The sequence below is a fragment of the Anabrus simplex genome, chromosome 7 (assembly GCF_040414725.1).
Source record: "Anabrus simplex isolate iqAnaSimp1 chromosome 7, ASM4041472v1, whole genome shotgun sequence".
Lineage (NCBI taxonomy): Eukaryota > Metazoa > Arthropoda > Insecta > Orthoptera > Tettigoniidae > Anabrus > Anabrus simplex.
In genome coordinates this window covers 299,331,493-299,403,581 of record NC_090271.1, presented here as the reverse complement: position 1 = coordinate 299,403,581, position 72,089 = coordinate 299,331,493, and positions in this window count along the sequence as shown.

Genomic DNA, 72,089 nt, shown 5'->3' with positions numbered 1-72,089 from the left:
ACTCTTTGTAATATGCAGACTTTCGGGGTGAGCAGCGGTCGCTTGGTAGGCGAAGACCCTTCAAGGCTCTTGCATCATGTTTTTTTTTTTTTTCCGTACTAACAGCGTGACACGTAATATTGTTTATTTTACGGCACTAGGTTAATGATTTCTCAATTAGAAAATATGCACAACTTTAACGAATCGATCATTTTCGCAAAAAAGTTCAAAATTACCAAAATACAAAAAATCAAATGTAATTCAGTTTATATCCGAGATGTGTTTTTCAGTGTTTCTGATGAAATATTACACTCTATTACCATAACAGTGTGTTTGTATTATTTCATTATCTCAGAAATTTGTAAGTACGTGCGTGGAGATATTAAAGAACAACATTATATATTGCGCACGGTGCTCGCGGCAGCTGTTAGTATAATAAGGTCCTGGCTGGCCACACATCGTACAATAGAAATACAAACATGTACCTTGTTACTTCTACTCCTCAAGGCATAGAGATGAACATTATACAGTATCATGCCGAAGTTACCAGTAGATAAAGCCGTTACCTGTCCTTCGAGGCCTCTCTTATGATGGTTCTGTTTTGCTATATCAATGGTATAGAGTACACCGGTAAAAAAAATGAAATGGCGTATGGCTTTTAGTGCCGGGAGTGTCCGAAGACAAGTTCGGCTCGCCAGGTGCAGGTCTTTCTATTCGACACCCGTAGGTGACCTGCGCGTAGTGATGAGGATGAAATGATGATGAAGACAGCACATACACCCAGCCCCCGTGCCATTGGAATTAACCAATTAAGGTTAAAATCCCCGACCCGGCCGGGAATCGAACCCGGGACCCTCTGAACCGAAGGCCAGTACGCTGACCGTTCAGCCAACGAGTCGGACAGTACACCGGTACAACTGGCTGACACCAGGCAACGTTACCCTTGCGCTGTCGAGGACAGTTTCCTTCTTGCTGTCCGGCTCCATGGCTAAATGGTTAGCGTGCTGGCCTTTGGTCACAGGGGTCCCGGGTTCGATTCCCGGCAGGGTCGGGAATTTTAACCATCATTGGTTAATTTCACTGGCACTGGGGCTGGGTGTATGTGTCGTCTTCATCATCATTTCACCCTCTTCACGACGCGCAGGTCACCTACGGGTGTCAAATCGAAAGACCTGCATCTGGCGAGCCGAACATGTCCTCGGACACTCCCGGCACTAAAAGCCATACGCCATTTCATTTTTCCTTCTTGCTGTATCTTTGCCTTCATGTGTATGCCATTGCTAGAGGCATGATATCACATTAGGGATAAACGCGACGAGAAATAGTTTGAAGCAATTTTTAGGTATCTTACTGAATAACATGTTTCTGTATACGAAAATAGTGATTTGGTTTTCCGAATTACAGCGAATTAACGTGATAAGGCGAGTTTAAAGCCAGATGTTCTTATTTTGCGATAATATTATGTGTGTGACGGAAAACGGAAGACAGAATATGAATTTCTCTATTCGACAGAAGGACCAAATCGTTAAATATTCTAGGAAATCCCTTAAGGGTATGACTATATAGGGAGAATCGCCGGGCTGACTAGCTCAGATGATTGAAGCTCAGGCCTTCTGACCCCAACTTGACAGGTGCGATCGTGGCTCAGTCCGTTGGTATTTGAAGGTGCTCAAATACGTCAGTTTCGTGTCGGTAGATTTAACGGCACAGTAAAAGAACCCTTGCGGGACTAAATACCGGCACCTCGGTGTCTCCTAAAACCGCAAAAGTAGGTAGTAGGAAGTAAGGCAAATAATAGTATTATCATTATTGACTGTTATTCCTTTCAGCGTTCAGTCTGCAAGCCTCTGTGAATTTACTACACGCCGCCACAATCCTCTATTTGCAACTAGTACTGTGGCCTCATTTAGTTCTATACCTCTTTAAATCGTTAGAAACTGAGTCTAACCATCGTCGTCTTTGTCTCCCACTACCTCTCTTACCCTCCATAATAGAGTCCATTATTCTCCTAGGTATCCTATCCTCCTCTATTCGCCTCACACGTCCGCACCACATACGCCTGTTTATGGTTAAAGCTTCATCCGTCGAGGTCATTCCTAAATTAGCCTTTATCTCTTCATACCGAGTAACGTCCTGCCATTATTCCCACCTGTTTGTACGAGCAATCATTCTCGCTACTTTAATGTCTGTTACTTCAAACTTATGAATAAGATATCCTGAGTCGCATAAGTAATTCACAAATCACACGAATGAACTTGTTTTGAATAATTTTAGAAAATGATTACAGCGAAATTCAAGCGACGGGTAAAGGCCTATTACGCGAAATAACGCGAAAAATTGTTTCTCTTTCGCTAAATCGTAAATAAATTAATCCCAAAAATCATGCCTCTAGCCATTTCGTTCTTCAAAGCACTTGCAGCTTCTCACTTTCTACCAACCAAATGCAAGGGAATCGAACCCACGTCCTTCGGGTTGAACCGAGCACGTTTTTACTGTCTCGGTCAGGCAGCCCCTGATCACTTCTATAAGACGAACTATTGTTGTTGGTCTTTACGTCTCAATAACTACTTTGGACAGTTTTCAGAGACGCCAAGGTACCGGAATTTTGTCACACAAGTGTTCTTTAATGTGCCAGTAAAACTACCGATATGAGGCTGGCGTATTTTAGCACCTTCAAATACCACTGGACTGAGCCAGGATCGAACCTGCCCAACTTGGGGTCACAAGGGCAGTGCCTCACCGTCTGACCCACTCAGCCGGGGTGAGACGAACTATTTGCGCGATGATTACTCCTATGATTGTAAACCACGGGGCCTGCTTTTTCACAGGGAATTCTAACACCTGGGCGATTAATTATGTTTTAAAATTTGTATATGCGTAGGTCGGGGTTGGAATCAATACCACCTGAGCGAGAAACCACTAATCGATATTTTTCATGTATCACGTGGTGTATGTATCTATTACCGAGCTAATGATCAGAAAAAGTATCCCACAAATTCCATATCGGAAGTTCCACGTCCTCTACAAACAGTGGTGTGTTCCAGAGCATTATGAAAGGTATTTTTGTACCTTAATTTTATGTTGCAAATGAAATATTGGTATTCAGAGGAATTCAATCACGAAGATTAAATCTATAATTTACACATTCCAGGATGCGGGGTGCAATTGGTTAGCAATTGTTTAATGCACAATGATATACCGGTATTTTGTGGCGAACTGCATTATGGAATTATTCCAAATTCGTTTCCCTGGATGTCATAGGTAATTTCCTTTTTTATATTAAACGTTCATTGATACGAGTACAAATTAGATGTACGATATCTTCAATAGTTCATGATTTTTTCTTAAAGCAATTCTGAATTATCGGCTACACATCCGTCATTAGCCAGCTTACTATAATGTGCCAGGGATCTCAGCTTGAGACACACGCGGTATCCCCTGGCTGTCGTATAGGTGACTAAAAGGGGCCCAGGGCTCTTGACATGGAAGCGTGGGTTGACGATCACGGGGTCTTCAGCTGATTCCTGGCATTGCTTCCATTTATTTGTGCTAGGCTCCTCACTTTCATCTACCCTCTCCGACCTTCCTTGGTCAACTCTTTTTCTTTTTCGATCCCGTCAGAGCATTCAAGACCTGGGGAGTCTCATTTTCAAGCCCTTCGTGACCCCTGTCTTCCTTTGGCCGACATCTTCATTTTTCGAAGTGTCGGATACCTTCCATATTTTCTCTCAGATTAATGTTATATAGACGATAGTTGCCTAGTTGTACTTCCTCTGAAAACAATAGTAACCACCACCACTCTCAGCTTGAGAGCGACAATTTCACTGCCACCGTGCTGAGTGGCTCAGACGGTTGAGTCGCTGGCCTTCTGACCTCAACTTGACAGGTTCGATCCTGACTCAGTCCGGTGGTATTTGAAGGTGCTCAAATTGACTACGTCAGCCTCGTGTCGGTAGATTTACTGGCATGATAAAGAACTCCTGCGGGACTAAATTCCGACACCTCTGCGTCTTCGAGAAAAGTTCAAGTAGTTCAAGTGACGCAAAGCGATTATTATTATTATTATTATTATTATTATTATTATTATTATTATTATTATGTACGAGAATGAGCCCATTAATACCACGCAAAGTACATAGAGGCGTTCATTTATCTTCCTCTGTGCCCATAATTATTTCATTCTTTTACTGTGGGCTTCCTTTCTGTCTTCAGACCAAGTTGTTCCAGTCTTCTATGGTCTTTTCTCTTGGTCAACTTGCCATTTGTGAATTTTGGATGACCGAGGTCTATAGCTGCAGTCACTTTAAGTGCGGCCAGTATCCAGTATTCGGGATATAGTGGGTTCGAGCCCCACTGTCGGCAATCCTGAAGATGGTTTTCCGTGGTTTCCCATTTTCACACCAGGCAAATGCTGGGGCTGTACCTTAATTAAGGCCATTGCCACTTTATTCCCCTTCTCAGGCCCTTCCTATCCCATCGTCGCCATAAGACCTATCTGTGTCGGTGCGACGAAAAGCAATTTGTAAAGAAAGAAATGAATTTTGGATGTGAAGATTACCCTGTTTTGGACATCTGCTGCTGTAATTCCTGCCTGTTTCAAATCGTTCTTGATTTCTCCAATCCATTTCATTGTGTCTGTTTTAGCTGTACTCTTTTCATAGAATTCGACGATTTGTTTTATATCATCATTTGTTTTTATCATCATCATCATCATCACTATCATCATCATCATCATCATTATCATCATCAACTTCACTGCCACTAGGTCAGGTTTTCCATTGCTTTCCCTTACTTTTGCCAGGCTTCGCACGATCATGTTCCTCATCTGTCGGGTCTCAGTGAGTATGTCCGCCAATTGGTCGAGAATAAAACTCGGCTAATTAGTGCCCACTGATTATAAAGCTGTAGTGTGTCGCCGGGCGTGTTAGCCGCCACGTAAACCTCGCAGTGTGTGGCCCTTATATCGTATAAATAATGCACGCAGTACGAGACAAAAACGTCCGCATGCATTATGCATGCTGTTACTGCAGCGCTGCTCGTATACACATCTCTGGCGGAGGAGATATCGCGAGAAGAAACCACCCCCAGGGGGAGTTTGGTTAACACAAGCGCTGTCGTGATACCATCTCTTTTTACATTAACACTGATTTAGGTGAAGGTAAATGGAATGTGACAGACTTGCATTTAAGAGGAAAATCAACTTATTAACTCCAGAAAGGTTAACCTGATTCATAGTATGGAGGATAAACAGCTTAATCTATCAGACTTTTACCTCATCAGCTAAATATAATGTTTGCAGCTCTCCGTGCCATCCTGCTAACATTTTCATTTCTACGTACCCAAGCTGTTTGTCATAATCTTACCTTGGTACACCCCTATCGTTCTTACCACCTACACTTCCCTCAAAATCAAACTGAGCAAGTCTTGGGTGTCTTAAGAAGTGTCCTATCATTCTTTCTGCCAACGGCTGTAGCCGTGTTGAAACACCGGATCCCGTGAGATCTCCAAAGTTAAGCAACATTGGACGTCGTCAAGAATTGCATGGTTGCCACGCGCCGTTGGTGCGGGTAAGGGAATGGAGGAGCGGAAAGGAACTAGCTGCCCTACCGTACGTAAACTCCGGCTCAGGCACACCTCTGCAGAGGTTCGGACCTGCCTTCGGGCAGAATACACCCCCTTTATCATTCTATCTCGTCTTCCGATCAAATTTTGTCAAATCGTCCTACTCTCGCCAATTCAATTCAGTACCTTTTCATCCTTGATTCGATCTACCCATTTCATTTTCAACATCCTTTTCGGACACCACATTTCAAAAGCTTCTATTGTCTTTCTTTGTGAGCTAGTTATAGTCCATGTTTCACTTATATTCAATGCCAGGCACCAGAGAAACGTTTCCAGAAATATATCTCTAATTATTCTATCAATTTTGGAGCAAACTTACTTTCTGAGGAATAGCCTTTCTTCTTCTTCTTCTTCTTCTTCTTCTTCTTCTTCTTCTTCTTCTTCTTCTTCCACATCTGTTTATCATCCAGGATCGGTTTTTCCCTCGGACTCAGCGAGGGATCCCACCTGTACCGCCTCAAGGATAGTGTCCTGGAGCTTCAGACTCTGGGTCGGGATACAGCTGGGGAGAATGACCAGTACCTCTCCCAGGCGGCCTCACCTGCTATGCTGAACAGCAGCCTTGTGCAGGGATGGGAAGATTGGATGGGACAGGCAAGGAAGAGGGAAGGAAGCGGCCATGGCCTTAAGTTACGTACCATCCCGGCATTTGCCTGGAGGAGAAGTGGGAAATCACGGAGAACCACTTCCAGGATGGCTGAGGTGGGAATCGAACCCACCTCTACTCAGTTTACCTCCCGAGGCTGTGTGGACCCCGTTCCAGACTTCGTACCACTTTTCAAATTTTGTGGCAGAGCCGGGAGTCGAACCCGGACCTCCGGGGGTGGCAGTTAATCACACTAACCACTACGCTACAGAGGCGGATAATAGCCTTCCTTGCTGCATTTAATGTCCTCCTTACTACTGACATCGTTAGTTATTCTTCCTTTAAGACATCGTTTCCTGACCTAATATTTCCTGCATCACCTGAATTCATCTACAATCCATTACTTCTGTTTTGGAATTATTTATTTTCATCTTCTATTCCTTCTCCATGACTGCGTGCGTACTGGCAAGCAAGTGTCTTCCTATTTTCTGGAGACTCCGGTAAAATAATAATAATAATAATAATAATAATAATAATAATAATAATAATAATAATAATAATAATAATCTCCTCTTTGTTCGTATCTGCCTACTAAGCACCATGTTCTTCATCTGTCTTCTCTGGCCTTTTATCTTTGCCCTGTGCTCCTTCATTCGTTACCGGTGTCGCTCTTTTCTTTCCTCAGTCTACGTCAGGGCCTCTCAGGGTGCATGCGCGTGGTGCATGCACTGTGCACGGTGCAAAAGACGACTTGGCTTGGTTGACCAGAGTGCAGACCCCCACTCCTCGATTTGGAGCAATAGCGCTTACTCTCTCTTTCCTCACGCCTGTCTCGCTCGCTCCGCCTGTCTCCCCCTGCCCCACTTGCGCCATAGCGCTCCAAATCCGGGCTGAGTTGAGCCGAGTAGAGCCGAACTTAGCCGAGTAGCCCAGAGACGAAGCGTTGATCCGAGTCATGCCGAGCAACACCGATGCACAGTGCACGGAGCTCTTGCGCCTCGCTCTGCACGCGTGAGATTTTGGGCGTTTGAGAGGCCCTGGTCTACGTCTTTTCCGTCTTCAACTTCTGCCTTTCTTGAAAACCCTGGTGGTCTTTTAGTTCCCTCCTGAGTGGGTTGCGTTCTTGTATATCTTCATAAGTGTTCCCCATCTCATGTAGGTCCCTTTCCCCCTCCTTGAACCAAGTTGGCTGGGTTTTCTTATCATTAAAATAGGTAAAGATCTGGCTTGATAATCGTGTGGGTTTCATTCTTATCAAGTGGCCATAAAATACAATTCTTCTTCTCCGCATGACATCAGATATCTTCTTGACGTGAATACACAGCTCATAGTTATGCCGACCTCTATATTCATCTTTAATTGGGCCAAGAATTTTCCTTAACTTCTTTCTTTCCTTTTTTCCTTTAAATTCCAACTTTTCTATCAGGCCTTTCTTGTTTATAGCAATGCAATATGAAAATGAAAACATACAAAATGTATTCCAGTCTTTGACTGAGTCAGGGATGTAATGAATGAATCATTTGGCGGCTATTAGTACGATGTCGCCACTCCCAAAGTGATTATTAGTGACTGATAGATGATATGAAGGAGCCTCCGTCGCTCAGACGGCAGCGCGTCGTCTTCTCACCGCTGGATACCGTGGTTCAAATCCCGGTCACTCCATGTGAGATTTGTGCTGGACAAAGCGGAGGCAGGACAGGTTCTTTTCCGGGTACTCCGATTTTCCCTGTCATCTTTCATTCCAGCAACTCTCTCCATTCTCATTTCATAGCATCTATCAGTCATTAATAAATCACTTTGGAAGTGGCGACCCCATCGTACTAATAGCCCATATATGCTTCATTCATTACATCCCTGACCCGGTCAATGACTACTGTAGAAAACAGGTTGTAGGTTTTCATTCGATGCTAGGAAATGATAATAGAGAGTGTTTCTGGAATGAAAGATGACAGGGAAAACCGGAGTACCCGGAGAAAAACCTGTCCCGCCTCCGCTTTGTCCAGCATAAATCTCACGTAGAGTGACCGAGATTTGAACCACAGAACCCAGTGATGAATGGGCGGCGTGCTGCCGCCTGAGCCACGGAGGCTCTTGATACTTCCTCGAAATTCTGTGCTAGTAAATGTGTGAAAACTTGCAAAAAGTATTGTAATGTTACATGTTAATTGCAGAGAACGAGGAGGAATCAAGGACTGAATCTCAATCCACTGCAACCACTACACTCGAAATATTTCACAACAGCTACACCATGGCTTAAATTACTGACTGATATTTCACGGCACACAGAGTAAGTATATCTTCCCTGAGCTTTGAGAATTACCGTACATCGCAATGATTCATGGCAGGTACAAATTTGCATGAGTTTTAATCGCATTACAAGTGTTGCAAGAGCCCACTACTTGTTCAGCATATCATACAATGATTACAAACTCTATTTGTGTTCCCTGTTGTATTTCGGTCGTTTACGACCAGGCTAATGTCCCATTTGCACTAGAAGATGTGACAGTAGGAGGCAGTCCACCACAAATAGTTCTCGGCTTAGTCCGTGAACTACTTCGAAGCACGTAAGAAGCGTTATTGCATAATAACACGCAGTGGAATACCTTTGTGGTCATCGTTCGTAAGTCAAAATTAAATGTTTTTCCGGGAAACGAGAACATACAAGCCCTTTCCACTTCTATCATTTTTAGAAGTTGTTTTAGGTCGCGCCCACACAGATAGGTCTTACGGCAAAGATGGGTCAGGAAAGGGTAGGAGTGAGAAGGATGGGGCCGTGGCCTTAATTAAGGTGCAGCCCCAGCATTTGCCTAGTGTGAAAATGGGGAAACGACGAAAAACCATATTCAGTGGAGTTCGAAATCACTATCTCCCGAATACAGGATATTGGCCGCACTTAAGCGTCTGCGGCTATCGAGCTCGGTCTTTCCACTTCTAATCTGCAAAATGTCCTGTTTTAATCTTTACTTGTGTTTTAAAATAATAATTTTATTTATTTTTTATTAATTAATTAATTAATTAATTTATTTATTTATCCATCTTGCTTCCGAATTTGGCCAAATGTGGACCGCGTGAAATTTAATGCTTTCTGGCCAGTCTTCTTCTTTTCTCTTCCCAGAACTTCTTCATTCGTTCACTCCTTATATTTCTCAGTTCTTCAGATATTACAACTTTGGACCTGTTCTTCCGCTGTGGTCATCTACTCGAGTTCTGAACTTCTTTCTGTTGAGGAACAATTCCGGTGTTGTTTTAATTTCTTCAGCGTCCTTCTTAACCTCCTCCACCCATTTCGTTGTCCTCCTCAGTCCAATTATATATTTAAACATTCTTTTAGTCAGGCAGTTGTAATTCATTCTGACGAGATGTCCGTAAAATTCCAGTCTTAGTTTTCACATCGTGTCCGTGATTTTTTCGGAATACTTGTAGAGATCCTCATCTCTCCTTTTCCTCCATGCTCCATCCTTCGCTTTCTGAGGTCCAAGAATTTTCCTCAGAATTTTCGTTTCCTTCTTCTCGATTTCTTTCACTTCCCCTTTTTTATATAATATAAGGCATTCCGAACCGTACAGCCCCTTCTTCTTTTAAGTGGCCAAGATAGGGAACAAGGCCCTCTCTTACACTTAAGCATATTTACAATATTGAAAGAATATTGCTCAAACACACACATACAAAATGAATGCGCATATTACATAACTATCTATTAGGTCTACATATACCAGAAAAAGCACACCCTATCGCCATTTTCTCACTCAGCTGAACAGAGCACAACCCAGTCAGTAGCTTTCAACAGGTAATCTCGGAAATATGTCTTGAATACAGTTAATAAATCACTTTCCCTGACCCCGACTGGTAAGGAATTCCAAAGTGTGGAACCGATCACAGTAAAAGAATTGTTATACGCAGATGAATGGTGAAGAGGAATTGCAAGGGTAGGTCCGGCGCGAGCATTACAGTTATGGAGTGAGGAGAGATAGTAAAATTTAGAGGAAATATACTGAGGTGAGTTGCTATGTAGTACTTTATGTATTAATACAAATATGTGATATTTATGTCAATTTTGAGGTATTATCTCGTACTCCTTTACGCTTCATGACCCCTTTTGACAATACTAACGGCTGGTCATTACCGATAAATAAAATAATTGCTGAAAAATTACATTTTAATCATTGTAATCACCCCGAAAGGAGCCTTACGACATCTCACAACGGTGATTTACTGTTAGCTTAGGACCCAGCGCTCGTGTGAGTCAATGCTACACAACGTCCCCCATTTGATTGAAGGTGAATGTTCATTAACTAAAGACAGTCATACCGGGCGAGTTGGTCGTGCGTGTAGAGGCGCGCGGCTGTGAGCTTGCATCCCGGGAGATAGTAGGTTCGAATCCCACTATCGGCAGCCCTGAAAATGGTTTTCCGCGGTTTCCCATTTTCACACCAGGCAAATGCTGGGGCTGTACCTTAATTAAGGTACGGACGCTTCCTTTCCATTCCTAGGCATTTCCTGTCCCATAGTCGCCATAAGACCTGTCTGTGTCGGTGCGACGTAAAACAAATAGCAATAAAAAAAATAAAAAAAAAGCTCACACGGAGCACTGTGTTGCGTTCCTTGACCCCGTTCGATCAGAGCCAAAAGTTATGAGCTTTAGGAACCGATTATCCACAGTCATCCCACAAACATCATAATCTACATCATCACAGTGAGTAAAGGGTTAATTACAGAACATATCTGGCATGTGGCGTGAGACATCATGTTTCATAAGGAAATTGTAAAGCTGAAAGTTTCAGATCAAGTAACTTTTAAATCACTAACGATATCGAAACAAGTGTCAGTTTAATTACAATAAAGGGTTCATTACAAAACGCCCTTGACTGTTCCTATATAGTGATGGCTGTCTGTTTCTTAATCCAGGCCAGAGTAGAATGTAGTTTCCAACGAAGTCTCCTTTATGGCTGTGATAGTATGGAAGCTGCTAAGGTACAGAGACCTGAAATGTGGGATTTTTGGTCAAATACGTAGTAAAATTTGACACTCGTTTAATTTTCTTTCTAGCAACTTTTTTTAACGTTTTCTACACTTAACTATTGGATAGACATTAAAATGCGTGTAATTTGACAAACATATAATTTTATCAGTTTACACACCTCCACATTTCATTTGCTACAAAAATGAAGATTGTGCAAAATTAATTCTTAAAAATATTCCTTTAAAAGTTTCCACCTATTCCACACATAGAATCGACCTTCACAGTTAAAACTATTTTCTTTTTGTTCCTTTTAACCCGGCACAGATTGCGAGATTACTAGGAACGGAAGCGGGCGCGTGGGGAGATTTTTACTCATACTTGAAATAAATGAAGAAAATCATCTTTATAGTACAGTTTTAGAAATTAATTGGTTAATTAAAATTTTCTGTATTTATTTTCATAAGAATTTTTGTAGTTTTACAAATTTTTAGTTACAAATGTAGGGTATTCTACCTTGTATAATCACTGTCACGAACACCTCTTTCACAAGTGATTCTTTTACGCATTTCTGCCAATTTGAGGTTGGTATCATGCACAATTTGTTTTATAGTGTCTTCAGGGAAAAATAAATGCCATTGCCTAATTTATATTTTGTGCAAGTCCTCTGGCAGCTGGTAGATATCTCACCTGGTTCCTATGCCTAATTTTATGTGTCTTGATTTTTCAGTGTATATCCCACGTATATTTAGTACAACTTGGTCATAATTTTCAAGAACAGGTTCCAATTCAATTCTCGAAATCTCACTTTCGCTATTTTCTTCAAATCGTTCAACATTACCTTCTTCATTATCACTGCAAATATCAATTATATCATCGGAATCTTCTCCTGCATCTTCCTTCCTGTTCGTCACCTTTTCCACTTCATCTATCCACTGTAACACTTCCCTTGAACTCTCGTCACCTACAGTTCAATAAATTCACACATACTCACTATAGACTATTTACAGTATTCAACAATGACAGAAAAACTAACAGAAAAATGTGCAAAATGAGGAAAAATCTCACTGAACTGCAAGAATTACAACATCCACTGCAAACGAAAACAACGAACTTTCACCAACAAACGACAGTTGCAGACTGATGTGGAAAATGGTATACTTAAAATACCTAGATGGATAGACACAAGCGCAAAACCATTGCGCAATGCGACATGACGAAATCTAGGAATGAGGGATTCCCTCAACATACGCCCGGTGCCGAGTTAAAACGACAATATTCCACAAAAGCCAATTCATTCATTTCTACATTTCAAACATCAGATTGCGTACCGACGTCAGAAATAAGAACTTCACATTTTATAAGAACGTAAGACAGCAGAGATTGTATCTTCCAATGTCAGTCACCCTAGAATTCGTTTATTGTAAATGCTCGTCTCTCAATAGAATATTTGACGTAAGTTCATTCATCTAAGAACTTTTCTAAACAATTAAAGTATGAAGGCTTTCACGGCCGGTGTCAATATAATAAAAATCTTCCGGGCTATTATGCCGTGGTCCACTCCTCTCGTTTCTATCAAACGTTTCGCCTACTGCTGCGGTAATCATCTTCTGTGGCGTCGTGTCGATACGCTCTCCTGTATCCCGCTGGCGAGATGACTACCGCAGCAGTAGTCGAAACGTTTGGTAGAAACGAGAGGAGTGGACCACGGCATAATAGCCCGGAAGATTTTGATTATAGTTTCTAAACAAGTAAATAACAACCACACCATTTTTATAGAACAATGTGCCCATTTATTTAATTTATACAAAAATGTTTCAATGTGTGTATCATGTTTTTAACGCAATTTAATAGAATCTAGCTTTAGGTATGACTTTTTATTTGTTGAAGTTGTAAGATTAGGTTAGTTTTAAGCAACAACCTATCTACTTTTCTCTGAAGAAGACATTTCGCTAGGCAATCTGTTTTATCCAACACAAGCTTATAAAAGTATTTATGTTCAAATTCTTTGCAATTTTACTTTTCTAATAGTAAACCTTTCATGGATTCAACGTTTAGATGATTTCTAGTATCTGTCAACTGACGGAAGATATTCTCTCACCGTAAGCGTTATATCCAGAACGTAATGATTACAACAAGAAACTAATTATGATACAGAAGTCTGTTGTATAAAAATTATATTTCACCGTTTGCAAGATGAAATATTTACTTTAATTCGAAGTCATTCTCTACCTCCACTTCGACAATTTTACTACTGATACGAAATTTGGGAACAAGGTCGTTCCCGTTTGCACAATTCGAGACGATACTCCTCAGAAGTCACGTAATATATGAAGCAGACAGAGCACTTAAAAAGGCCTAATGAGGATTTCGAGTCACTGAAGGTGGGGCTGGACAAGCTCCCTGGACTGATGCCACGCTGCTGTTAGAAGCGAGAGGATCAGCTGAGAGTCAAGTTCATTGTTATGCCCGAGAAGATAATAATAACCTCACTTTACGGGTGCAGCCAACTGTGGTGAGGGGTGGTAATGAGCATGCATTAGAGCATCCATAATCGTGATAGAGAAAATAACCTCAGTATTGGAACTTGCTGATATCATTCCTAGAATTATTTTGCTAGTGGTTTTACGCCACACCGACACAGATAGGTCTTATGGCGACGATGGGATAGGAAAGGCCTAGGAGTTGGAAGGAAATGGGAAGCCACGGAAAACCATCTTCAGGGCTGCCGATAGTGGGATTCGAACCCACTATCTTCCGGATCCAAGCTCACAGACGCGCGCCTCTAACCGCACGGTCAACTCGCCCGGTCATTTCATAGAATTAGTGTCACGAGTTTGAATGCGGGAAAGGGAACCGGGATGTGTGAAACGATATAAAAATGTAACTTACTATGTTTAGTTAAATATCTCAGAAAGTAAGAGAGATATTTCCTGGAATGTTCTTTTGATATATTCAGAATTCACTCATGATTATCTGGGTGGAATATGAAGCTTCAATGTTTAATATTTTGTCTCAGAAAGAACATTAAAAAAATATTTCTAAACATTCCCTTAACTGATGTACCTTTCCCTGAAAAAATACTCAATCCAGACCCAAGAAAGCTTTCATGCATAATATTTAACCATTTCACTCCCAAGTTCGTTTCAGCCTTATGGACGCTCCATACCAGATTTTTCTGGAAGTTTCGACATTGGTTGAAAGAGGCTAAAAATTGCTTGTAGGCCTATTTGCACAGCTAATGAACAGTCATGAGAGACAATATTAGCAAAGTTTTCTCTTGGCTCTTTTGCCAGACGTAGCCTCGGTGCCTCAGGTGGTAGCGCGCTGGCCTCTCACTGCTGCGTTCCACGGTTCAATTCCCGCTCATTTCATGTGAGATTTGTGCTGGACGAAGTGGAGGCGGGACAGATTTTTCTCCGGGTGATCAGGTTTTCCCGGTCAGCCGTCATTCCAGCAACACTCTCCAGTATCATTTCATTTCATCTGTCAGTCATTAACCGTTGCCCGAGAGGAGTGCGACAGGTTTCGGCAGCCGGCACAATTCCTCTCCTCGCCGCTAGATGGGGCTTCATTCATTTCATTCCTGACCCGCTCGAATGACTGGAAACGGGCTCTGTGGATTTTCATTTTTCTTTCGCCAGAACTTGTTAATGGCGTGATGTATACATTAAAACTTAACTTCACTATACCCATTTAAGTCAGACTCATCACAATTCCCTAACATGTCTAAAATACAACCTTCCTTCATGCTTAATTTACACTTCTGTCTTGGAAGACTTTGAAGACAGAAGACAGCTGTCAAACAAAAACACTATGCACATACTTTTCGTCAAAATACGGCAAGACGATAGATAAATCGTCCGTCGTCTGAACAGAACGTGTGATGAACAACAGAACTACAGCGTCAGACTAAACTCGGAAATGGAGAAGAATGCTTAGTTTGAAACCCGAGTTAACTCGTGCATGGGATGGAAAAGGTTAAACCTCTTTTCAGATGCTGAAATAAAATTATTTTCCTATTGTTTACAGGAGTTGAGAGATGCTATTTTATATCCTATTTGAAAACTGCAATCTTCTGTAAAATTCTCAGTGCTCTTCAAGCTGGCCTCCACGAACTAAACAAGATAATATCTAATTACATTTACTTACATAAGCAGACCTATAAAGTGTCTAAGATAATACCAAAGTTCAAATATAATGATGTGATAGTTTCTGAGAAAAAGGTACACAAAATTTCTAAAAGTATAAATTACGGAAAAATCCAAAAAGAATGTTTGACTTGTTGATAGAATCTAATGACATTGAGCGTGCAGAGTTGTGTTAAATCTAACTTTATTCACTCCAATATCACTTCAGCACAATAATTGATACACCAAATTCTTCAGGAAAGACTGGAGTTTTTTTAAGGTTAAAACTAAAATTAACATCACACTTCGCAGTTAACTCAAATGAGGATTTTATAGCTTTACCCTTACTTGTTATTGTACCCCATTTTCTCTCTAGTTCCTTCTTTGCAGGATAAAACATGGAGAATATACTCGTCATTAACAAGAGCAGAAAGAAAGCCGTGCTACAGAAGAATGGTGAAGATGAGATGGGCAGGTCAGACAACAAATTATATGATAATTGAATTAGTGACAGGAAAACGATTTTGGAAAATTTATCTAGGGGGAGAGAGAGACAGAGACAGATTTTGTGACACCCAGCACTTATTCAATTAGTTTAAATCGTGCATATTCTAACCTTTAAATGGATTCCGAGTCGATGATGAAGGAATCATTGAAGTTTGTGGTAGTATGGAAGCTGTTTGAAATCATGTGAAATTATACGTCCAGGCAATTTACATCCAGATACATCGATAATTCGAAGTAACTCGCTCAATTTAGTGGTAAGATTTAATAAAAATTAAATATATCAGAATTCATAAACTCATAACCCCGTGGTATCTAACAAATTCAACATACAGAAATTTAATACTGAAGTACAATAAACTACTGTTGGAAGAAGAGGACTATGTTCGACGGGAGGGAAGAATGATCTCTTATGTGCAACGTTTAGTTCCAATAACAATTTATACGGCGGAGGCCATGGACTGAATTATTATGAATGATACGTGTCAAGTTCACCTTCATTTGCACTATTCATACATTATTTGACTACTGTGGCCTTGAATTCGTTTATAAAAAAATCGATAAGGACACAACTGAAGAAAACGATATGAATTATTAGGTGCATACCATTGTTAGCGTTCCCTATCTTGAGAGTAATTTATGTCAAGGAGAATGTTCCTCGAACGTCAGAAATATTAAAAAGGAGGTTTTATGGCAATGATTTATTCTCAAGTATAAAAACGCACGCAATTATATTGTTGTTATTATAGAATAGGGTTATGTTTTATTAAAAATAATGAGAGAAGGAGTATATTGTTGTTATTATAGAATAGGGTTATGTTTTATTAAAAATAATGATAGAAGGAGAATGAGCATAGACATTGACAAAAATACATGAATGTAACGAAAGCTGGTTGCAGACTGACGGAATCTGCATAATTATTAAATGCTCATAAGTAAATTGTAAAGGTATACAGCATAGCTTTTAATAGAAAAACAAGAAAGCGAGTGTTGTATCAAAACATTATTATATCTGCTTTGTCGTGTGATATTATACTAATCGCATTATATAAGTTGCAGTTTTCATGATGTCAAGTCGGATGGAAAAATGTTATTCTGAGATATCCGCTAGTATGGTCATGCAGGCATAAACTGGGTTGGAATCCCGAATTGTCAGGAAGATGTGTTTAAATAAACAAAACGGGCATATTCCAACAACCATAATGATGGAGCTGTGTCTTCAAGAATTCGTCAGATGCGATGAGTAGGCTACCAAGAACTCGAACGTTTTCCTTTTCTATTAGAATTGTACATTACGTAGATGTAGATTTTCTTCCACGTTTATAAGTGTGACGTGTTATATGTAAATACAACTTGAGCAACGCTATAAGATCATATCTAAGCGTCTTATGATATTCGTGGAGTGCGATAATCCCCTTAAATAATGGCGTAATTGGAATCATGGTTTATAATGTGCTATTTCATCTAGTTCCAAGCACACGACCATGATAAATTTTACTAGGAATTAACTGATCGTTTTTGAAGTACGGTCTTCCTAACTAATTTAATGTACCAATTACTACGTGGATAGTCCTTATTGGAATGACTATAAATATTTGCTATGTGTGTCGAGAGTAGAAGTTTCCTTGTAAAGCAATGTTTCGTATAACACGAACGAGTCTTCATGAGAGGAATGCTTTATTAAATCCCGTTGATGTAGATGATGAAGTTCACATGTATTTGGAACCAAGATAGTCTTCTTCGGCAATTCTGAGCTTGTGTATTTAGAGGAATGATTTTGAATAAGCATGACGAGTAACGATATGGTTGAATGATAGCGTCGTCGAAGTAAATGAAATGATGTTATGCGCGATGGTTATGTTGTAACATTTTGTTGGGAAATAAGCATTACTTGTAATGTAATGTCGTCTTGGAATAATCCCAATAATGTTGACAGTGAACGTAAAGGAATAAATGCTCACCATGCAAATATTACAATGATATGGAGGAATAGACGATCGTTTACAATCTGATAATTATGTTTGAAAGATATCGTTCCGGAAAATATTTTCTAATTGGACATGTGAATAGTCATCAATAATATTAATTTGAGATGTGGTTATGGAAAGAATGTTATATGAATGAATAGATAAGTGTGATGGGGAGATTTTCGACACAATATTATACCAATGAGATGTACGAGTTAAATAATGATGGGAAATTGATTTAGGGTCATATTATGTAATATACAACTTAGCATTTCCTGAAGAATAGCAGTTGCTGTAGTGCTCGGGTCTTGTAGATATTAGTAGAATTTCAGATCTTTGGAGGAAAACCTATGGACTGATCCAGATGCTGTGGTATCTTATTAATATCAAATCATGATTGTTTATGATGGTATTGTGTAGTTTTGAATGTAGTTTATTTTAGGTTCAGCGATTTGAGGACACCAGGATTATGTTCTTTTTATTTCACAGTTTTGGCGATTGCTTATCTGAGATTAGCTGCGGATGTTATTTTGAATGTCCATGATTGTTTTATTTTAGGTTCCACGACGTTGCACACATTTACGTAGTGAACACTCAAGTTGTTAGTTAGAATTCGTTGATCTACGCGACGATTACAATATTACATTAATAGAATATTAAAGGACAAGGTTTTGACCTATCAACGAAGAGATATACACGAATAAAATTTTTCTTTATTTTTTCGGAGGACAAAATAATAATTTAAACAATTATACTGTCCATTTGATAAAATTGTAGCGCCGTAGGAGCGAAAAATGACAACCAAGAAAAGTAAATTAGTATTTAATTTAACTGCGTTGATTACTATGTTCAACATTTGACTTATCCATCCATGTTTCAAGATTTCATTAATTATTATTGTTAATTATATTTCATCAATAATAAACACGTGTCCTCATCCTGAGGGGGTGCAGCTCTTTTCAGGCACACCCCCATTGGAGGTAAGCTGCATGTACCATTTCAACCACATACCAGCCCTCCTGCCAGTTTTAAATTCCTGGCAGTACCGGGAATCGAACTCGGGCCCCCGAGGACGGCAGATAATAACACTAACCGTTACGCTACGGAGGTGCACGATTTCATCAATGAATTGGTTTGATTAAGGTGGAACATCCTTGCAATTAAAATTTCATCAATGAATTGATTTGATTAAAGTGGAACATCCTTGCATTTAACATTTATTTTCAGTATTGTCATTTATAGATTAAGAACTATAATAGCCTCAGATAATTACAAGATACCGATTCTCATAATGACGATGATAACGTGCTAATGATTGCCATGATTTGTAGCCGGTGCCTGTTTAAACCTGTTCGGCCGCGAGCGGAAATTCATGGATCACCGTTCAGTAAGGCCGAGGCACATCTACAACATTTCTTCGAACCCCTAATTATACTTATACCTCAACGGTTAATACACACGTGCACTTCTTGTGCTCCTAGTATCATGGATTTACTGACATGAAATACATCCTTTATATAGGAAATACCATATATTCATCTTCATTGGAAATATTCTAGAATTTTAGAATTCATCGGTTCCTTCCTGTATCCTCCTATATATATTCAATACTTCATCAGTCCAAATGTAGTCTATATTTTCACACAACTTTCCATTTCAAGCACACGACTTCCCCCATAGTTACTAAGCGTGATACTAATAGCTTCATCCTGGTCCCGTGATCCAATAATGGTCGATTAGGGGAGGGAGGGGTCGAATTCACATTATCATAGAGAACTATGGTGAATTAGCCCAATGATTTTGTTTATTGTTCCAATTACCATGCAGGTAATGCCAGGATTTCATATCAGTATCCATACAAGGAACATATTAATATCAATTTTACAAGCCTAACAAGACAGCTGTATATTCCCTATAGTCGGTGTCACTGAACATTGATCCATCAGGGAGAAAGTTTACCATTTCTGCCCCAATAATGCTAGGACCCACTGTGGATCGGTGACACATTGTCGGCCTTCGGATCCGAAGACAGTGAGTTCAAACTTAGCCACAGATCGCCCGACATTGGTCCAGTTTACGCGGTGTGATATCAACTGATCAGAATATATTATCACCGTTTTAAGGTGCTAAATTCACTGTGTCACTCGGCTAATAAGTAAGGCGGGTTCACACGGTGTCGTGAATTGGGCGAGAACACTACATGTTTCGAGCATGCGCTACGACTTGCTTGTTCGACACAGGGACTCATGATTTTCTTTAGTTCACACGGAAGAATTTCCATGGTTGGCCGTACACTTCTCGCTCGTTATTCAATCGTAGCAGAACGTGAAGCTTTGAAAGTTGTTTGCAAATTATTAATGAATGACTTGAGAAATGATTTGAATTATAAACTCAAAAACTGAAAACAAAAATGAGGCATGTATAGGTTCGCGACTGGGTGAAGAGGCATAATTTTCACTCGGTGTCACCAGTAGTATTTGCAGGGATTTATCCTTCAAGAATAAAAATGGCTACATAAACGTTTTTAGGATGAAGTCAAATTTGTTTTGGTTTTTGCTCAATACAAAGCAACTACAGAAAACAAAAAGGATGCCAATATGATAAAACCAATTCCGATAGAATCAAAACTTTATGAAGCTGGAACTTTAGAAGTTTCATTTGTTCTCTATACATTCGTCGGGACTCTTGCTGGAGGTTCATGAATAGAATATTATAAATATTTGTTCTTTCTAGCCGCTTTGACGTTGTGCCACTTTGAACTTCTGAATCCAGATTCGATTCAGTTTCATTCATATCCGGGTTCTTTCTTAAAAATGAATGCACTATTGTGGAGCATGGGACTCTGGTTTTATATATCCTCAGCAGAGGCTCCGGATTTCTTCGACTTTCTGATAACAGGGAGATCTTATTAAATGTTGTTTTGCCATTTCACGTATCCCGAAAACATCAATGTTCATCTCACTGCATAATGCTCCGTCCCTTGCATCTCAGTTCTTTCACACTTCGTTATTTATTTTCCACAAACACGCCTCTTCGCTGTGCAACTGGACAAATTTCATTGCCTGTGCGCTAGTCATTTTATACAACGGCAAGTTGTCACCCGTTCGACAGCGGTCGTGCTCACTCTAACCACTTGGAGATCTCAAAATCCGCCGTTTTGAGGGCGCGCATGACCCCCACTCCCATTACCGATAGTTTACACCGTATGAAGCCGGCTGCGTGGTAATACATGTTGTGAGGTGTCGTTTTGATTCGACTTAGTGAATTTTACAAGTACCATGTGTCTGCATGAATCTTCCCGCTTTCACTAACAGATGGCGCCAGCGAACAGTACGCAGCGTATTAATTTGACACATACGTCAATTTATTCGCCTAAAATTAACCTACTAACACATCAAAGATGAGGCCTCCAAACACTACCGTCTGTTTTGTACCGTTCAGTGATCATGTCGACGTTTGTGCCTGAAAAATAACATTTGCTTTTCTTACTTAAATCAAAAGAAAAATGGCTGTGGAAAGTCATAGTTTGCTGGTAGAAACATATGGTGAACATATCCCATAGATTAGATCATGTGATACATGGTTTCGATAATTTAAACAGGGTAATTTCAATGTGAAGGACATGAACTCTGGTAGTGCGAAGACAAGCAATTGCAGGCGTTACTGGATGCTGATCCAACTCAAACTCCACGCTCTCGCCAACAAATGATTAATTTAAATCACACACTGATCGAAGGATGATCGGAATGAGCTAGAAGGCATAGCAAAGTGATTTTATTACTCGATAATGCGCCGTCTCACACAGAAAAACCTGTGAAAGTCACCTTGAAATTGCTTGGATGGGACATTCTTCAGCACCCGCCGTACTGCCCCGACCTGGCGGCATCTTACCATCACCTCTTCGCATCAGTGGGGCGCCCGGCTCCATGGCTAAATGGTTAGCGTGCTGGCCTTTAGTCACAGGGGTCCCGCGTTCGATTCCCGGCAGGGTCAGAAAGTTTAACCATCATTGATTAATTTCCCTGTCACGGAGGCTGGGTATGTGTTGTGTTCATCACCATTTCATCCTCATCACGACGCGCAGGTCGCCTATGGGAGTCAAATCGAAAGATCTGCACCTGGCGAGCCGAACATGTCCTCGGACACTCCCGGCACTAAAAGTCATACGCCATTTCATTTCATCAATGGGGCACGCGCTCGCAGAGCAGCACTTCAGCAATTTCTAGGAAATTGGAAAATGACTCCACGAATGGTTTGCCGCAAGAGACAACCAGTTTTCCTGGCATGGTATTCATAACTTACCTGAAAGATGGGGGAAATGTGTAGAAGCTGATGGCCAATGTCTTGAATAAACAAAAAATTAATTTACCTTTAAAATTACGTGTTTTCTTTACCCCCAAACCGGCAAAAGCTTATGCATGAAGAAAAAAGAAATGGGGCAACCTTCACCGTTTTGTGAAATTTAGTTACAAATAGACAATACATGGCTTCACAATCACTGAAAACCTATTAGAGAAGATAGAGCAGGTTCTCAGAATTGTTAAAAGTCCATAGTCACCAATAACGGGCGTCAAAAGGTTTGTAAGGCACGTCTCAATGTTAGGCAGCAACCAGGGATCAGTGTATCTACCGCACGATACCTATCACATGGGGACTTCCTTCGTCGAAACTGATAACGATGATGATGATTGCTTAACGGAGACTAACATCTAGGTCATCGGCCCCTAATTGTACGAGGTGCAACGATATGAAATTTAATACTTCAAAATATATCCAATGACTAGAATATAAAAGGAATGGTGATGAGAAAATTAACGTGAAACAAAAACGATCAGTTGATCCAATTCATAATGTCTTAATTACTGTGATAATGCTTATCTAAAGGGGTCCAAAATCAGGTCACCGGACCCTCATAATGGTACTAATCACCTGTAAAGCAGAACCATGATGTTCCTCATATAGTGTTACTAATCACAGGAAATGTAGAGCCATGGTATGTGACACAAAATGTCACCACGCGCAAACAACGCAGATCCGTCCTGTTTCTTACATAGTGGTACTAATCATAGGCAATGTAGACCCATAATGTGTCACACATTATGGCAACGCCCACAGGCAACAAAAATCGATGGTGTTCCTCACATAATGGTACTACTACTAACTGGCAACGCAGACTCATAGAGTCTCTCACATAGTGGCACTAATCACAGGCAACACAGACTCATGGTGTTTCTGATAAAATGGCACTACTCACAGGTAACGCAGACCCATTCTGAACACAGAAGAACCGACCGGTGGAATGCATACATTGACCATAATCACAAACAACGACCAGACCCGCAGTGTTTCGTACATAATGGTACTGATCCTATGTAACGTCCTCAAGGTAGTACTAGTTGCAAGTAACGTCGACCGTTGGTGTTCCGCACGTAATAGTACTAATCACGAGTATTATCATGGTTCTAATTTCATCATCCCATGGTCGCCCCGTTTAATCGCCTGTTACGACAGGCAGGGGATACAATGGGTGTATTCTTTGTCTGCGTCCCCCACCCACAGAGGGTTCGTCAAAACTCGTAGGCGTTTTTTAATTAATATTTTCCAAATTGCTTAATAATTTCTTTCCCTTCTAAATTGATTCCTTTGTTTTGGCAGTTTTTAAGACAGATTACCTCTTTGTTAATAATGGCGTAGCTCCTTATTGCAACCACGTTAACTGATTTCAATGTTTGTAATACTTGAGGTTAACCACAGTAATTATTTTGTTTAATTTGTATAATAATATTCAAGTTTATTCATCGGATTTAAATCTTTAATTTTCAAATTAGTTCTTCATTTAATAATTATTGTCCTGTAAATTGTTTATAATGTAGGTGCTATATAAAGGTGCTCATTAGCCTCAAGAGAAAATTGTAACCAATATATTCAAATTAAACTACAAATATTGCTGTAAATGCCTGCCTCAGTCTACTGCTGAAGTAGCTGCAATAGGTTGTTCACATGTTGGGTCTGCTCCAAGCTCACTACATTGAAGAGATTTATACTGAGGCCGAGGTTACGATGGCAGGGAAACAGGTCAAGCAATATGGTACGTGTGCTCAGCATACCAAGTGCAGGATGGTGCTTCACAAGCTTTGTCCAGTGATGTTCTTTGATAATATTTCTGAAACATCTTACGCCTACTCTAGATTTAGCAAGTGCCTCATATGTTATGCATGCGGGAAGGGAAAATATGAAAAATGGCAGTCAGTTGTCAAGAATGTTCAGCGATTTTAATAAGCAATATTAGTCCTTCCGGGCGAAACAATTTTTTCATTGATCTGTCATCAGACCGAGTTTACTGATCGGAAGTGAAAGCTGGATAGATTCAGGATATCTTATTTATAAAGTAGACATAACAGACGTGAAGGCAGCGAGAATGCTTCCTGGATAGACTCAGGATATCCTATTTATATAGTAGAAATAACAGACGTGAAGGCAGCGAGAATGCTTCCTGGATAGACTCAGGATACTTATTTATTTAGTAGAAATAACAGACGTGAAGGCAGCGAGAATGCTTCCTGGATAGACTCAGGATACCCTATTTATATAGTAGAAATAACAGACGTGAAGGCAGCGAGAATGCTTCCTGGATAGACTCAGGATACTTATTTATATAGTAGAAATAACAGACGTGAAGGCAGCGAGAATGCTTCCTGGATAGACTCAGGTTATCTTATTTATATAGTAGAAATAACAGACGTGAAGGCAGCGAGAATGCTTCCTGGATAGACTCAGGATACTTATTTATATAGTAGAAATAACAGACGTGAAGGCAGCGAGAATGCTTCCTGGATAGACTCATGATATCCTATTTATATAGTAGAAATAACAGACGCGAAGGCAGCGAGAATGCTTCCTGGATAGACTCAGGATACTTATTTATATAGTAGAAATAACAGACGTGAAGGCAGCGAGAATGCTTCCTGGATAGACTCAGGATATCCTATTTATGAAGTAGAAATAACAGACTTGAATGCTTGCTGCTAAAAAAAAAGGAAAACAGGTGGGAACAATGGCAGCAGGGTACTCAAAATGGGAAAACAAAGGCTATTAGGAATACACTTTATTGATGAACCTGTACGTGTAATCCGGTCTCGATGGTGGGGTCATGTGAAGCGAATGGACGACGATAAATGACTCATGAAAATAATGGACCCGTCCTTGAAGTGTAACGGAAGTGGAGAGAGACGAAGGCGACAATGTACAGATTTTGTTTTTATTGATTTCATGACAAGAGTTATGGAACTAAGGGAGACAACAGTGCTAGTTGCAGACAGAGAACTGTGGAGGTGCTTAGTTCATTCACAGAACGCTGTAAGGAACAGTTGATAATGAAGATGTGTACATGTTGAGTTATATACGTATCATGATAGGTTACTATTGTAACAAAAATATAAATGAGCTGATTAAAGGCCTTGCTTTTCTATGAGGTCTCGCTTCCGTTAGCAAATTTCTACTACAAATTACAGAAGTATTGCCGCATTTTCTTTGATATTTCAAATGAAATACAAGCCGTATGTTTGCTTACTTTTTTGGTGTAGTGGTCACTGTGATTAGCTGCTACCTCCAGAGGTCCGGGTTCGATTTCCGGTTCTGCCACAAAATTTGAAAAGTGGTACGAGGGCTGAAACGGGATCCACTCCGCCTCGGGAGGTCAAATGAGTAGAGGTGGGTTCGATTCCCACCTCAGCCATCTCGGAAGTGGTTTTCCGTGGTTTCTCACATCTCCTCCCATAAGGCCATGGCCTTCCCTGTCTATTCATCTAATCTTCCCATCCCTCACAATGCCCTTGTTCAGTGTAGCAGGTGAGGCCGTCCGGGCGAGGCACTGGTCATTCTCCCCGGTTGTTTCCCCGATCCAATGTCCCACTGTCCTTGAAAGGCGGTAGAGGTGGGATCCCTCACTGAGTCCAAGGGGAAAAAACAACCCTGGGGGGTAAACATATTAAGAAAGAAAGAAGGAAGCCATACTCAGTTAAAATTAATATAAGAGCATTTTTTTTTGTTTTTGCTAGTTGCTTTACGTTGCACCGACACAGATAGGTCTTATGGCGACGATGGGACAGGAGAGGGCTAGGAGTGGGAAGGAAGTGGCCGTGGCCTTAATTAAGGTACAGCCCCAGCATTTGCCTGGTGTGAAAATGGGAAACCATGGAAAACCATTTTCAGGGCTGCCGACAGTGGGGTTCGAACCTACTATCTCCCGAATACTGGATACTGGCCGCACTTAAGCGACTGCAGCTATCGAGCTCGGTTAAGAGCTTTTCAGACCGTCGAATACAGAAGTACAGTATAAATATTAGACTCTAGCATACTTCTAAAAAGCACAGTATTAAACAAGAAATATAAATACCCACTATTATACAAAGAATGTCATGTTTCGTTCTTAAAGGAGCTTCTATCAAGTCACACTCAGTATTTGGAAATATTTATATGTTTATTTCTGTCTAAAGACCTAAGAATTTGGAACTTATATAAACAAGAACAAGCCCGCCTGGTGGCCATAATGGTTAAGGCGTTGAAGTCTAAACGGTCTGACACTGAGGTTTCGAGTCCCGTTAGTCGAAAATCTTTCACCATCAGAATGATGGCTGGCAGGGTACGGGAGGTGGTGTTATACAATTTTAATCACTAGATTGGGTGCCAATAACCTGCATTAAATTCCGAACTTCTCCTCAGTTCTCGTATGGGGTGAGGGACGTAAGCCTTGAGCGGACCCCTTGGTGCTATTCGAAAGGAGAAGGCTACATGCCGACACCGACACCCTCTCCCTTTCTACTGTCATACATCACATCACTGAAATGGCGTATGGCTTTTAGTGCCGGGAGGTGTCCGCGGACATGTTCGGCTCACCAGGTGCAGGTTTTTCAATATGACTCCCGTAGGCGATCTGCGCATCGTGATGAGGATGAAATGATGAAGAAACACATATACCCAGCTCCCGTGCCAGCAAAATTAACCAATTATGGTTATAATTTTCGAAACTGCTGGGAATCAAACCATTTAGCCATGGAGCCGTACATCACGTCATTGATTTCAACTCATCAACTCCTATGGTTAAGTTGACGTCAGGGAGGGCATCCTGTCATAAAAGCCCGCTACGGCAGGTGCATCTCACCTCATACCCAACCCCGTGCACAAACGGGGTAAGGGTTAGACGAACATTAAGAAACTACAACACACTATTAAACAAGGAATGTTATAGTGTAATGTTTGTATTGAACTTGTGTGTTCGACAGACTGAATAGCTTTAAGGTTACCGTATGAATCTCGAAATAAATTTTTATTCACTCCAAGTTTGTAAAACTTGACCACGCCACACTACGTTCGCGGAATACAAATTGATAAGCATGTTAGTAGAACATGTTGCATGCGAACGAGGAAAAAAATGTTCGACACACCTAGACAGCGATAACAACGCAATAAACAGCGGAATAAGCTCCAGTTTATCGTTAGCATGCCTCCCTGATAGACGTAGTGCGCAGAGGTGATCAATAGTTGCTCATATACAAGCAAATGCAATGTCCTCTTTGGAATATTCAAATCTGCACGTCAATTTTGAGTAAGCAAAAACCAAGCCTTGAGCTGGCTTTGGAAGTGGATACCATCACTTAATTCATACAGGTTTTGTGGCGAGAATCATCTTCATGACCGTCACTGTTCCGCCCCCCATACAACAATATAATGTAGTTTTTTTTCCGACATAATTTGTTACGGACGTATAAAGGATTTCGGTAACGCTGAAATAGTAAAAGCTAAGGACAAGAGTTTAATACCTGATGCCTTACTTTATATACGATATCATTTAATTGGTGTGAAATTTGGGAGATGCCGACAACAAGACTCGTATTCGACATTTTTCAAACGCGTTCTTACAGCTGTACCACTACGGTATCTGTATGTTTTAATGTTAGGCCATCAAAATAATAATAATAATAATAGTAATAATATCTAACGAGTTGACGGTGCGCTTAACAACGCGCAGCTGTGAGTTCGGGAGATAGTGGCAGCCCTGAGGATGTTTTCCGCAGTTTCCCATTTTCACACTAACCAAATGCTGAGGCTGTACCTTCATTAAGGCCATGGCCACTTCTCTTCAACTCCAACAACTTTCCTATCCCATCGTCGGCATAAGACGTACGTAAAGCAACTTGTAAGCAATTATACAGTGTGATTCAGTAGCCCCTTCCAATATCGTTTGCTGCAACCCAACTAACGTGCTCATGTTTACAGGGGTGCTATTCCCCTGCAAGCATACTGAATGGTACTTATGTTTAATGAGCATAGTTTGCAGACGATTCTGAACCTTAGCAAAATGTTATATCATTTGTTTACAAAACATAACGCCTTCAAATCATGTAGCTACGTCCTTTTCCCATGTAACTATATTAGCCTAATGTGTCATGCCTCCTGACCGGGTGTAACGAAGAGGGTAATCAATGCGTAAAACTAGGTAACAGTGTAATAATTACTGTCTTAAACACCGAACCGTCCTACTACCAGCATGTTTCCAGCAGTGTAGCGTAGCGGATGTGGTTATGCATTCGCCTAACAATCGAAGGAGTGTGCCAGCGGCTGTTCGAATCTTGCATCGTTCAAATATTTTTGCATAGGTATTTTGTTTGAATACGTAAATACAGGCCCACGTTTGCCTTATTGAAACAGTAGAATGACGCTGTTATTCATCTTGTGCCCTGCGCATACTCCGCTGGCGAGAGCCTGAATGTACTGTAATCTCTGCTGTCATTCGGCAAGTTTTTCACAGAGGAATACGTTTACATGGTCCTCATTTATGGGAAAGCAAGACAGAATGCGTGCGAGGCACTGGTTCTATACAAGGAACAGTATCCCAACATGCGACACCTGGCTGTTGCGACAATCGCTGTGTTAAAGGACGCCTAAAGACAACAGGCGTGATTTCAAACCAGCCACCAGTCCACGATAGGCCCGTTACATCGGGTGAAACGGAAGGGGCCGTTCTGGAGGCATCTCGTAAAAATCCACACATCAGTACAAGGGCGATTGCACGACAGGTTAACACCAGCCAGCCGTCCGTCTGGCGAATACTGCATGAACACAAATTCTCCCATGCCACCTTGAGCTACACCAACAGCTCCATGGGCGAGATTTCTAAGCTCGAATGGAGTTCTGTCGGTGTCTATTAGGCAGACTGGACAATGATGCAGTATTCTTAACGCATATCTTGTTCTCGGGACGAATCGCGCTTCCACAATAATGGGAACGTCAGTCGCCACAGCAACCACTATTGGAGTCCGGACAATTCTCACTGGGTGCGACGGGCGCCCATCAAGTAACGATGGGGAATGAATGTTTGGTGTGGAATCTTGGGGGATCGCCTGATTGGACCTTATTTCTTTAAGGGCCATTGGACGGGCCCACGCTACCTGCACTTTATGTGTCAGGAACTCCCACTGCAGCTGGAGGATGTTCCCTTGCAGTATGGTTTGACGATGTGTTTGCAACAGGATGGAGCTCCAGCACATTTGACTTTGCCCGTTCATAACCTTCTGAACGAGGAATTGCCAGGGAAATGGATAGGACGAGGAGGCCGTGTTCCTTGGCCCTCCAGATAACCGGATTTAACGCCGTTAGACTTATTCTTGTGGGGATATTTGAAGAACGTCGCTTATACTCAAGCGCCGGAGAACCCCGACCAGCCCCGGCAACTCATCACGGACGCCTGCCGAGCAATTACACCTGGAATGCTTCAGCGCGCAAGACGATCTATTGGACACCGGGCCCGAATATGCATAAACCAAAACGGTCATCACATCGAGCATTTGCTGCGATAAAACATTGTCACGGCAGTTGTGTTCCTATGATTTCCGGTCTATATGTGTCCGGCCTATTAAATAATCGGCCCTTCTTAGGACGACAAACACATTCATACACACATAATTTGCTTGAATTTGGGTATTGAACTTACATTGCGTGCGGTACGTATTAAACAAATACATCAAAAATTAGTTATCTTACCGGGCGAGTTGGCCGTGCGCGTAGAGGCGCGCGGCTGTGAGCTTGCATCCGGGAGATAGTAGGTTCGAATCCCACTATTGGCAGCCCTGAAGATGGTTTTCCATGGTTTCCCATTTTCACACCAGGCAAATGCTGGGGCTGTACCTTAATTAAGGCCACGGCCGCTTCCTTCCAACTCCTAGGCCTTTCCTGTCCCATCGTCGCCATAAGACCTATCTGTGTCGGTGCGACGTAAAGCCCCTAGCAAAAAAAAAAAAAAAATAGTTATCTTGGCCCCGAACTCGAACCTCCCAGCTGACATGCAAGCCCGCTCCACCACGCCTGTACTAACAACACTACGGTCCCGTACGGCACACTGGTCACCTTATAGCGATCATTAGGTTTACTGCGGTCACAATATCAATTTAGTGTTTCGCCGGCGTGTCAGGATCGTATGATCTAGGAGGCACACGCATGTCTTCCATGTGTTTATTACGAGTATAACATTTCGGTGTCCTATCATGGTGACATGGTAATTTAAAAGACATCCGGTTGTGTTGTCTGAGCATACCGGCAGGACATATCTTTTCAGGACGGAATTAATACTGTGGGTTGCATAAAACTACATTGGAAGGGACGGCTGAATCACGCTATATAGGCCTATAATAATAATCTACTTCTTTTTATTCTTATTCTTCGTCTTCTTTCCAATTTATTAGTGTCACAACATGTGAATTTTGCCCAGTTTTAAGGCCGAATGACGTGCGTGATAACAATCCTATATGGAAAGATGTATTCACTATTGTGTGTTCCTGTGGTGGTCGGTAGTGTGCAGTGTCGTATGTATACGAGCATGCGTGTATTAGGAGGAATAAAATCACCCAGTCCTCAGATCACAAATATTAACCAGACACAGTTAAAATCCTCGACACACGATTGGAATAGAACCAGAGATCCTGTGAACCGAAAGCCTCAGCACTGACCATTCACTGAAGAGCAGGAACACCATAATTGTACGAAGTTTATATACAACTCGACGCAGAGTCTAAGAGAATTAATTTCGTTTCATATTTTTGTATTTATTGATGGCGAAAACAAGTTAAATTTGGATGACGGAGAATTGGCATTCAATTTATTACAGTCGTTCTATATTTGTATATTTTTAAACTGGTGAAAACAGGATAAATTTGAAGGATGAATAACTGGCTTTCAATTTATTACGGTAAACGTGCCATAACTCACAGCTAAAATAATATAGTGCAGCCGTTGGAAGCAAAAACAATTGGTAAACAAATCATCAATTTGTGATCATTAGGGACAAGCCTGTGATAAAAGGTATATTTTTAAAAGTTATTTATGGAGACATTCTTTTAGATAAAAATTGCTTAAATATTGAGATTACAACAGAGTAACAGCCACGTATATCACGTGGTCATTTTCGAAAGAGCGGTCATCGGAAAAGGACGAAGAACTAAATGTGCCTGTAGCTGCACTCGTGGGTGAATGTGACGAAGTAATGAGAAATATGTATGGATGTGAGTCACCTTTTTAGAAGTGCTGTTATGCGGCAATGTTTTGAACGCATAAACATGGTGTAAGGGCAAGTTATACCGAAGAATTGGGAGGCGTATAGGAAGTGTATTTGCTACAACGTGGTACACATCTTAATGTCTTCATACTGTACAGAAGGTCAAAAGTCATATTTTTCGTTTTGCTTTACGTGGCAAGTGTTTGTAAACAGACACGTACTCATGGCACACAGATAACTGTCAAACAACCATTGCACAGACCTCTGTGTCTATGATACAAGGAATGTTTATAAAAATTAAACTGCATAACGATTTCGTGTACGTGTGATTCATTCCACTACTCTGACGTTCATCCAGATATGTTGTGTTTGACAAAACAGGTCACTTGCTCTTGCAACTAGATGACGCACAGCATAGAGAAGCAAGCCACTGTACTGCACTGCGTGTTCTTACCTACTGTATTACTTTATTGTGTTTTACGCCGTACCGTAACGGTACCTACGATATGTCCGGCTCCGTGGCTGAACGGTTAGCATGCTGGCCTTTGATCACAAGGGTCACGGGTTCGATTCCCGGCAGGGTCGGGAATCTTAACCATCATTGGTTAATTTCGTTGGCACGGGGGCTGCGTGTATGTGTCGTCTTCATCATTATTTCATCCTCATCACGAAGCGCATGTCACCTATTGGAGTCAAATCAAAGGACCTGCATCGGGCGAGCCGAACTTGTCCTCGGACACTCCCGGTACTAAAAGCCATACGCTATTTCATTTCATTTACCTACAGTATGTCCGAAAAGTAAAAACAGTGTTCACGTTCGCTTTGCAAATATCTGCTATCCTGTATGAGCAAGGTAAAATATTCCACCTGAGCACGTGTATATATCGTCCTGCTCTCAGGAAGGTTCTATTCATTAAATAAGTCGTCTTTCAAGTGGCAACTATCGTATATTTTTCATTTCTTATTTGATTTAAAACAGAACAAAATATATTAGCATTAAACTGTTTATCTCTGAAATATTAATTGCACCATTATTGCTTTAAAAAAAAAACCATGGCGCAACAGCCCCATATGGCCGTGGCTTAAAAAGTGGCCGCTGCTCAGCCCGAAGGCCTGCAGAATACGAGGTGTCGTGTGGTTGGCACGACAAATCCTCTCGGCCATTATTCTTGGCTTTCTAGACCAGGTTATGGTTTTCTACACGCACTATAATTGGGCAAACACGACTGAGGGAGCATGGGACGCAGGCACTGGCTGTGTTTACCTTGCGGTTACGCCGCTAGTGAAAGCAGGGAACACTCCTTTCCTATACAGAGCGAACACATAAGGTTGGTAGGTGCATATGTCATGCGATTTGTGATCTATTTCCTGTTGCCCTGCTTAGTCGTAAGTTATGATAAACTTTCGGATACTAGTGTAAATTATGCGTTGGCATATAAATAAATAAATAAATAAATAAATAAATAAATAAATAAATAAATAAATAAATAAATAACAAGAAGTAATTTCAAGATACATGAAGCAAGTTGTACTCATAATGGTCCTCGAGAATTTTTATTACATGGATTGTTGCCACTTAAGCGTACTCACTTGTGATAAGGTTTTGAGCACGCACGATTGTGGAGGTTAATATTATCTCAAAAGAAATGTTATGCAATCTAGTCGATGTCAAGCTATTTCTGCTCCGGTTGAGAACAGAGACGTTACAAGCATTTCTCTCTAAATCTATTATGAAACAGAATAGCAAGGGTGGAGATTTATTTGTCCATCTTGACCCAGTGGGAGTCTGAGTTCTCATTAACAGGGCTCCCTTGAGTAATGTGGTAGAGTCACGAAACTGTCGCTTATGGGAAGCCATCCATTAGGTTATCTGGTCAGGAGCGTTAAATAACTGATAGACCCGCAAATGTCGCCCTTAATCACACGCCAGGGTACGCATAAGGCTACCTGTTTACCGTGCCTTGCAGTGCGCTTCGTAGATCATTTGACACTGTGGGCCAATTAAATACAAAGTGGCATATTCGGCCTCCAGTTATGGATAGGGCATAGAAGGTGGTATTGAAATCTCACTGACTACCTTACACAAAAGTGGTCTGGTTTACTGTTGTAATACTAAAACCATCAATGTGATCGATACGACTATATCATGGCGAAAACATTTTCTTCCAGACTGGAAGGAGCACGGCTTTTTTTAAATAATTGGGTAAAGGGTTTCGCACATTCACCCAATCGTTACAAATATTATCCGTGGGGAACAGGTTATTTTTCCGCATCCTGCGTGGGTGAGTTGTCGGCGTTTCAGCATCCATTATGTAGGCATTGGCAGATGAAGTCTGCGAAGAAATGTTAAGGTAGGCCCCAATCCCCTATTTGACATTGGAATTTCTGTAACAATTTCCAAAGTACGGCTATGTAGTGTTTCAAGTGAAGTGTTTTATTTGATCATGTTTAGTTGTTCTAGTCATCAGTCCATAGACTGGATTGATGCAGAACCCCAAGCCACCCTATGTTCTGATAAACTTTTCATTTCTACGTAAATACTTCACCCTACATCTGCTCTAATCTATTAGTCATATTCATACATTGGTCTACCCCTACCATTCTTACCACCTACTCTTCCCTGAAAAAGAAACCGAATAATTGCTGGGTGTCCAAAGACGTGCTCTATTATTCTACATCTATTTTCATTCAAATTTAGCTGAAACGATCTCCCCTCATTAATTCGATTCGGTATCTCTTCAGTCGTGATTAGATCTAACCATCAAACCTTCAGCATTCTTCTGTAACACCACATTTCAAATGCTTCTATCCTCTGTCTTTCTGAGCTACTTAACGTCCATGTTTCACTTCCATACGTTGCCACGCTCCAGATGAAAGTCTCCAGAACCATATTTCCAATTCCTCTATCAAGGATAGAAGTGAGAAAATTTATTTTCGTGAGACCTTCCTTGCTTGTGCTAGTCTACATTTTATGTCCCTCTTACTTCTGCCATCGTTATTTATTTCAATGCCGGACAGAGTGGCTGAGACTTTTGAGGCGCTGGCCTTCTGACCCCAACTTGGCGGGTTCGATCCTGACTCAGTCCGGTGGTATTTGAAGCTGCTCTAATACGTCAGCCTCGTGTCGGTACAATTACTGGCACGTAAAAGAACACCTGCGAGTCAAAATTCTGGCACCTCGGTATCACTCAAAGCCTTCAAAAGTTGGTAGTGGGACGTAAACTATTATTATTATTATTATTATTAATATTATTATTATTATTATTATTATTCCTTTACATTTAATTTTCTTGTAATATAAAACCCCACAGCACTTAACGCCCGTGAAAGGACCTTGGCCTGCCCAGCGACCGCTGCTCAGCCCGAAGACCTGCAGATTAGAAGGGGTCCTGTGGTCAGCACGACGCATCCTCTCGGAGGTTATTCTGGGCTTTCGAGACCGAGGCCGCAATCTCACCGTCAGATAGCTCCTCAATTCTAATCACGTAAGCTGAGTCGACCTCGAACCAGTACTCAGGTCGAGAGAAAAATCCCTGACCTGGCCGGGAATCGACCCGGGGCTTTCGGGCGAGGGGCAGGCACGCTACCCCTACACCACAGGGCCGGCGTTTATTGTAATATACGCGGTAATAAGTCAGTTTATCTTTATTGAAATAGTCCACAATGTACTGATGTCCGTTGTAAATGAACAAAGGCTTCCCCTGGGTGGTTTTGGTGAACTCCATAGCTGTAGAACAATTATCAGCAGTTCAACATGGAAAACTAGATGTCACCAGGTATCAACTGTAACAATGAACTCTATAGGCTTTTATCTACCAACCTATCTATCTATCTATCTATCTATCTATATTTTTACCAGGTGAGCGTCCCCCCCCCCTGCTTCTGCATTCCAAACCTCCTTGGGCCTCAGTGCAAGTGTGTCTGTTTGACGTACCCATGCTTATTATTCTCGTTTTGTTTTTATTTTAAAAAATGATATTTGTTCGTGACGTCGACCTCTACACATTTCTTGCCACTACTTCCACCACTTGAAAGCAACCTGCGTGCAAGTATAATTGCGGAAGTGTAGAGTGTTGTGTGTGAGGAAAGGAACGTTAAGGACGACACAAACTCCCAGTCCCCAGACCAGGGATATTAATCATTTACAATTAATAATGGTATTTGCTTTACGTCCCAATAACTACTTTTACGATTTTTGAAGACGCTGAGGTGCCGGAATGTTTTCCCGCAGGAGTTGTTTTACGTGCCAGTAAATCTACCGACACGAGGCTGACGTATTTGAGCACCTTCAAATACCACCGGACTGAGCCAGGATCGAACCTGCCAATTTGGGGTCAGAAGGCCAGGGCCTCAACCGTCTGAGCCATTCAGCCCGGCAATCATTTACAATTAAACATCCCTGACCCGGCCGGAGATCGAACCCGAGGCCGCCGGGTGACAGGCTGACTCGTTTCCCCCTAAACCGCGGGGTCGGACTACCTGCAATGTTAGGTGTTCCGTGCAAATTTCAACACATTCCATCTCCGTGCAAGTGTCTCTCAGTGCAAGTATCACATCTTCATGAACCAAACCTAGAACCTCCAAGCAAGAAGCAGGTTCACTATCTGCAAACCGCAGGCAGGCTCACCATACTTAGTAATGTAAAACTAGAAGCTACCTTAAAAATAAAAGTCTTATTTTCAGGGATAAAATCTCAACTCTGAAACTCACAAGATATCTGGCTAACAAAACTTCAGCTGAGAGAATTACACAGCGCGTTATTCAGAACGAGGGAGCGGCTTGAAGAAATAGCATCAGAATATTCAACACTCGGCGCCCTCTATCCTTAGCTATTGGTTACATTTTGATAAGGAAAGTGGGTCGTGAAATATACGTTCACAGTACCACACTGCGCCTTTGTTTCTAGGGAGAAGTAATTTGAATGTATATGGCATAAAGCCTGTACATAAGGCACTTCAGATATTGAGGTTGACAGCCTCGTGTCCGCCTGAAGATACTGTTTGCGCATGTGGTGAGATTTTTTCTAGCGAAAAGAGCTTGTGAGATCAGAAAAGAGGTGGTCATGATTTACGATATAAGTCGGGTACAATTCCACTATTCGGGAAACAACAATTGTACGTTGGTTAAAAGTTGAACCAAGCGAAGTGTTTCAGATAAGTTCCGATGTAATTGAAACTATAAGGAAGAATGAAGAGTGATTTCTGTTTTGTTAGTTGCTTTACGTCGCACCGACACGGATAGGTCTTATGTCGACGATGGGACAAGAAAGGTCTAGGAGTGGGAAGGAAGCGGCCGTGGCCTTAAGTAAGGTACAGCCCCAGCATTTGCCTGGTGTGAAAATGGGAAACCACGGGAAACCATCTTCAGGGCTGCCGACAGTGGGGTTCGAACCTACTATCTCCCGAATACTGGATACTGGCCGCACTTAAGCGACTGCAGCTATCGAGCTCGGTAAGAATGAATTTTAAGCCGTCTTTTAAACCGCAATTCTCCAATTTTTTGTACAAATAAATTAAAGTTATTGATCAACAGGAAAGGCACCATCGAAGACCTGAAAAAAGTCGAAAGAGGAATATCATCCGGAAAATTCATGGGCCAGGAGTGCTCCGGGTCTTTCGAGTTGACGCCGTATAGGCAACATGCGCATCTATGACGCCCTACCTATGATGAATTCTAATGTTGAAGACGGCACACACGCCCAGTCCCCGAGCCATTGGAATTAACCAATGAAGGTAAAAATCCCTGACCCGGGCGGGAATCGAATACGGGACCATCTTACCAAAGGCCAGCATGCTAACTATTTAGCCATTTAGCCAGACTGATCCCGGATGAAACCTACCGACTAAAAGCGAACTCTGAACTGTACCAACAGTTGGAAACGGCTAGCACAAGCATGCAACGTAGGTGGCTGAAGATTTACGCGCACCTTCTCAGAATGAACAACGGCAGGCTTACGAAGATGACCTTCTCACTCATCAAAAGCTACAGGACTGGAATTATGTGACTCAATGAAGTGAAAAGGGACTTCGCTTCCGCTGGGATTCTTGATACCGATGTCTCAGACCGCGTCAAACTCGTGGTCTCCTCTGCCCAATGTTGTTAATTCTCGCAAATCTCTTTCACACGAGAAAAAGGAAAAACTCATAGCAGGACTCAAGAGGTATTGCAAACAAAAGCGATCATTCAAAAAGAACGAGTCATAAGTGCCCCCTAGTGGGCTTAAACACAAAACGTTGATTTCAAACAGTCGGTGGCGAAATAATAACTTCACTGGCATAAGAACACCTCCTCACACCGCGATTTCAGAACCATCATCAGTACAAATGAATATCAGCTGGACTTGTTGCAGGAAATCAAGACCATTTTTGAAACGCAGCTGATTACTGCTTCAAGAATTTGAAAGGGTCCGCCTCTGTGGTGTAGTTAGTGTGATTAGTTGCCACCCCCGGAGGCCCGGGTTCCATTACGGGCTATGCCACGAAATTTGAAACGTGGTACGGGCTAGAACGGGGTCCACTCAGCCTCGAGAAGTCAACTGAGTAGAGGTGGGTTCGATTCCCACCTCAGCCATTCTGGAAGTGGTTTTCCGTGGTTTCCCACTTCTTCTCCAGGCAAATGCCGGGATGGTACCTAAATTAAGGCCACGGCCGCTCCCTTCCCTCTTCGTTGTCTATTCCTTTCAATCTTTCCATTCCCCGCAAGCCCCTGTTCAGAATAGAAGGTGAGGCCACCTGGGCCCCCGACCCAGGGTCTGAAGCTCCAGAACACAGCCCTTGAGGCGGTAGAGGCGGGATCCCTCGCTAAGTCCGAGGGAAAAACCGACCCTGGAAGGTAAGATGGTGGTGGTGATTATTGTTTAAAGAGGAAGTACAACTGGGCAACCATCCTCTATATAACACTAATCAGAGGGAAAAGTGGAAGGGATCAGGCACCTCGAAAAATGAAGATATCGGTCAAAGAAAGGCAACGGCCACGAAGGGCGTGAAAATGAAAGACTCCCTAGCCCTCGCAAACCTAATAGCGTCGGGGTCGGAAAAGAACAAGAGTCGACCAAGAGAGGTCGGATCGGATAGATGAAAGTGAGGAGCCTGGCACAAGTAAGTGGAAGCAATGCCAGGACTCTGCTAAGGGCCCCGTGGTCGCCAACCCACGCTCCAAAGTTCAGAGCCCCTGGGGCCCCTTTTAGTCGCCTCTTACGATGAGACCGTGGGTGTTATTCTACCGTCCCCACCCACAGGGGGACCTGGAAAGTAAACAGATAAAGAAGAAGAAGAATTAGAAAGGTCGTTGTATTACATGTGGAAAGGAAAATGCGGATGGTGTGCTTTAGACACATGCGGACTCTCACTATTGCAGAGTATAAATTCATGGTTAATGGCACGCAGCTAGAGATGGCTTATGAACATAACGCAACACACACTCAGGTAACAACTTCGATTACTTGTCATTAACAAAAGTCCTAGTCCCATCCCACCATTCTGTAAGTCCACTTATCTCAAGTTGTAGGGCTTAGACTGGCTGAGTAGCTCGGACGGTAAATGCAGCGTTGCCCTCCGCGGTAAACGCAGCGCTGCCCTTCTGAGACCGACTTTGCAGGCTCGATCCTGGCTCAGTCCAGTGGTATTTGAATATGCTCAAATACGTCGGCCTCATGTCGGTAGATAACACTGGCCGCGAAAAGAACTCCGGCGGGACATATTCCAGCTGTAATAGTTCTTTATCCACTAGCTTTGTTGTTTCTCACGGTTTTAATTGCTTTTAGAATTTCTTCCACAGTAGGTGGTGGATCTGCTACTAAGTTTTCATGAATTCTGGAAATTCTAACTTGTGGTTTGGTTCATTACAGTTCAGAATTTGTCGAAGTGTTTTATTGGTTCTCGTTATTGGTTAGACTCATTATTCCATTTTTTTTGCTAGTTGCTTTAGGTCGCACCGACACAGATAGGTCTTATGACGACGATGGGACAGGAAAGGCCTAGGAATGGGAAGGAAGCGGCCGTGACCTTAATTAAGGTACAGCCCCAGCATTTGGCCGGTGTGAAATTGGGAAACCACGGAAAACCATCTTCAGGGCTGCCAACACTGGGGATCGAACCCACTATCTCCCGGATGCAAGCTCACAACTGCACGCTCCTAACCGCACGGCCAACTCGCCTGGTATACCATTTTTATCCCTGAAGCAAATACCTGGAGCTTGATAATCCTTCAGGTTATTTAAATGTGTTATAAAAATCGTGAGTTAGTGTTTGCAAAGTTATCCTGAATGTCAACAAGCTGTGATTGTTTCAAAAGATCGTTCAGTAATCATTATTCATTTGTTTGCTCTTTAAATAATACTCAAAGTGTTCACTGTTTCCAGAGAATTTCCATTTTTCCATTGTTTTGCTCTCTCTGTTAGCGCTTCTTCACAAATTTCATTCCACCAAATTTTATTTTTAGATTTTGCTGATTCGAATACGTTCATTGCTGCAGTGTTTATTTCTTTGGATAATTCTTGCCAGTTACCGTATTAAGTTTCTTGAACTTCTTCTTGAAATTATTATTATTATTATTATTATTATTATTATTATTATTATTATTATTATTATTATTATTATTATTATTTTACAATTTGCTTTACGTCGCACAGACACGGATAGAACTTAATGCGACCATATGATTGAAAAGGACAAAGAGTGGTAAGCAAGCGGCTGTTGTCTTAATTAAGGTAGAGCCTGGTGTGCAAATGAGAAACCACGGAAAACCATCTTCAGGGATGCCGGCAGTGGGGTTCAAACCCACTATCTCCCGAATGCAGATTCACAGCTGCACGATCCCAACCGCAAGGCCAACTCACTCGGTTTATAATAATAATAATAATAATAATAATAATAATAATAATAATAATAATAATAATAATAATAATAATATTTTTATGGCGAAGTTTCCTGAACTGTGTACATTTCTACTTGTTTGTTTTCCGTTCGGCAAGAAGTGTGGTCAGTCTCAAATAGATGTCTCACCCAAAAAAAGAAAACTATGATCATGCACCCTGGTGCGAAGTTAAGGAACTTTTTTGAAGAAATTTCGTATTCCTAAGTTTTCTCTTTACTAAATGTCGGACTTTCATTTGTTGGTTGGCAATATTGATCTTTTCTTACCGCCAGTTTTGAACTTAGCCAATCCAGAATTTCTGTAATTAATTTTTGACCTATCGTGTCTTTCTTCTTCGATTTTGATGTGTAACTGTAAGCTAACTGATTTTCTACTCTTCCTTAAGGTGTTAAATTTGTTCATTATACGAGTCACCTCCATAGTTTGGGAATAGCCCCTGTTTCATCGGCCTAGTGCCTCTTAGGTTTTAAGAAGTTTCATGTATGAGTGCAAATTCACGCCTCCATTCATTTTTGCATTTTGGGCCATTTACTTAACCTATTATTTTTCTACTAAGGCCCAGTAGGCTGGGTACAAGATATCCCCGTTTCATTTTGTGTAAGTTGCGCCTTGATGGCAATTTAGTGTAAAGCCTGGTATTGCCTTTAATAGGCTTGGAAAACTGAGAGCGGGTCAGCTCTCTTAATTATTGGATATGTGCCTCTAGGAGGCTTGACATTGCTAGGTGGGAGCAAGTGCTCCATATTATTAGGGGATTTCTGCCCTGTGGTAAATATGTGTTTGTGAGCTGGGAGCTCTGAAATTGTAAAACTTGGGGCTTGAAGACCTTATTGTTAAATTGTCTCTAAATCTTGGCTTTTTCTGTTCTTGTACCTGATTGTCGGTTATTTGTTGACTTGTTGTTATTTGTTAAACTTTGAAATTCTATGTGAAAATTGTTAAGTTTTGCTATTTTCGAAAATATAAACCTTAATGCAATTTTAATTCATATCTCGGCCTTGTAGTTAGACCCATTCACCCCGACACCTTCTTTCACCTCTGCTGTTCCACAGATACCACGGTAACAATTATTATTATTATTATTATTATTATTATTATTATTATTATTATTATTATTATTATTATGTCCGGCTCCATGGCTAAATGGTTAGCGTGCTGGCCTTTGGTCACAGGGGTCCCCGTTTCGATTCCCGGCAGGGTCTTGAAGTTTAACCATCATTGGTTAATTTCCCTGGTACGGGGGCTGGGTGTATGCGTTGCCTTCATCATCATTTCATCCTCATCACGACGTGCAGGTCGCCTACGGGTGTCAAATCAAAAGACCTGCACCTGGCGAGCCGAACCCGTCCTGGGATTTCACGGCACTAAAAGCCATACGCCATTTCATTATTATTATTATTATTATTATTATTATTATTATTATTATTATTATTATTATTATTATTACCGAGCTCGATAGCTGCAGTCACCTAAGTGTGGCCAGTATCCAGTATTCGGGAGACAGTAGGTTCGAACCCCACTGCCGGCAGCCCTGAAAATGGTTTTCCGTGGTTTCCCATTTTCACACCAGGCAAATGCTGGGGCTGTACCTTAATTAAGGCCACGGCCGCTCCCTTCCCACTCCTAGGCCTTTCCCGTCCCATCGTCGCCATAAGACCTATCTGTGTCGGTGCGACGTAAAGCAACTAGCAAAAAAAGAATTATTATTATTATTATTATTATTATTGTTATTATTATTATTATTATTATTATTATTATTATTATTATTATTATTATTATTATTATTATTATTACAGAGTTTAAATGGCCCAAAATTGGTATGACTACATATATTTTTATATTCTAATTGCGATGAAATATATATAACTCAATTTTGTAGCTGCCCCCATCAGAATGGTTGCTTATAAGGATAATACACGATGTACTATGAGATAGCATTGGAGAGTTACTCCGGGGATGTGCTGAGTGGTTTACAGTCCAGGACTCCCAAGATGTTCCCTTTAATTACCCAATCAAGTAGTGGTGCTACGTTTGCTTGAATCACAACGGTTTACTCGACCTCGCCTTGAGGCTAACCTAACAAGACTTTGTTGTTTATACTCGGTGTGGATAAGCTGCTCTCAAGTTTGTCCAGTATGTGTCTCAAGTGAGCCATGTCGTTTGTGAGATTGGACCAGAGGTTTCCGACAGCGGTTGCTCGCACAGTGGTTTGTATATTAACACACTTCATACAGCAATGGAACCGACACAAAACGTTTGTCTACTTAATAATAATAATAATAATAATAATAATAATAATAATAATAATAATAATAATAATAATAATAATAATAATAATAATAATGTTCTTGGCTTTAAATCCCATTAACTACTTTGACAATTTTCGGAGACGGTGACGTGCTGAAATTCCGTCCCACATGAGTTTTTCATCTGTCTGTAAATCTGCCGACAAGAGGCTGATGTATTTGAACACTTTCAAATACCACTGGACTGAGTGGAATCGAAACCATTAAGCTCGGCTCTAACGTCTGAGCTAGAGATGGCTGGAAATGAACGTAGGAGTTACTTTGTCACAGTGACATCCCTGTCACTGTTACAAATGTAACGAGGACAAAATATTACAGGTTACCGAGTACCGACAAGAGAATAACGTACTAGTGAAAACAGTAACTGGGAAGTGGGTACTGTCACTAGTAGCAGCTTACAGGCACAAAATGTGACCTTCAGAGTTCAGATAGTACGCATATCTTCTAAGTGAGAGCGCTTTCGTGGGAGATTCCTTTAAGTATAATATAGTCTATAGTGTATTTGTTTAAGTTGCTGCTGTCATCTAGTAACTAAAGTGTAAACTGTTATAATATATTCAACTGCTCAGGGGTAATAGTTGTCTCAGACATCGCGCAGGGCTACCTACATTATAATATTATTTAAAGTTTCACCCATATAATTTTTATTGAACCATAAATAAATAAACTAGTCTGCTAACTTTCCATATTGATATTATAGATAACATAACATTACTTCATTTTACTGAATCTATCCTCTTGTACCGGTTTTTGTCGAGGTTTGGCAGACAGATCATCACGTTTTCATGTCTTCTATCCTTGATCGGGGCATTGTCAAACTCACTCCTCTAGAATTCAGAAAAAAACGCTATGTTGTCTTCTCATTTCAACCGCTGTCTCCCTCTCGTTAACCTTATAGCAAATAGGAATGCCGTGTTTTGCTGCTCCGACTTTCAACAGTGTAGTGATGCGCGCGCGCATGTGCGAGTGAATGAACGGGACTTCACAACACAGCTGTAACGAAACAAGCTTGAAGCCGTGACCAGGCTGTGACCAATAAAAGGTTAATAACGTTGAAGGTTTTCTGTAACTGTTATTTTTCACAGTTACTTTATTGTAGCGGAGTGACAGATGTAGCAGTTACACAAAAATAACCGTTTGTCACACCTCTAGTCTGAGCTATTATTCCCGAAATAAAACTTCTCATGAGCCTTAGTAGTCGATGTTCATATTTCCAATACAGCCCCGTGGCTTAGAATATATCAAAAGTGCGTGGCACCTACCTGAGCCTGGCATACATTTTACGCCTTCAATCCTTCACCATTGATCTGCAACCCAGGTGGAAAAATCTCTCTTAATTGTTTACCTAGTCTTTTCTTCAATATATTCAAAGTAGTTGGAAATTTATCGAACAGCTTCCATCATAAATTACTGAAAAACGAACATACACAGGCTGTTTCCTGTTATTCAACCGAGTCTGGAATCGAATGAACGAGGCCCCCATCTAGCAACGAGGATAGGAATTTTGCCGGATGCCGAAGTCTGTCGCACTCCTCTGGGGCTATAATTAATGACTGACATGAAATGAAATGATTTTGGTGAGTGTTTCTGGAATGAAAGGTGACAGGGAAAAAGCAAGTACTCAGAGAAATACCTGTCCCGTCTCCACTTTGTTCAGCACAATCTGACATGGAGTGACCGGGATATAAATCACGGAATCCAGCGTGTCACCTGAGCCACGGAGGCTACCAGTGATATATTTTTGGACATATTTACGGTGTTCACATTTACTTTGTTTCTCTTCCGTTCCTTCCAACATTATTTCATCCTTTCACTATGCTGTTTCTTTCTGTCCTCGAACCACTTCGCAACAGGTTTCTTGCTCAATCTTCCTTGGAATCCTTCCATACTTACTACCCTCTTTCTAAAAACCTATCTGTCCATGGTTTCATCTTCTCTCATATTATTTATTTCTAAATATTTCTTTACTTCTTGAATCCACATAGCTGTTGCCTTTTTGTACCAAAGGTACTTGAAAGTCCTTCTTGTAAATATGGAATCAACCATTCTGTAAATATGTCCGAAAAATTGCAATCTCCGTTTTCTTATGGTTTCTGTTATGTTTTCTATGTTCCTGAACATTTCATCGTTAGGTATTATTTTCCATACTTCTGTTGTTTTCGCAGGGCCTAAAATTTCTCTCATGATTCTCCTTTCTAGTACCTCATGTTTATCTAATCTGTAGTTTAGTACCAGGCATTCACTTGTATATATGCTTTCCGGTTTCACCACTGTAGTGTAGTGCCTTATTTTAAGATTTTTGGACAGACATTTTTTGTTATAAAAATTCTTTGTGATACCATATGCTTTTTCCATCTTGTGTTAACCTTTCTTCTACTGCAGATTAGTCTAAACCATTTTCTTGAATTATTTCTCTCAGATATTTGAATTTCGTTACTCTTTCCACTGGACCAACATCTGTTCCCAAACATTCTGGAGCATTCTTTATGTTTGTAATAAATTTTGTTTTTCTTCCCCATTATTACATTTTGTTATCCTATACAACTGACCACGATGTGACAGCTGAGCGCGCGAGTCAACACAGCGCCATCTTATAACAGAGAATGCGTGTGACGTCACATATTCCGCACACATTTAACCTAAATTGAAACGCCATTTCATGAAAACAATGTTTCATATTTATTTTTTATTTTTTGTGACAGGTAACCTCCTCTTTTATCTGTCATTGGCGACATTAAACATTATCGTAAGTTAAATACCCTTGGCGATAAACGCGTTCTACCCAAACACTAAAAGCGTCTTATGAGTTTACTTTCCGTGTTCCCCTTGTCGAAGAACGTAGACTAAGTCTACGTTTAAGACAAAATATAAGTATGTGTGACACACACCTCTGAAGCGGACAACGCATCGATACTCTCTTTTTTTGGCCGGGGTAACGCCTCATCTATAACTCGCACCTCGCCGAGCCCAAAGCACAAAGGCTGACACCACAATTGGAAGTCGGCTATATTCACTTACGTCCTCGATCCACTCCAACCTGGTCTCTTCGAAAATGGCATCACCACTGCACTTCTCTAGACCGGACTACATATACACTTCACGTCGTCCCGCTCTGCTGATGGACCCAGCGCCTGCTCTGTCTACAACTGGTACACCGCCGTTGCCATCGTCTTCTTCTTCCCTCGTCCCAGCTACCACCACCAGTACCACCGCACCTATCACCACTACTGTCTTTGTTTCCGCCGTCTCTACCGTTCCTATCACCACTACCATTCCGTCTCATCCAGTCCCCATCATGACGTTTCCTCCTCCTGCAATTCAACACAATGTTCAACGGTCCGACTCACAGCAACTCAGACCACCAACTGATGCAACATCAACACCACCGTCTACAACCGCACCAGCAGCAGCTGCCAGCCAACTGTCATCACCGCCGTCAACCTCATCCACTACTGCTGTCTACAGCTGTGTCGTTCGGGGCGTCGACCCTCTTCTTCCAGCAACAGAAATTCAACGTCACCTTCGTCATCACGGCATTCCAGTCCGGAAGGCATCCCGCATCCTCAACGCCTATGGCCCCACGTACTTAGTGCGTCTTCAACTATATACTGCAGCAGCCGTCGACAAACTCATAGCCAACGGTGCAACCCTCTACGGCCGTCTTCATGAAGTCGAACATTCTCGTTCTCCTCCCCGCTCTAGATATCCCATAGCTACACTACATCGTTACCCCCGGCCAGAAAATCCTTTCTTTCAACCTACACACTCCGTCCGCCCATCTTCTCACCATCTGAATATCTCTTTCCCCCCACCGCCGACTCTTGAACATCATAGATACTTCACAACCGTCCTTTACCACATCGTCTCAACACTTCACCACCTTACCCTTCCCAGCGACTTTCAAACCGCCACTCTTGTGTAAATCTGCACTTTTCCCATCTTCCTTCAAACTTCATGCCTAATGCCCATCCTTTTCATTACCAGCAGCGTAGCCCTTCCTCCTTCAATATGTCAAATCGCTTACCCACCATTTTCATTTATCCCATCTCAAGTTATCTTCACCTCTCTTGGCCCGAGCGATCGCGTTACGATCTAAGGGGCCCGCCCCGCCCTTTGGGTGGGGAATGAAAACACGAAAACAACAACAACAACAACAACAAGTATGTACATCTGTGCCCACTTCCACATGTCGCACCGACACCGATAAGTCTTATGAGGACGACGGGATAGGAAAATAGCTAGGCGTGGGAATGAAGCGGCCGTGGCGTTAATGACGGTACAGCCCCAAAATTTGCCAGGTATGAAAATCGGAAACCACGGAAAATCATCTTCAAACCTGCCAACGGTAGGTTTCGAACCCAGTATCTCCCGAATGCTGTATACTGGCCGCACTTAAGCGACTGCAGCTACTGAACTCTGTCCAATGAAAAATCAACTTTTATAATAGTGTAACAAGTCCGGGTTAAACAAGACGTTAATGGTCTCATCTCTCAACGTCTCTTAGCAAACAGCAACTCTTTCCTTCATATCTTATTAAAGGAAGGCAGTGAGCTGCTCCTCGTCGTGCAGGCAGAGTGGATAATGCTACGTGGGACGAACTTTGAAAGTGGTTTTGATGAGAGAAAGAGGGCTAACACCTGTTTCGGACCGAGCCGAAGTGTATAGCACATCAGCGAGTTCCATCAGCCTTTAACGAGCTTATCACACTCACATGTGAGTCCAAAGTCCATTGAAGGCACAGCCTCAGCTTTTGTCAATCTGCTGGGGATACTGCACAACTTCTCACACAATCTGGGGCTCTCACAATGGCGGGATGATTGGACACGTTCCATACGAAGTGAATAGAATACACAGCTTTATTACATCTGGTCATCATTATATAGAACGGTAATGAGCTCGGAACGGTGACACGAGGCGTCAGATGAGTGGCTGGGAAAATAAATCAAGAAAAAGTTTTAGATTCTGCAGTCGAGTGAGTTACCCTTAGCAGGTATTATCATACGAATATTCTTCTGCTAATAAATAATTAACACTACCAAATTAGTGCAGATAAGTCTTCCTTACATAGACTTTTATGCCTTTTAGCGTTCAGTCTGCAAGCTTATGTGCATGAACTGGTCGCCTCTACAACCCTCTAGTTGTAACTGTCTTTGCGGGTTGTTTTGTTTCACTCCTCATACTTTTAATAAATAATTATAATTCAATTTGTCAATCAATCACCACTGATCTGCACTTAGTGCAGTAGTTTGTTTGGAATTTACCTAGTCTTTTCTTAAATAATTGCAAATAAACTGGACATTAATTGAACATCTCTCTTGGTAAATTATACCAATCCCTAACTCCTCTCCCTGTAAACGAATATTCGCCCCAATTTCCCCCCTGAATTCCAACTCTTCCCTACTTTCAAAAACACCGCTCAAACTTATTCGTCTTCTAACATCATTCCACGCCATCTCTCCACTGACAGTTGAGAACGTACCACTTAGTCGAGCATCTCGTCTCTGTCATTTCTCTCCACTGACAGTTGAGAACGTACCACTTAGTCGAGCATCTCGTCTCTGTCATTTTCATATTGTCAAAACCAAGGATAAGACTGAGACAGATCAATAAAAGTAACAAAATTGCTCTAACCCATGCTAGAAGACATAGCGCACTGTAAACACAAGATGTCGGCAGCAAATACATGAAAAAAGCGTTAATATATTATGTACAGTGTTTTCAATTGTCCAGTATTCGCTTGTCTAAAATACTGCTGCTTATCGAATACGAAGACGGCAAAGTGGAAATAGTAAACTCATTCAAATACCTGGGAATAACCTTACAGACTACTGGGACGTTCAGACTACACATAAAAGACAAAGCAGTTGCAACCATGAAAGCCATGTACGACATCAACAATCTACAGCAGTTATCCTTAAAAACAGCTATGCGCCTATTTGACACAACGATCCCCTACCAATACTCACCTATGGAATCCACTTGATATGGGAAAGACTAACAAAGAGAGACCTGGCCACCATAGAAGGAGTTAAGGCAAAATTCCTAAAGACCATACTGGGCATCTCAAAATAGACGCGTTCCCGCCTAACATACGAACTAGCACGGGAACCCTTTCTTATTGAAGAACTGAGGATAAAACTACCACTGCCATCCACAATGAATGCAGAAGCACACCTAGCGGAGAGGCGGAAGAAGAGAGAAGAAATTCCGCTAGAGTTCTACAGCACAGATGCCATGTTGGATCGAAATTGGACGAACGCCAACCAGAAGCTAAGACATGTGATAATAAAACTAGCAGTACACGGGTACCACCATAAAATATGTAAAAATATGTCTTATCACGACCCAAATGAAAAATGTGAATGTTCTCTGTGTGATCAGTTCTGTGACATGTATCACATCACAAGATGTAAAAAAACAAAAACAAATCTCTATGCGACTATAGCAAAGACTAAAACGGTCAATGATCTTTGTAATGCACATTCGTGCGCTTTTCTAATAATAATAATAATTATTATCAATCACTGGCCATTGTCATCGCCACAACTTTTATAAATTGTAAGTTGCTCTTTTGTTTTGTTTCTATACATCGAGAATGGAAGGGAATAGTTTCCGTTCAAGTTATTATTGAGATGATAACAACACAAATCTGAGAAGTTCGCCGTCTTAACACGTGTCAATAAGTTTGAAACAGCCTTCAGACTCATTCAAAACATATATAACAAAACCTCTATCTCTTGAAATGCAAAACTTCGACATTATCAAACTGTAGCTTAATTAGACCTGAAGCATTATATGCAGCAGAATATTTAACACTTCGAACACATAGTCCGCTTGAAAAACTGGCAATGAAGGAAAGAAGGATTGTCCGAAAAATTTTTGGTCCCAACCTCAAAGATGGTGCTTACAGACTTCGGAGCAACTTAGAAATATACACCCACACCGAAAAGATATCAAGCGAAATCCGGAAAAGAAGGACAACTTTTTGCGCTCACCTCTTCAGATTGCCAGCTGAAAGAATCTGTAAACGTTTGTTATCCTAATTCAGAAGTCTCAAAAGGATGACTCCATGGTTGGTGGAGATCGATAAGGCTTTTTTTAAAAGTACGGAATCACAGACACAGACATTCAACTCCGAGCACATGTCAAACACAAACTTAGACAGGTTCACCAAGGAGAAGTCCCACCTCGACTCAAGCATGTCCATTCTGATGCATGGAAGAAAGCACACTCCGAAAGGGTGAAAACCTGGTGGGCCCGCAAGTAGACAGCTGAGATCACGCGGTTCATAATAATAATAATAATAATAATAATAATAATAATAATAATAATAATAATAATAATAATAATAATAATAATAATAAAATAATCTTATTTGCTTTACGTCCCAGTAACTACTTTAACTGTTTCCGGAGACGCCAAGGTGCGGGGATTTAGTCCCGCAGGAAATATTTTATGTGCCAGTAAATCTACCGACACGAGGCTGACGTATTTCAGTACCTTTAAATACCACCGGACTGAGTCAGGATTGAACCTGTCAAGTTGGGGTCAGAAGGAGAGCGCCTCAACTGTCTGAGCCACTCATCCCGACAATATATAATAAAAATAATAATGAGAGTAATAATAATTATAATAATATAATTAACGAATGATATATAATTAACGATTTCGTGTAGCTATTACTAACCTGATGCAGTCCTTGTAAGGCAGATCCTCCGACGAGGGTGGGCGGCATCTGCTGTGTGTAGGAAGCTTTTTTTTTTTTGCGTCGCTCCGACACCGATAGGTCTTACGGCGACGAAAAACTCGTGTTGATATTGTGATGGAGGATAGTTTTGTGTGTGGTGATTGTGTTGCAGGAATGTTGGGGACAGTACAAACACCCAGTCCCCGAACCAAGGGAATTAAACATTTAATGTTGAAATCTCCGACAGGATCGAAAATCGAGCCCGAGGCCCTTTGAAACGAAGGGCACTGCGCTGACAATTCAGCCATGGAGCTGGATCTTACTGAGATGAAGTGTTGACTGAGCGTTGTTTTCAGGTATCGTGTTGAGTATGACGAGTTTAAGTGAGAAGAACTCATTGTTCTGCGGAGGTTACACTTAATGTGCTACAGATAACGAGCAAGCAAACGTTAGTTAATTAGTAAATTAATTATTTGTGGGGGCTGAGATGTTAAAATGGTAGAGCGCTGCCCTTCTGAAATCAAATTAGTGTGTTCGATTCTGGTTCATTCCGGTGAAAGTTGAAGGTGCTCAGATACGTGTGGCTCGTGTCAGTAGATTTTTTTTTTTTTTGCTAGTTGCTTTACGTCGCACCGACACAGATAGGTCTTATGGCGACGATGGGATAGAGAAGAGCTAGGACTGGGAAGGAAGCGGCCTTGGCCTTAATTAAGGTACAGCCCAAGCATTTGCCTGGTGTGAAAATGGGAAACCACGGAAAACCATTTTCAGGGCTGCCGACAGTGGGGTTCGAACCTACTATCTCCCAAATACTGGATACTGGCAGCACTTAAGGGACTGCAGCTATCGAGCTCGGTGTCAGTAGATTTACTGGCACGTACAAGAAGAATTGTGGGACATAATTCCGGCACTTGGGGTCCCCGAAAACCGTATAAGTAGTAGTTAGTTGTCTGTAAAAGTAACATTTTTATTTCATAAATGAATACAATGACAGTAAACGTGTAAAGGAGTGATACATGGAGTGGTTCCAGCAAGTAATCTGCAATAATTTTACATATGCAAGTCGAACTTCCAGAACCAACATGCTGACATGTCATAGTATCAACTAATTATTTCAATACTGAAAAGTTAATTTCTAATGTTAGTTTTTAGTGACATCCTCGACTTGGAGAATGACTTGTGGTCAAAGCTAATATTGATACCCGTGTTCAATCCATTTAATTTTATAATAGTTTTACGTTCAAGGGAATTACTGGACTGAGTAGCTTTAGAACCACTTGAGTGAACAACTTAAACAAAATAAATTACTTTCCCCCCACATTTACAAGAAGAAAATAAAACACTCCTTATAATTTCTATAGCGTGTATCCTTATTATACTCTCCTAAATTTTTAAAGCTAATCAGTTCTTTCATAGTCCAGATCTACCAACGTTACCGAGCAAGTGCATTAAATAAAGCTACGAGCACTAACCAACCCTTTCCTATCTTAGTGTCGCCGTAGCATGACATTAGAACACATTTCACAAAACATATAAAATACAGTAAACTGCTTGGAACGAGGAAGATTATGGTACTCAACCTTCCGCAAGTGCAATTCAACTACGTCATCTTGGAGGACCAAATCAAGAATGGGCAGATTATTTAGTGTTTAAAACAGAGTAAAATTACTGAAAAAGAATTTAATGACATAGAACCAATTAGAAATTGCAAGCATACTATAGTACGATAATCTCCATACCAAAGTCCATCTAATTTCTTTGTTTAACAATCAGCTTTACGTCGCACCGACACAGGTAGGTCTTATACCGACGATGGGATAGGAAAGGGATAGGAGTGGGAAGGAAGTGGCTGTGGCCTTAATTAAGGTACAGCCCCAGCATTTTCCTGGTGTGAAAATAGAGAAACCACGGAAAACCATCTTCAGGACTGCCGACAGTGGAGTTCGAACCCACTATCTACCGACTGCAAGCTGACAGCTACGTGATCCAGACCATACATCCATCTGCTCGATATCTATATAATAAAACAAATGATGAAAACTGAAGTCAGTCAGTCTGGCCATTCCATCCGGTCGATTTCCTTCATTCTTTTTTTAACTGAAAGGTATTAATGCACAGATTTGTCATCAGGTACTATAAATCACTTACCTTCCGTCTTCCTCAAATTATTTGACTTTTTAAATGTTTTGTCTCTTTGAAGCAATCATATCTTTGGTTCTAATTGAGGGACGGAGTTTGTTTTGGCCTAAGAACACTCAGTGGATCATGCTCTTTCATTTCAGCTCTTAACTAATCAAATTGGTTGATTCTGAGGAAAGTTATGAGTGCACATTCAATTTGACGTCTCATTTCTTCAACACTTTTCTCATGAAGCAATCATATCTTTCGTTCTAATTGAGGCACACACTTCGTATTGGTCTATAAACACTCAGTGGATCAAGAGCTTCCTTTTGAGGTAATAACTACTTAAATTGGTAGATTCTAAGAAAAGCTATGAGTAGATTTGTCTCCATGACGAAGATCTTCGAAGGACTTTTTAACAGTTCGGCGCGTAGTGTTGTTCCAAGGAACGTTTAATTCAATTTCCTTGTCTGATGTGTTTTTAAGTGTTTTGTTGACATAATATTACATTCTATTACCACAGCAGATCATGTGCTTTATTTCATTATCTCGAAACTTTGCAAATACATCCGTGAGGATAGTAACGAACAACACCATACTTTGTACAATGCGGGAGGAGCCAGCGGGAAACTGCTAGTCTAAACTTTAAAATACACTTTGAAGGAGCTACATTGGATTTTACTTTAAGTTTACAAAATGCAAATTGTCTATCACGGCTTCTTCCCCCATCTCCCTAATAACATGTATTTTAGACCAGGAAATTTGTATTTTCCGACACTTATGACACACAAACTCTATGGAATTGTTCACGATTGTGTGTTATGCTGAATAAGAAAGCAAATTGTACGTTTTTCGATATCGGGATTATCGTGATGATAGCCAAGGGGCCTCCAATGTTATGCGGAAGCGGAGTGATATTTTTTATTTAAAAAGTCCCAACTGTATTGTTTGGTATTCGAACCGCAGCTTCCTTTCTGACAATGGCACTTGGCTTTCACGCCTTCTGTTTCACTGAGCACCTTACAACAACAATGTCATATTACTGGTTACAAACAGCAGATTTCCCATGTGCTGATGCTAGTCGTTGCTCACTTATAATGAATAACCGGTGTCTATGTTTTTATATACGATATCCAATAATTTAGATTTTGGAATTCCATGCAACAGACTCTTCTTTTGCGTCCTGAAAATAGTTATAATATGAGAAGTCAGGTAACTTTCAATGATAGAAATTATTTGCACACTGCTTCTTGTCATGGCTAATATATAAATACTGTAAAATCAAAATTATAATTTAGGCAATATATTGCATTCCCCAGGAGTGGGCCACACTTAACCCTGGCAGTTCTGCCTTCATTCTCATATTATTATAATTCGTGATCAAAAAGTATCCATTTGAGGGCGTTGTTGCAGCGGACATGCAATGTAGCGTGACTCCGATGCGGGCATATAAGCACGGACATCTAGAGAAAGGGATTATTGTCAGTCGCATCGTGCCGAGATTAGTGCGTTAAATGCAGTCACGTGAACTCTGGCGACGTTATTACCAAATGCGTCGAAACAGAACCAACGTGCTGTTATTCTGTTGTTGGCTGCCGAAGGGCAAAGAGCGGTGGACATTCATTGGAGAATGAAGACTGTGTATGGGGCAGCATGTCTGTCGAAAACCACCGTTGTGGAATGGTGCACCAAGTTCCGTGCGGATCGCGTTTCAACACAAGACGCCGGTCGATCGGGGACATTAAGGACAACAAGTGAGAGACACTTGAGCACCCGCCCTATAGTCCTGATCTCTCCCCATGCGATTATTACGCCTTTGGTCGCCTCAAAGATGCCTTTAAGGGTCGACGCTTCCTGTCGGGCGAGGATGTGTAGCAGGTGGTTGTGGACTGCTTCACGCAGCAGGACACGGGGATCTTCACCATGATGATCGGTGCGATGAGTGCCTCAATGCTCACGGCGATTTTGCTTATTTGGCATCCCGATTCAGGACTGTGCGGCCACCGAACGGAAACTTTTTGATCACCCCTTATATGAAAGGAATGTTCACACAATTGTAGATAATGGGATATTTAGGGATCCAGGAACATAAACGCAATTATAGAGTCTCTGAAGCACCTTATTATGGCCAAGCCACAATCTTTTGAAAATCCTTCTTCAAGGATAAATATCTAATGAGAGGAATTCTAGACGTGTTCAATGACAATACCACCACAGGTTTCGCGGATACACTAGAAGCTCTACTTTTCCCCCGGGCTTAGAATATTCAATAGTAATAGCTACCCATTGATGTGATATTTCTGTACCTCAACGTTCTATACTTTATTTCACAAGGATATAAATTTTTTGTTCCTTACTGAATTTGAAAGAGAGGCCCATGAAGGTTACATAATAATATAGCATGCGCTTATCATTTTATAATTTTGAAATATTAGCAAAATACTTTTCTTTATTTTCAATGAGGTCATTGAAAAGTACTGGATCTACTGGTGTAAAGAACAATAATTTAACGGTTTGATCCGTTTTGTTACCCGTCGTTTATTCTTCTGCTTCTATTGTTTGTATGTTTCGTTGCGTATTTCGTTCTGTAATTTATTTTGTTTACTTCCTTTTTTGTTTTGTTTTGTTTTGTTTCGTTGTGCATTTTGTTCCATCATGCTTTCGTTTCTATTTTTTTCTGTTTTTCTTTGTGTTGTGTTTTGTGCTTTCTGATGTGTTCTTCAAAAGATTTTACATCATACATACACACACACACATGTGCATACATCATTATAGACTGTTATCCCTTTCAGAGTTCAGTCTGAAAGTCTCTGTGAACCTACTAAACGCCACCACAATCGTCTGTTTGTAACGACACTCATGTTCATAAACAACACAACACCTTGAAAAGACAGAGATAGGAAGTTCATATTCACAGGACATGTTCTGCAGAAATGATTAGCATTTCAGTCACCTAGGTTCAGCATGTGTCCTGTTGCCTAGTAGGCACTTGGTTTTCCATGGGCACTGATAACTTGTTCCATGCGTGATGATACCGACGCATACAAGACGCGAATGGCGTCCTGGGGTATAGCCATTCATGGTGTCTTCACGTGGTTCCACAGTTCGTCTTTGGTGGTTACAGCGCTGCACCCTTCGTTTGACCATATCCCACACATTTTTGATTGGCGACAAGTCCGGTGATTGGGCGAGCCAGGGCCCGGTGCTAACAAGAAGGCACGTGTTCGTGTAGCAAAATGTGGTCACGCATTTTCCTGCTGAAATATGGCGTTTGGAGTGACGTGCAGAAAGTCTTTTGGTTACCGGTTTACGGATGTCATTCACGTAGGTCAGACTGGTTACAGTGCCCTGGACACGCACCAGCTGTGATTTGTGATTATACTCAAACCCCACACCATAAGGCTTTCAGTTGGCGCTGTATGTCTTGTACGAATGCAGGCAATGTGATGTCTCTCCCCCTGTCTGCGGTGAACCAAAATGCGGCCATCATTTTCAAACAACCAGAAGCTGGGTTCGATTGAAAACACTATCTGCTGCCATTCTTGTCCCCAATGACATCGCACCATACACCATTGCAGTCTAGCATATTTATGCACATTAGTCAAAGGTAGGAGGAGAAGTGGACGACGTGCCGGTAACCCAGACCGTAATAAACGGCGACGGACTGTCACTCCTGATAGTGTACGATGCGTTACGCTGTTCCACTGTTGCGCCAGAGCCGAGGAAGACGCAGATCTATCCTGCATTGCCATTCGGATGAGGTGTCGATATCCTCGGAGGGGAAGGGGTCTGGGTGCTGCTACCAGACCTATCTCATTGTGTTGTACGGCCTTCTGTGGACCATTCCGTACCCACCCGTTGCACTGCCGACATACTTCGTCAGGCACGGGCAGCAATTTCTCGGATGGATGCATCACTTTCTCTCATGCCAATAATGCACCCTCTTTCAAACTCAATTATTCGACGGTAAGGTTCTCGCATATGTCTGCGAGGTATCCTACACGTATGCACTGATCCATTACACTCGGTTTATAGATACAATGAGAGCCGCAGGCACATTTTACCAGATGGTGGAGGTGCGCCAATATATCGATGTGGACCTTGAACCTGAGAGCCGGCATGATTCGTATGCTAATCATTTCTTCAAAACATAAAATTACACATTTCCTGTGAATATAAACTTCCTATCTCTAGTCTTTCAAGATGTTCTGGCTTTACAAACATGAGTGTAGTTCTGTAGCGTCGTTTAGTTCTATACCACTTATCTTTAAATCGTTAGAAACTGAGTTTAACCATCGTAATAGTGAAAGCTCATCTTCGAATTCCATTTCGTTCGCCAAGTTGTGTCCAAGGAGTCCATCGCCTGTCAAATGGATGTGAGACCCCTTTATACCCATTGGTCCAAAGCTTGTTTAAAATATCCTGAGCGTGCTCGATGAAAATTCTGTGAAGCAGGATGCTGCCTTATTTACACATAGTGCGAGTGAGGATCTCTCCTCTAACAGGTTAGGGACCACCGGTAGATCGTATAGTCCTAGTCGCCTGAGCACAAGAAGGGCCATGACTTGGAATATGTCCGAGATGCCCACTCCCATTCCAGAGCAATTGGTATCCTCTCAGGACCACTTAGCCTACTAGGCCACTCAGCCGTTGCCCTTGGTTCACAAATTAGGACGTGAATACAGTAACACAAACCATGAACCGTCAAAAGATTTTAATTTCACTTATTTAGTTTCCATTTTTGTTTCTTTTGAAGCAAATTATGTTCATGAAACCTATTGTTATTGGCCTAAGTCTTTGTTCAGGCATAAAACAAGATAAATTTATAGGGTACTAAAGAAACAAAATCTTAAAATGAACTACAGAAATCCATTTCGGTATGCTAATATAAATAATGTGTCAATCAATACAGCCACCCCACTCTTGTGCGATCTTCCACGAAACGTCTGATTGAACATACATGTATCGCATGATTGAAGTACGGTATATTATAGACGGTGAGGTTATGGATTACTTTCGACATACAATAACCGAGAATGGATGAATTCCAAGCTGCTCTATGGTATATCGGAATCTATTATAGCAAATACGTATTAGTGATACTGTAATTTCTATGATGCAGGATAGTTTCTTCTTATATCTATTACTACCAGCCTGCTGATATATTCGTATTCATCACGGGCTTACGGACTTCTACTCGAGCAGATAACGGAAATGATGGATTTCGAGAATCTTTACACAATTTGCACTAAGCCCAGCATTAACGTTTGCCATCAAAGCGCATAATTTGCCCAGCTAAAGCCTGAAACTCAGTCGACTCCACGAGACGTGAACATTCTGTTGGATATTGATGTAACACAACGGTCCGACTCGTTGGCTGAATGGTCAGCGTACTGGCCTTCGGTTCAGAGGGTCCCGGGCTCGATTCCAGGCCGTCTTGGGGATTTTAATCGCTTCTGATTAGTTCTTCTGGCTCGGGGACTGGGTTTTTGTGTACATCCTAACACTCTCCTGTTCATATTCAGACAATATACCACATTACCAATCACTACAGAAACACGCATTAGTGATTACATCCCTCCATATAGGGTTGGCGTCAGGAAGGGCATCCGGCCGTAAAACAGGGCCAAATCCACATTATGCGACGCAGTTCGCACCCGCGACCCCACAGGTTTGGGAAAAGCGGTAGGAAAAGGAGAAGAAGATTGATGTAACACAACGACATGGAAAAGGTGAAGAGACCTATTAATTTTAATCATACGACTAATATGTAAGTCTGTCATTGACATTCAAAGTTAGTATGTAACAAATAATAGAAAAATTTGAAATAAATATATTAATGTTTGTGTCTTACGAAAAAGATTGCATTATCGTTGTTACATTCCTGTTAATTGTACAGTTTCGTAAGAGATATTTCGAAATAGCCTTATGAACCACATTGAGTGCAGTTGTACTTTGACGACTCTGGATCTGCGAACTCTTGAGAAAGCTATATATCGGGTGTTTCATCAGCCCCTCTCCCTAAAGCGCGATAATACAATGAGATGAGTCGTTACGGCCCGGGTTCGATTTGCGGCTCTATCAGGAAAATTTGAAAAATTGGTACGAGGACTGGAACAGGGTCCACTCAGCCTTATGAGGTCACTGAGTAGATGGGGTCCGGTTCCCACGTAGGCCATTCCCGAAGTGGTTTTTTGTCGTTTCCCACTTCTCCAGGCAAATGCCGGGATGGTAACAATTTAACGTCACGGCCGCTTCCTTCCCACTTCCATGCCTATCCATTCCGATGTTCCAATCTCCCAGAAGATCCCTGATTAGCATACCAGGTGAGAGCACCTGTGTGAGGTACTGATCCTCCTTCCCAGTTGTATCCCCTACGAAATATCTCGCGCTCCAGTACACAGTCCTTAAGGCGGTAGAGCTGAGTCCGAAAGAAAAACTAACCGTGGAGGGTAAATGGAAGAAATAAATAAATTAATTAATTAATTAATTAATTAATTAATTAATCGGTCTTTGGAATCTATTATGAAACCTCACCACATCCCAGGCAATTGGCGGCAAAGTAAATTAAACATACTTGCGTGCGATTCGAATCTTCAAGGACCGTTCACTATCACAACTCCTACCACGCCTCTGCCAAGTGAACTACTGCGAGGATGCAGCGTCCAGTTTCCAGTGTATACAATACCTGTTCCTGGTCTGTGTGTGCACCTCCTGTTACAAGGTAGATAATCTTCGTATGTGTTCTCACTTTGCGGGTTCATTCGGGGTAGTCACAATGAATTAATAGTGGTGCTCACGATTCCTGCTAGTTTTTAGCCCGTAACCACACATCTCTTTATATTACCACGGTTTAGGGAGAGGAACCAAGGTATTTCAGAATTTTAGTAAATCCGGCGTCATGCATGAAACGAAATCTCAAGGGGCTGGTGAACCACCCCGTCTAGCTGTCCATAGCTAAACACTTGAATGGAGAGGTTTGTCCCAAATATAAGTGAAGTTTATGCTTGTGGTTTGTTTATTGTGACAGAGAAGGGTGCATTTAGAAGACAGTATGAAATCCATTCTCGGAATTAAAAAAACGCTATTTCTGAAGTTGTATCCATTAGAATTTTGGCATGAATAATATTTTTGTCTAGCTTTACCTCAGTCAATTTAATTTCGTTTCAGACACCAGGATTACCATTTAAATTGTGAAGAAGGATATTAGAACACACATCCAACGTTTATGTTTAACTTGTGAGGTGGCATGCCAGAACGAAGTTAGGAAATTAAGTAGGATAGTGCCATTTATTCCATAACCATTATCCCATTCTGCGGAATCAATTTTAATGTACAGTACCTCAAAAATATTAGCGCAAGGCATTTCAGGTTCCTCACATTTAATAATTTATGATACTTTTAATTGTTATCAAAATATAATTCACCTCCCACGTAGATTCAAATCTTGTGGGTACCGACAGGAATCATTATATTTAGGGTGTCGCAGGAGGATTTGTCAATATTCAGGGATATGACGGGGGCGATAATTTGAAGCTGAAAGCTCCATATGGACATATGTCCTATTCCGAACAGTTTCCGACATAAGAACATATTATCCGAAAATGCGGATAATCCGGAAAACTAAAAGCAAGTAAAGTACATGTTATGTACTAATATAAGTTGCCTCCTCTGCGAACCATGTGACCTTGCCGCGGTGGGGAGGCTTGCGTGTCCCAATGATGCAGATAGCCGAGCCGCAGGTGCAACAATATCGGATGGGTATCTGTTGAGAGACCAGACTAACGAATGGTTCATCGAAAGGGCGGTAGCAGCCTTTCGGTAGTTGCAAGGGCGGCAGTCTGGATGATTGACTGATACGGCCTTGTAATAATACTCAACATGGCTTAGCTGTGTTGATACTGCTACACGGCTGAAAGCAACGGGAAACTACAGCCGTAACTAACTCCCGAGGACATGCAGCTCTCTCTGTATGAATGATGTACTGATAATGGCTTCCTCCCGGGTAAAATATTCCGGAGGTAAACTAGTCCCCCATTCGGATCTCCGGGTGGGGACTACACGAGAGGGGGCGATCATCAGGAAGATGGATACTGACATTCTGCGAGTCGGAGCGTGGAATGTTAGAAGTTTGAATCGTTGTGGTAGGTTAGAGAATCTGAAAAGGGAGATGGATAGGCTAAAGTTAGATGTAGTTGGCGTAAGTGAAGTACGTTGGCAGGAAGAACAAGATTTTTGGTCAGGCGACTACCGAATTATCAACACAAAATCAAACAGAGGAAATGCAGGAGTTGGTTTAATAATGAATAAGAAAATAGGGCAGCGGGTAAGCTACTACGACCAGCATAGTGAAAGAATTATTGTCGTCAAGATAGACACCAAACCAATGCCCACCACAATAGCGCAGGTCTATATGCCTACTAGTTCAGCGGATGATGAAGAAATCGAAAGAATATATGAGGAGATAGAAGATTTAATACAATATGTAAAAGGTGACGAGAATCTAATTGTGATGGGAGACTGGAATGCAGTGGTAGGCCAAGGAAGAGAAGGTAGTACAGTAGGAGAATTTGGATTGGGACGAAGGAACGAAAGAGGAAGTCGTCTGGTTGAATTCTGCACTGATCATAATTTAGTCCTTGCCAATACTTGGTTCAAACACCACAAACGACGGCTGTATACGTGGGCGAGACCTGGAGACACTGGAAGGTATCAAATAGACTTCATTATGATTAGGCAGAGATTCAGAAACCAGGTGTTGGATTGCAAAACTTTCCCAGGAGCAGACGTGGACTCTGACCACAACTTGTTGGTCATGAAATGCCATCTGAAGTTGAAGAAATTGAAGAAAGGAAAGAATGCAAAAAGATGGGATCTAGACAAGTTGAAAGAATAGAATGTGAGGGATTGTTTCAAGGAACATGTTGCACAAGGACTAAATGAAAAGGCTGAAGGAAACACTATAGAGGAAGAGTGGAGAGTCATGAAAAATGAAGTCAGTAGGGCTGCTGAAGAAATGTTAGGAAGGAAGAAAAGATCAACTAAGAATCAGTGGATAACTCAGGAGATACTAGACCTGATTGATGAGCGACGAAAATACAAGAATGCTAGAAATGAAGAGGGCAGAAAAGAATACAGGCGATTAAAGAATGAAGTGGATAGAAAGTGCAAGGCAGCTAAGGAAGAATGGCTGAAGGAGAAATGCAAGGATGTCGAAGGCTGTATGGTCCTGGGTAAGGTAGATGCTGCATACAGGAAAATCAAGGAAACCTTTGGAGAAAGGAAATCTAGGTGTATGAATATTAAGAGCTCAGATGGAAAACCACTCGTAGGGAAAGAAGACAAAGCAGAAAGATGGCAGGAGCATATCCAACAGTTGTATCAAGGTAAAGATGTAGATAATTTGGTTCTGGAACATGAAGAGGCTGTTGATGCTGATGAAAAGGGAGACCCAATTTTGATGTCAGAGTTTGACAGAGCTGTGAGTGACCTCAATAGGAACAAGGCACCTGGAATTGATGACATTCCCTCTGAATTACTGACTGCCTTAGGAGAAACCAGCATGGCAAGGTTATTTCATTTAGTCTGCAAGATGTATGAGACAGGAGAAGTCCCATCCGATTTTCAGCAGAATGTTGTTATACCTATTCCCAAGAAAGCCGGTGCTGACAGGTGTGAAAACTACCGCACCATTAGTTTAGTATCTCATGCCTGCAAAATTTTAACACGTATTATTTACAGAAGAATGGAAAAACAAGTTGAAGCTGAGTTGGGAGAAGATCAATTTGGCTTCAGAAGAAATGTAGGAACACGTGAAGCTATCCTGACTTTACGTCTGATCTTAGAGGATCGAATCAAGAAGGACAAGCCCACGTACATGGCATTTGTAGATCTAGAAAAGGCATTCGATAATGTTGATTGGACCAAGCTATTTATGATTCTGAAGATGATAGGGATCAGATACCGAGAACGAAGAATTATCTACAATCTGTATAAAAATCAGTCTGCAGTGATAAGAATCGAGGGCTTTGAAAAAGAAGCAGCAATCCAGAAAGGAGTGAGGCAAGGCTGCAGTTTGTACCCTCTCCTTTTCAATGTTTACATAGAACAGGCAGTAAAGGAAATCAAAGAGAAATTTGGAAAGGGAATCACAGTCCAAGGAGAGGAAATCAAAACCTTGATATTTGCCGATGATATTGTTATTTTATCTGAGACTGCAGAAGATCTCGAGAAGTTGCTGAATGGTATGGATGAAGTCTTGGGTAAGGAGTACAAGATGAAAATAAATAAGTCCAAAACAAAAGTAATGGAGTGCAGTCGAACGAAGGCAGGTGATGCAGGAAATATTAGATTAGGAATTGAAGTCTTAAAGGAAGTAGATGAATATTGTTACTTGGGTAGTAAAATAACTAACGATGGCAGATGTAAGGAGGACATAAAATGCAGACTAGCACAAGCAAGGAAGAGCTTTCTTAAGAAAAGAAATTTGCTCACTTCAAACATTGATATCGGAATTAGAAAGATGTTTTTGAAGACTTTCGTGTGGAGCGTGGCATTGTATGGAAGTGAAACATGGACGATAACTGGCTCAGAAAGAAAGAGAATAGAAGCTTTTGAAATGTGGTGTTACAGAAGAATGCTGAAGGTGAGATGGATAGATCGAATCACGAATGAAGAGATACTGAATCGAATTGGTGAGAGGAGATCGATTTGGCTAAATTTGACGAGAAGAAGAGATAGAATGATAGGACACATCTTAAGACACCCAGGACTTGTTCAGTTGGTTTTTGAAGGAAGTGTAGGGGTTAAGAACGGTAGGGGTAGACCAAGATATGAATATGACAAGCAGATTAGAGCAGATGTAGGATGCAATAGTTACGTAGAAATGAAAAGGTTAGCACAGGATAGGGTGGCATGGAGAGCTGCATCAAACCAGTCTATGGACTGATGACTCAAACAACAACAATATAAGTTGTACAGTAATACCTTTTTTAAATTGCACACAAAATTATAACAACACTTTCCTTACATTTAAGACTCTGTTTTATGCACTAAAATCAATCAATCAATCAATCAATCAATCAATCAATCAATCAATCAATCAATCAATCAATCAATCAATCAATCAATCAATCAATCAATCAATCAATCAATAAATAAATAAATAAATAAATAAATACTGATCTGCATTTAGGGCAGTCGCCCAGGTGGCAGATTCCCTATCTCTTGTGTTCTGTTGTGTAAGCCTTTTCTGTTTTACTGTTTTAATTCGCCTAGTCGCAAACGATTTCTACCCTATTTTTCTTCCGTTATTATTTATTTACTGAGCCAAGCAGCTGGACGTGTTAAATACGGCCATAGAGCCAAGCTCCACATTTAGGAAATGAGTGGGTTGAAACGCAACCGTCCGCTGTCCTGAGAATAGTTTTGTGTGGTTGATTTTCATGCAAATGCCGGACAGTTCTTATTCATAGGCCACAGCAAATTCCTTCCACCGCCTTACACAATTTCATCCATTTTTCTGTAAACATTATGCCAACTAATTTAATTTTACGTCAACCCCGATTCCGTATCACAGAAAGGGAAAACGAGCTAGATATTTATTTATTGATGTATTTTTTTATTTACTAGGAATGGTACCCGTGCCTCGCTACGGTATTTACACTGTACACGGATTTCTCCGTAAATTACTGTAAAGGCAGTGAGTAGAATTATATTAAATTGCAAGTCTCTTAGAGCTATCCGAGAAACAAAAAAGGGAGGACACCATACGCTAATTCCGATGTATGGTAGGCATTGGGGATGTTTTGTTGATAATAAATGCCAGAAAAAATACGGTGTGAAATAATGAGCTACACTACGCGGTGCTGTTAAAATACTTACAGCACCCTTTAATGGTATTCGAGGACGATTGTAACCTCCAACGGTATTCCGCCAGTATCCCGCAGAATGGCCGATTGACGTCTCTTTCGCTTTCTACCCAAGGAATATCCACGAGTTTACAGGAATTATGACGAAAATGGCAATACCTTACTTCCCTGCTGGCAAGCAGACAGAGACGTTGCTATGGTAACCTGTAGGTTCGTTGTCGGTTACTCAATGCAGAGCATGAGACCAGCAGAAAATAGTAATTTCCTCCGTCATTCGAAGAGTACGCGAAATTATGTGCATAACAAAAGTTCTTTATAATAATGGGAATTTCCACATATAGTACACGAAATTTACAGATAATCAATAGTATAAGAGAAAATGGAAGAAAGCTGTTCTGGTTTTCCTACACAACCCCCGTCTGTTCAGAGACGTTAAAATCATATGCATATCAAAAGTTTACCCTGGATGGGAACAATTTAAATATAAAGTTTGGTCATGATGTATTCAGCCGCTTCGCCGTGATGGTGGAACAAACAGATAAACAAACACCAAAAATAAAAACCACTGATAGGGTCATGAGTTGACCTAAAACGAATAAATATCTGAAAAATTGGCAAAACAAACGAAATTACAGACAGCAGACACCCTCCAACTTTATTTATATAGATGTGTTACACTTGATTAAAATGTATATAATGATATAGTTATAAACTTGTTACTGAAGACTGTATATCCACAATAATTATGAACTACTTGTAGTACTGATATGAAATTATTATTATTATTATTATTATTATTATTATTATTATTATTATTATTATTATTATTATTATAACAGTGAATGTGTTAATGACGATGAATATTCTCTATCTCTACTGTAAGTTAATGGTATCTCTACATGTCATATTCTCACTCGCCCTAACAATCATGCATAACGTTTACGTATTCTACTAGATCTACGATTGAAATCACTAAGGAGGAACTTAAATTCATTTCTCTGTACCATCTCAAAACGAATATTAGGCCTATGTCGTATTTGGTGCGGGTCCCATACCAGCTGAATATTCCTGGACTGGTCTCAGAAGTGATATAGAAGGCCGTTCCCTAATTTTAGTGCTACTGTCCTTCGTCATGCTCATCATAAAATTCATTGATTTTTGTCTTCTAAGTTAAGCTTCCAAGAGGTTTAGGTCAATTTTTATTGTTTGCCAGCCCACCTTGTCTTCTCTTCTTCCTAACCTCATATATCATCTATGGTAGCCAGCATAGACAAACAATATGTTATTACTCCCAAGCCTAGTAGGCCTCGTTTTCTTAAACCAATTCCAGGGCATATGAGGAATAAAAAATAAAAAGAGGCTACGATTTTTCATGGATTGCATCTGCTGAAATCTTCATGAAAATACTATTCTAACGAGGAAAGGTTTTCAGTTCGCAAGCTCCGACGTACATGAAAATTTGTAGGAAAGCTCAATATTGTCGCTGAAAACAGCCATACGGTTCATTTCCGTATCGATACAAGTTCAGCCAATACATTTTATTTTATTTTATTTTATTTTATTTTATTTTATTTTATTTTATTTTATTTTATTTTATTTTATTTTATTTTATTTTATTTTTATTAAATGCTATTTGTTCGGGGCGTCGACCTATGGAGATCTTTTGCCCCTACTTGCACCATGTGATATGAACATGTGTGTAATTGGGCAGCTAATACATAAAATTAAATTACTTATCTAGTGTACATTCAAGTGTTGACATGGACCGCATGTGCTTCCCTAATTCTTCAGTCGATATCAAAATTAAGATGGGGCTTTTCAATGAAGTGTTCGATGCACAATGCACATAAATACATTTGACGATAGCCACATCGCTACACGTGAGTTACCATCCCGATAGTTTTGAACAAATTTGAAGTTAATGACTTGATCAAAAGCGTAGTTTTACATGGAATGGAACCTCACAGCCATTTTCAGCGAAGATATAAGGTCTAACCTATCAATTTATATGCCATTTGGAACGTTCAAACACAAATAATTCCTTTTAAGTAGGTAATAAGCAGTTACCAATGCAAGTTATTAAATGCATGGGGTTCTACATAAAATAACGGGGCGTCTTAACGCGCAATCAGCTGCTGCCAAGTTAAAACGCGATGGGAAACTTAAAGAAACAGACATCACATAGTTCCAGTGTACTTTTATTTTTTATAAAGCTAATTTGAATTTCATGACATCGAACTCATCGCATCGGGAAAGGAGAGGAACAAAACGCGGAGAGGGTGGTTGGTTGGATGAATGAATATTCAGAGAGGAGACAGAACTTGTCGCCTGCTCCCTCTTCTCCAGCTAATTATAATCGAACACGGCTCAACCAATCAATATACACTCATTCCTTGAATGCGGTATAAAATCTGCTGGCAGCACGCACCAGATTTGCTAGAAAAAAGTTCCAATTTCACTCTCAATAAATTGAATTTTCTGGAAAAGGCGGGCTTATTTCAGGGATGATCCGTAAGGGAAACTGGATCTCCTAAGGACTGATTAAATATCATCGACAATGAAACTCGAACGCTGCTCTCAATTAAATGGGTTTTTTAATCTGAATCTACCTCAGGGATATATAGAATAGCAGAAAGTATCGATATGCATCATGTCACAGTAGTTTAACACGTTCAATGCAGATCACGCGCCTAGCGCGTCATGGGACGGTTACTAGGAAATGTGAATCACAGGTTTCCCGCATGATAAGAAAGGCTCTAATTGTCATCCCGCACATCGTGTAAGTCCAGTCTACTAGCAGATTCGTCCGTAGCCATATTTGCGTATGCGTATTCCGTTTCCTGCGTATTTGCTCTCCAGAGTTGTCGTCATTCGTCATCATTCACTTATGGGATCTTTGAACAGCAAGGCACTGCATTTTCTGTTTATTATTACTTCAAGAGAATTACGAGAGATTCCGCTTTTGAAATAAATACGATAAAATCCATTACTGCAATATGTTCAGTATAAGAACTGATCTTGTAATTGTAATTTATTCTTGCATCATGTACGTGTATAACACGAACGAAACTTCTAACTGTCCTTTATTCCTGCATCATATTTGTAAGTAACTTGAAATAACGTGCAGTAATCATTTTTGACTGCGTCGTGATGCTAATGTTATCATTTTATTTATATACTAGCAAGATACCCGTGCTTCGCTACGGTATTACACTGAAATTTATAATTGAATGTTGTTTAAGATATATAATCAGCCGAAATTCGCGATCTGAATCGTTTTCTGCGAGAATCCGCCAAAATTCGCGATCTGACTCGTTTTCTAATAGATTACGGCAAGTTTCCTCCCATTTTTCAATCTTTCTTTCCAGCAATCGATTTCGTACTTCCCGGGCTAGGTCCAGGTATTCCACCCGGTCAGTTGGGTCCCTAAATCTTTGCCATCTTTTCTTATAAGCATTTATAATATGGATCAAATCTTTCAGGAGATCCGGCGTGGTGTCGCGGCCGGACTGCATTCTTAGTCATTACCCGTCCAGGACCGGTTTCCACCGCGGTCCGCACATTTGAAGACGGTCCAGAACATTATTATTATTATTATTATTATTATTATTATTATTATTATTATTATTATTATTATTATTATTATTATAGATGTTCTGGACCTCACAGCAAGATGCAAGACCGCTACTTGGCGGTAAATTACATCTGCTGCCATTGTCATTGTTGAGAATGTGACCAGCACCATTGTCGCGCATAGGCAAGTGTGCGCGATTTCTGGCGATACGAATGACATACTTCTGTGCATTATTGACCTTATTATAGAGGTGAACAATTGGACGGTCAATCTCATTCCTATCGTATATTTCAAATGTGTTTAAATTTTTATTCATATGCCAAGAGAATCTACTGTAATATAAGAGCGTTCTCCAAAGGAAAAGATGGCTGTTGAAAACGAACCCAGGAAAGATTAAAACAGATCGGTTTATGATCAGAATAAGTACATCGAAAATCTACAGCCTGTTTCCAGTCACTCGACAGGGTCAGGAATGGAATGAATAAAGCCCCATCTAGCGGCGACAGTAGGGATTTTGCCGGCTGCCGAAGCACTCCTCTGGGGCAATGATCAATGAATGACAAATGAAATGAAATATTGGACAGTGTTGCTGGAATGAATGATGACAGGGAAAACCGAAGTATCCGGAGAAAAACCTGTCCCGCCTCCGTTTTGTCCAGCACGAATGTCACACGGAGTGACCGGGATTTGAACCACGGAACCCAGCTGTGAGAGGCCGGCGCGCTGCCGCCTGAGCAACGGAGGCTCCTTATAAGTACATTATGAACAGTAAAATCAATTGGTCTCACCTCCTTTTACACCCCACCGCCGTTAAGTTTATTTACCCCCCACCAAAAAATTAAAAGAAGGCGTGTTTCTTTATGTTTAAAGGAGATTCCAAACCCCAATGTTCACGTCTATTACCTTCAGTTTTGAGATATAAGTATCCCCATAATAATAATTCACTTTTTTCACTTACTTTCACACTCCCCCCCCCCCCGCCCGCTTAAGTGATTTTTCCGGCAAAAAATACTTGTTTCTTTAATAGTAAAGGATCTTCTAAATAGCAATTATCACGAGTCTAACTTCTTCAGTTTTTGATTTATGTGCCCTCATGAAAGGAATTCAACTCCTTCCCACTCCCGCCCCACCCCCAAGATGGTTTTCCCCACAAAATGCGTTTTTCTTTGTTTTTAAAGGAGATCAAAATACCAATTTTCACGTCCGTAACAACTTTAGTTTTTATTAGATGTATGTATTCTCATACAATTAAGTCAATTAATTTTTGAATTCTTTCACCCCCCCCCCCCCCCGCCTTTCATTTATTTTCCGAGAATACGCGTTTCTTTATTTTTAAAGGAGATCCCATATACAAATTTTCAGTTCTGTAATAAATTCAGTTTCTGAGATATATGTATCCTCATTAAAGGCATTCAACCCACTATTCACCCTTTTACACCCCTCCTATTGGGATTTACAGAAAACGAAAAACTACGTGTTCCTTTATTTTTAAAGGAGATTCTAAATACCAATTTTTACATCTGTAAACTTTTAAAGTTTTAAGATATAGACACACTCATTTTAAAAATTTACCTCCCCTTTTCACCCCCTATTATTTGGATTTTCCAAAAACAAAAAAATACGTGTTTCCTTATTCTTGAAGGAGATTCCCAAACACCAAAATTCAGGTCCGTAATATCTTCAGTTTCTGAGATATAAGTATCCTCATTAAAGGCATTCAACCCATTTTTCACCCCTTTTCACCCCTCCTATTGGGATTTTCCGAAAACAAAAAAATACGTGATACTTTATTTTTAATTAAGATTCTAAATACCAATTTTTACATCTGTAAACTTTAAAAGTTTCGAGATATGGATGCACTCATTTTAAAAATTCACCCTCCTTTTCATCCTCCCATTAATTGGATTTTCCAAAAACAAAAAAATATGTGTTTCTTTATTTTTAAAAGAGATCAAAAGTACCAATTTTCAGGTCTGTAATATCTTCAGTTTCTGAGATATAAGTACCGGTATCCTGATTAAAGGCATTCAACCACTTTTTCACCCTTTTTCACCCTTTTTCACCCCTCCTATTGGGATTTTCCGGAAACAAAAAAATACGTGTTTCCTTATTTTTAAAGAAGATTCCAAATACCAATTTTTACATCTGTAAACTTTTAAAGTTTTGAGTTATAGATACACTCATTTTAAAATTTCACCCCCCTTTTTTACCCCCTTAGCGACGGAATATCCAAAAATCCTCTCTTAGCGAGCGCCTACGTCTTAATATAAATGTATCTCCAAAGTTTCATTTCTTTACGTCCAGTAGTTTTGGCTCGGCGGTGATGAATCAGTCAGTCAGTCAGTCAGTCAGTCAGTCAGTCAGTCAGTCAGTCAGTCAGGACAAGTTATTTTATATATATAGATTTTTGCAGATGGCCGACAATGTGGTTCCTTCAACGTTACGAGGCCCACCCATTTAGCCAAAGTGATTCATTTTTGTTTGTCAAATTCTGTAATAGAGAAGTGTAAATACGAATATAATCATGTCTGTAATATACTTTATGCATTTGTTTGCTATCCGCGGTAAATAATGCACAGTAATCTACCAACGCGCGTGGCGCGTGATCCGTCTTGTGACCAGTATTACTTCTCGATTTCAACCAACGTGCGGGTCACGCACCGGACGCGTGAGTGGCATAAGTCCACGAGTTCGATAGAACTCGTCCTACCAACCTACAAAACTTCGATAATTACAACTTTTAAAGAATCCCAAAAAAATATTTTGTTCAGGTTGGTGGGTATGTCACGCTCTGCTAATACACAGTGAACGTGTTAATGGAAGCTTGTAATCTGCACGAGCCCTATTTACGCAACAACTTTCGAGTTTACAGATCTGCTTTCGGCATCTATTTTGTTCATATTTTAAAATAATTAAGGAATTGTTTCAGACAGTGTTTGAGTGTTGCAATGATCCTAATTCACTGGCTACTTAAAATTTATATTTTATTGTATCAATCAATCAATCAGTCAATACTGATCCGCATTTAGGGCAGTCTCCCAGGTGGCAGATTCACTATCTGTTGTTTTCCTAGCCTTTTCCTAAATGATTTCAAAGAAATTGCAAATTTATTGAACGTCTCCTTTGGTAAGTTATTCCAATCCCTATTTGTCCTCTTGAATTCCAACTTTATCTTCATATTGTGATCTTCCCTACTTTTATAAACGCCACTCAAACTTATTCGTCTACTAATGTCATTCCATGCCATCTCTCCACTAACAGCTCGGAACATACCACTTAGTCGAGTAGCTCTTCTTCTTTCTCTCAGTTCCTCCCAACCCAAACTTTGCAACATTTTTGTAACGCTACTCTTTTGTCGGAAATCACCCAGAACAAATCGAGCTGCTCTTCTTTGGATTTTTTCCAATTCTTGAATCACGTAATCCTGGTGAGGGTCCCATACACTGGAACCATGCTCTAATTGGGGTCTTACCAGAGACTTATATGCCCTCTCCTTTACATCCTTACTACAACCCTTTAACAGCCTCATAACCATGTACAGAGATCTGTACCCTTTATTTACAATCCCATTTATGTGATTACCGCAATGAAGAACTTTCATTATATTAACACCTAGATACCTACAATGATCCCCAAAAGGAACTTTCACCCCATCAACGCAGTAATTAAAACTGAGAGGACTTTTCCTATTTGTGAAACTCACAACCTGACTTTTAACCCCGTTTATCAACATACCATTGCCTGCTGTCCATCTCACAACATTTTCGAGGTCACGCTGCAGTTGCTCACGATCTTGTAACTCATTTATTACTCTATAGAGAATAACATCATCCGCAAAAAGCCTTACCTCCGATTCCACTCCTTTACTCATATCATTTATATATATAAGAAAACATATAAAGGTCCGATAATACTGCCTTGAGGAATTCCCCTCTTAATTATGATAGGGTCAGATAAAGCTTCACCTACTCTAATTCTCTGAGATCTATTTTCTAGAAATGTAGTAACCCATTCAGTCACTCTTTTGTCTAGTCCAATTGCACTCATTTTTGCCAGTAGTCTCCCATGATCCACCCTATCAAATGCTTTAGACAGATCAATCGCGATACAGTCCATTTGATCGTTAATATTATCGGATTCTGGATATCTAGCATTAGCTGGAGGCTATAAACATGAAAGCAGTGAGAATTATTGTGGCAGGAACAAATAGGAGGAACAATAGGGGGTTGTATGTAAGCAATGAAGAGGTAAGTGGTAATTTATGATTGAACACATTCAATGAAGACAATATTGTAGGAACAAGCTTCGAAGGAGGGGTCAAGTGAGACGAGCGGAGGAGCTTAGGTTGCCTAGGAGCGAAACGCAC